This window comes from Rhinichthys klamathensis, unplaced genomic scaffold (genome assembly GCF_029890125.1).
Source record: "Rhinichthys klamathensis goyatoka isolate OS25496 unplaced genomic scaffold, OSU_Roscu_1.1 h1tg000264l_1, whole genome shotgun sequence".
Classification (NCBI taxonomy): Eukaryota; Metazoa; Chordata; class Actinopteri; order Cypriniformes; family Leuciscidae; genus Rhinichthys; species Rhinichthys klamathensis.
In genome coordinates this window covers 449,438-521,011 of record NW_026606785.1, presented here as the reverse complement: position 1 = coordinate 521,011, position 71,574 = coordinate 449,438, and the positions used below count along the sequence as shown (strand labels likewise).

The 71,574-nt window shown below is 40.7% G+C and overlaps 4 protein-coding genes across 4 annotated transcripts; all 4 read right to left on the bottom strand.

The window, feature by feature from the left end:
- Window positions 1-12,191: 12,191 nt before the first annotated feature.
- ifi44g (interferon induced protein 44g) lies at window positions 12,192-22,526 on the bottom strand. The gene is made up of 7 exons (XM_056267877.1): window positions 22,298-22,526; window positions 22,146-22,197; window positions 21,875-22,073; window positions 20,302-20,460; window positions 15,147-15,318; window positions 12,444-12,544; window positions 12,192-12,365 (listed from the first exon to the last, which is right to left on the bottom strand). The coding sequence occupies exons 1-7, from the start codon at window positions 22,524-22,526 to the stop codon at window positions 12,198-12,200; spliced, it is 1,080 nt and encodes a 359-aa protein (XP_056123852.1). The 3' UTR covers window positions 12,192-12,197.
- Window positions 22,527-27,275: 4,749 nt separating this feature from the next.
- map1sa (microtubule-associated protein 1Sa) lies at window positions 27,276-54,821 on the bottom strand. The gene is made up of 7 exons (XM_056267845.1): window positions 54,649-54,821; window positions 49,469-49,570; window positions 33,806-33,888; window positions 31,836-31,976; window positions 28,519-31,690; window positions 27,891-28,087; window positions 27,276-27,640 (listed from the first exon to the last, which is right to left on the bottom strand). Exons 1-7 carry the CDS (start codon window positions 54,803-54,805, stop codon window positions 27,485-27,487), a joined length of 4,008 nt encoding a protein of 1,335 aa, XP_056123820.1. The 5' UTR covers window positions 54,806-54,821; the 3' UTR covers window positions 27,276-27,484.
- A 3,586-nt stretch (window positions 54,822-58,407) lies between these two features.
- Window positions 58,408-60,998, bottom strand: cart1 (cocaine- and amphetamine-regulated transcript 1). Its single transcript, XM_056267859.1, has 3 exons — window positions 60,727-60,998; window positions 60,558-60,641; window positions 58,408-58,645 (listed from the first exon to the last, which is right to left on the bottom strand). Exons 1-3 carry the CDS (start codon window positions 60,853-60,855, stop codon window positions 58,538-58,540), a joined length of 321 nt encoding a protein of 106 aa, XP_056123834.1. The 5' UTR covers window positions 60,856-60,998; the 3' UTR covers window positions 58,408-58,537.
- Window positions 60,999-62,203: 1,205 nt separating this feature from the next.
- kng1 (kininogen 1) lies at window positions 62,204-70,607 on the bottom strand. The gene is made up of 7 exons (XM_056267865.1): window positions 70,163-70,607; window positions 69,961-70,077; window positions 68,315-68,387; window positions 67,110-67,282; window positions 66,449-66,559; window positions 62,759-62,851; window positions 62,204-62,660 (listed from the first exon to the last, which is right to left on the bottom strand). Exons 1-7 carry the CDS (start codon window positions 70,358-70,360, stop codon window positions 62,406-62,408), a joined length of 1,020 nt encoding a protein of 339 aa, XP_056123840.1. The 5' UTR covers window positions 70,361-70,607; the 3' UTR covers window positions 62,204-62,405.
- Window positions 70,608-71,574: the final 967 nt, after the last annotated feature.

Genomic DNA, 71,574 nt, shown 5'->3' with positions numbered 1-71,574 from the left:
TCTTCACAGGTGTTGAGTCGTCCCTTCACAGGTGTTGAGTCGTCTCTTCGCTGGTGTTGAGTCGTCTCTTCCCAGGCCTTTAGTCGTCTCTTCACAGGCCTTTAGTCGTCTCTTCACAGGTGTTGAGTCGTCTCTTCGCAGGTGTTGAGTCGTCTCTTCGCAGGTGTTGAGTCGTCTCTTCCCAGGTGTTGAGTCATCTCTTCACAGGTGTTGAGTCGTCCCTTCACAGGTGTTGAGTCGTCTCTTCACAGGTGTTGAGTCGTCCCTTCAAAGGTGTTGAGTCGTCCCTTCACAGGTGTTGAGTCGTCTCTTCACAGGTGTTGAGTCGTCCCTTCACAGGTGTTGAGTCGTCTCTTCACAGGTGTTGAGTCGTCTCTTCACAGGTGTTGAGTCGTCCCTTCACAGGCGTTGAGTCGTCTCTTCACAGGCCTTTAGTCGTCTCTTCACAGGCCTTTAGCCGTCCCTTCGCAGGTGTTGAGTCGTCTCTTCGCAGGTGTTGAGTCGTCTCTTCGCTGGTGTTGAGTCGTCTCTTCGCAGGTGTTGAGTCGTCCCTTCACAGGTGTTGAGTCGTCCCTTCACAGGTGTTGAGTCGTCTCTTCACAGGTGTTGAGTCGTCTCTTCACAGGTGTTGAGTCGTCCCTTCACAGGTGTTGAGTCGTCTCTTCACAGGTGTTGAGTCGTCTCTTCACAGGTGTTGAGTCGTCCCTTCACAGGTGTTGAGTCGTCTCTTCACAGGCGTTTAGTCGTCTCTTTACAGGTGTTGAGTCGTCTCTTCACAGGTGTTGAGTCGTCTCTTCGCAGGCGTTTAGTCGTCTCTTTGCAGGTGTTGGGGCATCTGAAGTCTCCGTGAGAGGCAGAGACTAGCGTCCCGAGATAACAGCAGAAAAGCAGATGGGAAATAATTAGCGTAGCTAATTCAACAGTTTCAACAGATTTAACAGTAGTATAAAAGGTAACCATTATGTAAATGCTTGGCTAGAGAGATGCGTCTTTAATCTAGTTTTAAACTGGGACAGCGAGTCTGAGACTCGAACAATATCAGGAAGGCTATTCCAGAGTTTAGGAGCTAAATGTGAGAACGCCCTCCCTCCTTTAGTGGACTTAGATATCCTAGGAATGACCAGAAGCCTCGAATTTAGGGATCTTAAAGAACACGATGGATTGTAGGGTGATAGAAGGTCCATTAAATACACTGGAGCTAAACCATTTAGGGCTTTATAGGTCAGTAGTAATACTTTGTAATTGATACGGAACTTAACAGGTAACCAGTGTAGAGATGATAAAATTGGTGTTATATGATCATATTTTCTTGACCTACTCTATAGCAGCTGCATTTTGCACTAACTGTAGCTTGTTTATTGAGGATGCAGGACAACCAGCTAATAAAGCATTACAGTAATCTAGTCTCGAGGTCATGAATGCATGAACTAACTTTTCTGCATCAGAAATAGATAGCATGTTACGTAATTTAGCAATGTTTCTAAGGTGGAAAAAGGCCGTTCTTGTAACATGAAATATGATTTTCGAACAACTGAACCATTTTATAACCATGTCGAGCTCAATCCCACGCCTTAAACACAAGAAGCTCTCTAGATAAAGGGCTGACATGGAAAAAATGGCTCACTCCAGTAACTGATGATGAATATAAGGCGAACTGCACAGTTTGCCGAAAAGCATTTTCAGTTGTTCAGGGTGGATTGTGGTGCTAAAGGGTATGTATAGGCGTATATTTTTATTTATTTTTTATTTGGATAATCTATTAGTTTCTATTAATATAAACATTCCATACATTATCTGAGGTTGATAGACAGATAATTATTATATTTTCAGACATTATTAGGCAGATCATTAATTAATTGATTTTAAATAATGGTATTTATTATTTTTATATTATTAGGCTATAGCCGTTGCATCTCTGCATGTCTTTCAGAAACTAAACCAGCTCTCTGTCAAGAGTAACCTAATAATCAACTAGTCTAGCCTACATGTTTGCTCCTTCATCTGTTGCTGGTCTTATTGGCACACGCACATTTGTTTAGTGAAGTTTAATAGAGGCTTGCTTATGGTAAAGCAATAATGAGTGTGTCAAGTGAATGACTGTAAACTGTTATTTATTTAATTACGTGGATGATATTATTATGACCTCAACCTGGACTTATTGTTCTTAACAGAAACCTGGCATAAAAAAAATGATGGACTCTAGAGCCAGAAGAGAAATGGCTCGGGCAATCGTGGTGATGAGGCCCACTGCCGCCAGAGAGCCGCTGGTCGGCCCTTCCCCGCCTGAAGACGAGTTTGACGCTGTCAGCTTCGCGGACGCGAGCTTCCGTCCCCTTCGTCTTCGACTTCGTCTCCTTTGGAGCTGGCGAGCAAGACGACTCCATGTCACTCTCGGCGTCGGAAAAGGACTGGACGTCTCAACTAGACCGCTCCGACCAAGAGGGCCCTGCAGACCTTGGCAAGGCCGTCACGGAGCTGGACCTCGCTTGGAACTCTCCGGACGAGCCTGTGAAAAGCAAGTTGGACTCGTGGTTTCTCCGCGGTCACGCCGCATCGAGGAGAAGAACCCCGTTTTTCCCAGACGTACATGAACACGTGGTGAAGTCGTTGGCTGCACCCCAATCGGCACCCACTCTGCCACGCAGGCCATGTTCGCGCACGTGGACGGGTGGAAGCCCACAGGTATGTGCGCATGCCCACCATCGAGGAGACCGTTGCCGCGCACCTGTGCCCGTCTTCGTTGGGTTCGGACCGCAGCCTGCCTTCCAAGCCGTGCAGGTTCACGGCCCACCAGGCGGACAAGGCATATGCAAAACTGCTACAATCCCTGCACGGCGGCACAGCTGTCAACGGACATCGTCAGGGATCTGTGCGCGGCAATGGACCTCGCACTGATGGCTACCAAGCGTTCTGCACAGGCCATCGGCCGTTCCATGGGGTTCATGGTCGTCCTTAACAGGCACCTATGGCTAACCCTAGCTGACCTGAAGGACTCGGATCGCAAGACGCTCCTAAAAGCTCCAGTCACTCCCTACGGCCTCTTTGGTGACGCCGTGGAGTCGGTCACGGAGCGTTTTTCCGAGACGCAGAAGCACGCCAAGGCGATGACCCACGTGATGCCCTGTCGCTCACTCCAGTCATCTGCGAGGTCCCGCTCTTCTTCGGCACCTCGCCAGGCTCAAGGGCAGGCTAGACAGCCCGCCGTGGCACCCCGCCCCGAACCGGACGCTCGTTTCGGATGGAACAAGCAGTGGACGGGGCCTGGGAGAAAACGTCAGGGTCAGAGAAGGAGCCCGCGCCGCGAGAGAGTCAGTGCGCCATTCTCGGCGACCAAGCCATCTTCCTGACGGAGCGGTCAAGAGGAAGAGAGAGCGCGCTGGAGGCCCCGCCCCCAAGCGCCATGTTCTAAAGCATCATGTCCCCCATGTTCATACCGGCGACAATTGCAGTGTATGCTTAAATGCTGTTTGTGTGAGTTACACAACAAGAACATGTATCCATTCACGAAAAGAGCTTTTTCTTCCTTTTTGTTGAACCCAACACTGTGTCACTCGCCCTGCCTCAGAGCAGCGCAGAGCCACAACCCATGACTATAATGGCCTCTCGAGGGCGCCCTTCCGCCAGTGCTTCTAGCCTTGTGTGGGCGGGGCTCTACTCAAAACACGCCATCAGTGGCTATGGTGGCCGTAGAGCTAACACGTCAGCTGTGCCACTTCCTGGACGCGTGGAGGGCTATCTCGGGCGTTTCTCCGTGGCTACTGGGAATAATTCAGCACTGATATTCTCTCCAGTTCAAACGCAGAACACCCAGCTTCAACGGCGTGGTCCCGTCACTGACTTTGCCCCAAAACTTTCCCGTTCTGAGACAGGAAGTTCTCAGTCTTCTCGAGAAGGGAGCTATAGAGCGTGTCCCTCCGAGCGAGCGGTAGAGTGGATTTTACAGCCGCTACTTTGTGGTGCCAAAGAAGGATGGAGGACTCCGTCCGAAACTGGACCTGAGACCCATCAACCGAGCACTTTAAAAGCGTGCGTTCAGAATGACAACACTGAAACAGATCCTGGCACAGATACGTCCTGGGGACTGGTTCGCTTCAGTGGACCTAAAGGACGCGTACTTCCATATTCAAATAGCGACGTGCCACAGGCGCTTCCTGAGATTTGCTTTCGAGGGCACGCCATACCAGTATTCAGTGCTTCCGTTCAGGCTAGCCCTAGCTCCCCGTACCTTTTCAAAGTGTGTGTACGGAGCGCTTTCTCCCCTCAGATCGAGCGGAATGCGCATCCTGAATTATCTGGACGATTGGCTGATTTTGGCCCACTCAAGAGATGTGCTAATCAGTCACGTGGAAACGCTGCTTCACCATCTGGATACGCTAGGACTGCGTGTGAATATGCAGAAGAGCATGTTTTTACTATAACATATCTGGGAGTATGTTTGGACTCGATGGCGATGCGAGCCCACCTCTCTCAAGAGCGCATAGAGACAATCTCATCGACTCTGCACCGTTTCAGACCGGGCAGGTCTGTTTCACTGAGGGAATTTCAGAGGCTTCTGGGACTGATCGCGGTGGCTTCTTCAGTGTGCCATTTAGGCCTGCTGCTTATTTGGCTGAAAACTTGAGTTCCGCCGAGGGCGTGGTCTTCAGGCCACAAGCGTATTACGGTCACTCACAGTTGCGTCTGCACTCTGAGACCGTGGAACAACCCAGATATGTTTAGCCCAGGAGTTCCCTTAGGAATAGTGACGCAGCGCACCGTTGTCTCGACGGACGCGTCAACCTCAGGCTGGGGAGCAGTGTGCCTGGGCGTACCTGCCTCAGGCCTGTGGTCGGAGTCACAGAGAGTGGGACATAAATCATCTGGAATTAGAAGCGGTGTCCTTAGCCTTGAAGGCTTTTCGGTCAAAATTGGAGAGGCAACATGTACTGATTCGAACCGACAACACGTCTGTGGTCTTGTACATAAATCGCCAGGGCGGCGTGCACTCCAGCGGACATGCTTTCGAGGAACGGGATTCCGCAAGGAGAGTGGAGGGTTCACCCCGGATCGGTTCAAATGATTTGGGATCGATTTGGGAAGGCGGACGTGGATCTGTTTGCCACAAGCAAGAACACGCACTGTCAGACGTTCTTCTCGCTATCTCGCTCCCAGCTGACCGGAGATGCTCTGACGTCGCGTTGGCCGGAAGCCAGGCTTTACGCATTCCCTCCGGTGAAGATTCTGCCTATGGTGTTGTGCAAAATCATGGAGGAGAGAGCGTCAGTGATCCTCTTGGCCTGAACTGGCCGAATCAGCCCTGGTTCGCGGACCTGAGAGAGTTAATGGTGGCTCCCCCATGGCAAATCCCCCTCAGGAAGGACCTGCTGTCTTAGGCGAAAGGCACGGTATGGCACCCCAGCCCCGAGCTGTGGAACCTTCATGTGTGGCCACTGCAGGGACCTTAAATGAGCGGGACACTCTGCATTCACGAGTGCTGAGCACACTCACAGAGGCGCGCGCGCCTTCTACCAGGCGCCTCTACGCTCTGAAGTGGGAGTGTTTACAAAATGGTGCCAGGACATCGATATTGACCCGGGGACCTGTTTCGTGTCGGATGTTTTGCGCTTTCTACAGCACAGAATGGATAGCAGGAGTTTGTCATCCACGCTGAAGGTGTATGTGGCCGCTATTGCTGCTTTTCGTTCCCCGGTTGACGGGCAATCGATCGGTAAGCACGCTCTGGTAATCAGATTTCTCAGGGGAGCGAGGAGATTGTGTCCTTCTCGGCCGCCCTCCGTGCCGCCGTGGGATCTCTAGTTTTGAGGGCTCTATCTCTACCACCGTTCGAGCCCCAGCTTCGATTGTGGTTAAGGAGCTTTCCCTGGAAACGGCTTTTCTTCTTGCTCTCGCCTCGGCGAAGCGCATTGGAGACTTACACGCGTTCTCGGTGAACGACGACTGCATTTGTTTCGGACCTGGCGACTGCATTGTCACTCTCCGGCCGAGATCAGGCTACGTTCTGAAGTCACTTAACACACCGTTTAGAGCACAGGTTGTTTCACTGCCTGCCTTTTCTCTGAGCCGTCAGCCTCGCGCGACGCCGACGCTCAGAGCGCTTTTTTCCCAGTCAGGGCTTTGCGGATGTACGTGGATCGCTCGGCCGCTTTTCGTCAGTCGGACCAGCTGTTCGTGTGCTTTGGTGGATGTAATAAGGGACGTGCTGTTTCAAAATAGAGGCTTTCTCACTGGATTGTGGACGCTATTGCGTTGGTTTACAAATGCCAGGGGAAAGATTGTACCCTTAACATTAGAGCTAATTCTACGAGGGCGATTGCTTCCTCGTGGGCCTGGGCTAGAGGTATGTCTATCCAGGATTTATGTCTTGCTGCTGGCTGGTCTTCTCAGAACACATTCGCCAGGTTTTACAAGCTGGATGTATCCTCTGTAGCGTCACAAGTACTTTCGGTGAGTTGAGCTGATTAAAATCACCTCCAATTAGTACAAAATTTGTTTGAAATTTCGTGACAACATCTGTAATTTTAGAAAATAAAATCTTGTTTTGCCCACTACTATTATAACCATAAACATTAACTAAAATAAGAAAAGTACCTTCACTATTAACCACAGCAGCAAGCCAATGACCAAGAGCATCAGACTAAAAAAGTCACAATCTTCCCAGGGCTTAAGGCATATGGCGACACCTTCTGAACGATTACTCTAATTCTCAAAGTTTTGATAGGTGAGGGCCAATTTAGGAACCCAACATTGAACTGAGGGCCGCTAAAGTGGCGGGGGAGAAAACGAAGAAAAAAAAAACTGAAAAAAAAATCCCCTTTGAAATTATTTTAATGACCAGGTTGCATCTCTATAGTTTACATTAGTTGCAATAAACACATTTTAATTCATAACTGAGGCTAAACCTGGCAAAACTTGTGAAAAATTTTGGGGGGAGAGAAAGAAACTTTTAAAATAGAAGCTTACCAAACAAGTCATCATCATCATTCATTTCTATCATTGCTTGTCAGTCGCGTTTCCATTATTGCAGATTTGCATATTATTATCTATCTTTTTTAACCCGTAACTGAAAAACGAAAAATGAACGGTTGTTGTCTTTTTAAAACGCAAAGTTAAACAAAATTTTAATTTGAACTGGCTTCACCAACTGCTGCGCAAAAAAGTAAATATCGACAGACTTTTTCAGATTTTTGTTTAAATGACTTTTTGCCCCTTTATTAAACATTTTAAATATTCACAAATTAATATGGAAAACATGTCGATTTTACTGGTTTTCTAAGGCCAAATTAGAACCTGGAATTTATATTTTTCCCGCAGTGATGAATGAGAAGAGCCATTTAGCCTGTACGCAGGGCCGTCGCTAGTGGGGTGAAAGGTGGTGACAATTATAGGGGCCCCCGCTGCCCAGGGGGCCCCACAAAATCCAGCAGTTATACTATTTAGGCCCCTGTTGTATGAATAATTCTAATATTTATATTAGTTGTATGCCTGAGATTTAAATGAAAACCACAAAAACGTGCAATTTGGGTAAATATTTTTCCAAATATCTGCTTCTCTTACCCTCCATAAAAATGGTTTAGTCCGACCTAAAGTATTTTAATTATTCAGTCAGAGTCAGTGACAAACATCAGATGGACCCAATAAAATTGTAAGTCCCACCCCAGCTCGTGAACAGAACCAATCAGAGTTGAGGTGGCAGCCTGAAGTTAACGATGAACTTGGTGGAAGAGCAGGAGACTGACTGACTGAAAAATGTCGAAAAAAAAAAAAACATAGGGTGTTTCTCAAAACCAAGAATGCAAAGAACGGACTTGTGTTCTTGGGGAGAACGCTCTTGCTAGTTGTTCTTGGAAGAATGAACTCACAAGGTGACGAGCACACAGAACGCTGCTGACAGTTTGAGACGATGTGTTCTTGCTGGTATTGCGCAATAATTCCCCCGCACAGACACCGTCTGCAGTACCCAAACATAACGAGAATTATTGACGATAACAGCCAGGCTGCAATGGTCTCTTGGCTGTGGGGAAAAACGAGTCTGTGAGCAAACTGGCCGGTTGGCTCGATAGCTAACGTTACACCCGCAGGCGCTTATGGAGATTCTCACTTCCGAAAACGTTTGAGCACATTTTCGATTAGCCATACATTTTCGTAAAATGCCAATATTTGAAATCTACACAGTTGATTTCTCGCATCAAATGTTCTCAGAAGTGAATTTAGTGATGAAATAGTGTACGTAATTGTAGAAAAACGAAATACTGTATTGACCTGCCTCTCCTTCCTCGAATGCCGAATTGAATGCTGGGATATTTCTGCCGTCAAGTTCACACAAGTTACCAGCCGATGCATCCTCGGTAAAATGGGCGTGTCAAGAACACATCCGGGATTTTTAACTGTTCTTGCCAAAATGCAAACTTGTGTATTGGGACAGTACTTGGGCCACAAAAGATGACGTTTCACAAGAACACAAGGACACAAGTACAGACAAGAACACAGATTGAGAAAGGCCCATAAATCAGGTACCAGAAATGCCAGGAAAAGACGGAGAGGGAGGTAAGGAGAGTGGTTGTATCCCAGTCGATCAAGACGTTCTTAAAGACCGGTTATGTATTGTTATTTCGCTGGGAATTAGAAAACTTCCGTCTACAGTCTGCCGTGTACAGTCATTTTTTATTATCGGTGCGCGCCGCAATCGACCGAATGATTACGTGGTCTAAATTCCTGTCTTTTTACACTATTGTAAATAGAGTTTTAAAAAAATTACACGAGTCACGACGCATTGCATTATGCATCTGACCTGCCGGCTGATGATATTTAAAACATCGAGAAAACACGAATACAACACACTGCACTTGGATGAATACATGTATTCGCTTTATTTAATAATATTACCAGTTCCATATTATCTTTATTAAAAAATAAGGCAATAAATGGTTTTATTTTTTTAATTAGACTGCATTCTTGTCAATTTCTAAATGTTTACTTTTTGATTTATGAATTATAACAGACTGATGGGGGAAAAAATATTACTTTTTAATAATTGGTTTTTATTATTATTTAACAATTTCTTGCTTTTTGTTAGTTTTTATTAGTTGTAATTTTTATATAAACATTTAACTTTTAAAATAAAGGTTTTACAACAACATCACCATCTCCTGTTATATGTGGGCCTCCATGTTCATCTATTGTACAGTATATGATATTGGTGGAGGGTGGTGGGGGCCCACATCAATATTTTTTCAGGGGGCCCCGAATCCTCTAGCTACGGCCCTGCCTGTACGTGTCTAATCTAGCCTGATTTATAGGTGAGTTATAGGCTAATGATAATAAATGCGTCTGAAAAAACAGCGAGGCATTTTAATTGTTTATTAATAAACTATTGTTTTCTAAGTGTCGGCTAAAAACATATCTCCATCTCCGCTGTTAAGCAGATGCGCTTTTAGAGAGAAATCCACCTTTCACACGGATTACATAATCAGGTATTTGCTTTCGATTCGAGTTTGTTTGTTTAAAAGTGCACATTTTAAGCTTTAGCCTACATAGGCTATATTTTGTTTCAGTTCTCGCGCTCCAGTTCACGGAGATCATGAAAGCACGTAGTAGGCTACTGATTGTTTTATTTTATTTTACAAAAGCACGTTTTCTTGTTATGAGTTTACACAAATAAAAGTAGTTGCGAATAATGCATTATTATTTTCTGTATGACCAGAAATGATAGACTAGTTTAAGTTGTTTCCACTGTTGATAGGAAAATGCAAGTGTTCGCGCCCGCGAACATTTTGAAAGGTAATGGAAACGCGGCTATTAATAAGCTTGACATTGTTAAGATTATTATTAAGTCACATTGAATATTGATTACTTGGTCAACATACCCTTTTAAATTGCAATGGGATTTGTGGTGCTGGTTTCGGTTGGCCACGATTCCTATTCCTGTGTAGACAACCACTGTTCCTGGTGGCGTTGGGAGTGATGTCAAGTGCGATCGGTCGGTCGGACCATGTAATTACCGCTTATGCCTATGGATGCCGCTAAACACCACTAAACGGAGATATTCATTTTTTCAAAGCAATAGTTTTAACAGTTTTACAGATGTTATCGCGGGCCGCCAGAAATGTTTCGGCGGGCCGCCATTGGCCCGCGGGCCGCACTTTGAGAACCTATGGATTAGAGCCTTGACTAAACAAAATTGTCTCTCCCCACTGGATCTTCCAAAAAGCAGCGTCTTCTTCAGTAGAGTGAGTCTCTTGTAGAAAAACTAAATGTGACTGTTTTTGCAAAACAAAAATATACCATTGCGTTTTACATTGTCCTTTAGTCCCCTTGCATTTAACGAACAAAAAGATAAACGAGATTTCAACGAGAACATATACGCCCACTGGAACTCACAGTGAACGGATCGAGAGTGTCAAAAAGCTATCGACAATGAGATTAGAAAAATGAAGTGCAACACTTACAATAAAAGCCTCACATTTCCCATTTTCCAAGTCTTTCTCATCAGGCAAAAATTTGCTTCCCTTCAATGAAAGCGAAGGGACCATGAAAGTATGCCACTTTCCCTTCAGCTCGCGCTTGTTTAACGGGTGGCCAAAGTACTTCCCTAGCCTCTCGGTCTTCTTTATTTAAGTCCTCAGCGAAATGAATGCCTGCCTCCTTGCACACGGTTGATCCCTTTGACAATGTCCATATTTGATCTAGGTAGATTCGCTTTTAAAACTGTATGATGATCTGGCGCGTACGATTTCCTTCTCTTCTTCCAATACCATGAACCGTGTCAACCGCCTCTTCCATTTCCCAGGGCACACCAGGAGCAATCTTGGCCAGCAGGGTTATCACCTCCTGTCGGATGTTCTCGTTCTGTTTCTCTGACGAGCCTTTGATGCGTAAATTGAATTCCAACGCCTTTTGTAGCGATCCAATTCTCCTACCCTTGACCTCAGCTCTTTATTTTCTTTTTTAAGATCAGAAAGTTCCAGTTCCAATATAACTTCCTTCTGCTTGTGAGCTTTCATCTCTTCCTTAACCTCAGAAATTGCTGTCTACAATTCTCATTTTTTTGGACAGCTCCTCCAGTTTTTTCTCCTGCTTGTGAAATCTTCTGCCGAGGGAGTGAATTGCCTCAAGTATATCCGCATTAGAGATATCTTCCACCTGATCAGGCCACACTTTCTTCATTATGTGAACTTAGCTGGGAGTAATAGGTAAATTCTCAGCAGCGCATTCCTCCAAGACACGCTTGTTAGTTTCAGCAGAAACCTCCATCGCGTCAATATAATCATGATCATTTCTGATACTAAGATACAAGGTAATGGAGCTTTTTATACATTGTCATGTTTCTTTAGAAATAAATAATAGACAAATGGAGTCTTTAAACACCTCAGATGTAAAGTTATTCGCTGTCAAGTGACGCCAAAATGAATGGTAGTCAGTGGAATGCTAACAGCAGGTGAAGGCTTGCTAGCCAATGGCGGCCCCCGGGGAGACTTCAGTTTCCGGCTGGTGGATTACCCCCTTGGTTTTTACGGATAAAAAAAAGCAAACCTATAATGGCGCATTTGTTGGATATCTTTTTTATTCATAGGTCTTGGGAACCACTCACACATTAAGCGTTTTTGAAAAACACAACAAAGATAGAAATGTCTAGAAATGCTTTTTTTAGCAGAAATTTGTTTATGCTACAGATATAAAAAAATATATCAAATGTAATTGTGACTTTTAATCACACAATTATGACTTTTTTTCTCTCACAATTTGCAAGTTTACATCAAAATCAAAGTATAAAGCCGGAATTGTGAGATAAAAAGTAACATTACCTTTTTAATTGTTTGATTCTGTGGCAGAAACAAGCATCCATATTTTTTTTATTCCACTTTTTTTTAACGCAAAAAGGCATTCTGCATAAATGGGCACTTAGGATGCACATAAACTCTAGCTAAATAGTCTTCATTAAACAAGACTAAAACACACGAGACCATCATATAACTGAATAACCTCACAACCAACCCAAAGCTTTGGTCAAAGTTCACTGATATTTCGCAGACAATTCAAACGCATAAATACTGTAAAGAAAGTTAAAGTTTTATAAACTTCAGATCACCACATCATTTTATCAAAGAATTACAAGCTTTGGCATCCACATTTCAATGGGACAAATCTGAGATGAGATGAACTCATTTTGGGGAATGTGACGTTTTTCTCACTGAAGTGCTTTAATCGCTGTTGTCTTGGAAATACAGATTGACATATTGTAAGATATGATCGACAGCTTTGAGCAGTAGAGTATCTGTGTTTTCGTCCAGATCCAGCTCTGAGCAGTAGTTCTTCACTGGGACGATGTAGGAAGTGGCCATTCCCAGCAGCGCTCCGGCCTTCAGCATCTACAGAGAGACAGAGGGCATCATGGGAAGCTCATGGCAGACAGCAGGAGGAACAGAAAACCATCAAGCGTGACATACTGCCTGCTGAACGCTCTGGCTCCGGTAAACGTGCGTGACGTCACTCCCGGTAGCTTTACAGACTTGGTCCACGTGGGTCAGCAATGCCACCTGGTGTACGCCTGCAAATTAGAAGGGTTTTAGATTCATCAGAGTTGCAGTTTCTTAAAGAGGCCATATTATGCCCTTTAACAAAGTCTTTTGGCTCTTCTAGAATAGGTTTTCGCGCTTGAATGTTCAAAAAACACATCGCATCTCATTCGCTAAGCATGCGTACGCACAAATTTGTATGTGAAATCTGTACAAGAACGTTTTCACGAACTAATCATGATTCATCAATAATGTTCCTTCTAAAATTTATTCTAAATATACAAAAAATAAATAAATCTAGGAATGACTGAAACCAGTCCTATGCAAAAATCTACTTTTTCAGCCTATTTTTTTAATAATTGTGTTTTACAGCGGAATTCGTGGTGAAAAACTACGTTACCCATGATGCTGTGCAGAAATTCCACCAATCAGAAAGCCGCAACAAGCAAAATGCGCCAAAATATATCTTTAGCTCCGCCCACTCCCATGAAGCACTGCGAATGACAGAATTGAGACGGTCTCCTTACGCTCTCGGAATACTTTAATATTTTAATATACAGTATATGCATATTTTGCATTAAACTTATATATTGTTTTTATATTCCTCATTCTTCCCTCACACTTTGTAACAGATCTTTCCCTCACCGATCTTTCGGCTCAAAATGACCCGAAGCCATAAAATTATACTTAAAGCTCCAGTCGGCAAGTCTGGCAGATTGAGTGGATTCAGGAAAATTTTGAATGTTTACAACTCTCATGCCCCTCCCCCACTATCAACGGATACCCTCCCATCCAGTTCATGCTCGTTAGTGCGTGCATGTGCACCAGATTTTCAGTGAACGCCAGGGCTCTCAAGTGTCATGCATTGAGCGTGACAGTCACTCATTTCGGTCTTTTGTCACGCTCTGCCGCCACACATTGTTTTTCTCACGCTGAAAAACTATTTGAAATATATTTAATATGCCGCAGCGCCCAAAACTCTGGCCGCGCTGCTCTCACTGTGGAACCGGCATGAATCAAGCGTGTTTCCTCTGGTGTTGTTCGTCGAGCTACACAATAGCCAATCAGAAAATAGCACTATTGTATCTGGGTAAGATTTAACGCAACAACCAATGACAAAAATGTATCCAACCCCCCGTCGGCTGGGTGTCACTCTTACCTGTCTTCAAAACTTGAGAGCCCTGGAACGCGCCCGTCTCATCAGCATCCATCAACACCATGGAGTATTTGGAGGTATGCTGTCCTGGCTAATCTACCGATAGATTGCAATTGCTAACGTCATTTATACTCTAAATGAGCGTACTTGATTTTCCGCCATCACTCTTCGTTACTGCGCGAACTTCCGCGAACTTCAGGCGTGTGCATGTGATTGTAACGTGCGCGAGGGGTGGCGTGTGCCCGATCTGTGATTGACAGTCAGATCTCACACCCCCCTGCGCTGATTGGACATGATGAACCGGGAGCTGGGGATTTTTGCAAAACAAATAACACGCTCCAGGTGGAGTTAGAAGCTCGGGTTTTTTTCTAAAACCACTTTATTTATGTTGTTCTGTCAGATTATAGTGTCGATTTCACTGAATATGATCAAAAAAATGTTGCCGACGGCAGCTTTAATATTCTTTTTTGTATGTTATTTTTTATATTATATATTATATATATTATATTATATTATATTATTTTTTATTTTATTTCATTTTGATCATATTTTTTTCTAGCTTTAATGCAATTATTTTGGAGATTTTTTTGTTATTTTTTTTACTTAATTTATCTTTAAATTACTAGATTTGATCAATAAATAATGAATAAATAGTAATTTAAGCACATTCTTTACACTTAAATTCAAAATAACTCACAATTTCACGCATAACCCTTTTAATTCAGCTCAAAATATCTCACATTGGCTGTCTTTGCGACCTCTTGTGGAAAAAAAATATATAACCTGATATTTCATCTTGCCACTAGATGGCCTTATATCTCTTGTCTAGTCTATATGGAGCAAATGAGCTGTTCCGCTGGGCCCTAAAGCCAGTTCACTTTAGTGTGCATTCAGATACACATGTAGACATTATAAAATACTTTTTTGGTAAAGGTTAAGTATTTTTAGTTTGAATTTTGAGCATTTTGAGGTTTTTCTATGTGTACTGAAGCATTCCTTGCATTCCAATCATCCTATGTCAAATTGACCCGCGAGGGAAGGATTTGTTACTTTTTTGACAAAACTCCTCGAATCCATTCAATTTTTTGTGTGTGTATTCGTGTTTCAAGTGAGACAGAAGTCCTGGGGTCTTGGACCCTTCCGATAAACACTCAATTTTCTAACATTTAAAAAAATGAGTTTTGGGTCAAAATGACCCGAGGGAAGGATGAGGGTTGTAAACATAATAAACAGTAGTTTTATATTTCTCCATCGATTATGCTGTTCGCAATGCTTCATGGGATTGTAGTTCTTTCCCTCACTAAAGCCGTTATGCTCACAGTCTTGTCTTTTTGTCCGATTTTCAAACACTTTTTTACTTCAAATCAAAGTTTGTAATGTTGAGATTCACCTCGTAGCTGGTTGGTTTGGTTCATGGCTTATAACACTGTTCAGTGTGTGGACTGTGAACGCTGTGATCTGAAACAGACCCGACTCACCTAGGTTGCTGATGTGTTCTCTCAGCTGCTGGAAGGTTGTGCCGAAGCTTTTGGCGTATGAGGCGACCTTTGAGGCGTCTACTACAAACACCACGCAGTGCACTTTATCCGTGGCGCTCGGCTTCCGCACGTAGCCCACGGTGTCTGCTCCCACTGGCTGCTCGGGACTAAACTGCACAAACAAAGCCATGTTTCAATAACTAGTACCGCAATAACTGTTGACAAACACACACTTCCTCGACACTGAGTTATGTGAGTTTGAAGTAAAGAATTCACAGTAAAAATACTTTTCATGTAAATATTGTGTAACGCTGTAGGACTTGTGCCGCTTTAAACAGGAGAATCTCCTTTCGGCACCTGCAGATGTAGCTCCATTTGTTGCCACTAATGAGAACAGCAAAGCTGAGGCATTGCACTGTCCAACTCCATGTCTTTAAAGAACACCAAGAAATCACACAGCTTTCCCCTGTTACCCTGCAAGTCCTGATCTGAATACAGGACTTGAAGTTCAGACCTCAGTCTCCCTGAATCAAAGTGATGGCCATAACTTCTCAGCACACTTTGGAAGGTCTCCTCTGGAAATACTTGTCTCATGTCATCAAATTTCCCTGGATTGACTAATTCTAAGAAGAGCATATCTGAGGAATCTGCTCCAAGATGTTATCAGGGATAGCCATGTACAGATTTCTGTAGCGCTCTTGGGGATCCTGCAATTGGGTCAGACGGCGCTTTCTCATGGGCTCATCTCGTGGGTCTGATGTGAGATCAGCTGCTTTGGCATAAACAGCTTGGAAAGCCCCCTCTGACCTCTTCTCTTTTACCCCTTTTCCACCAGAGCATTTTGAGAGCCAGTTCGGAGCCGGTGCCTACTCGCGAACCAGTTCTTTGTGTTTCGACAGCCAAAGAACCGGTTCTCGGCCAGGAAAATTGGTTCCAAAGTGGCACGAACTCTTTGCTGGACTAGACCGTTCTTTTACCACGTCATGCTTACGTCGTGTTATTGTGGCCAACAACACGACGGGAATGGGAAAGCTAAGACGTATGGCGACGTACACAGTGACTTAACGACGTCGTTCGCTGGGCTCTCTAGTCAGTGGAGAAACAAACAGGTTCTGAGAAGGTTCGCAAGTTGAACCAACTTTGAACCAGCGCCAGTTTCGAACCAGTTCTTTTTTTGCTGGAAACAAGGTATCTGACAAATGCAAGAAGAGACTCAATTCTTTTCTGGCAGTAAAGAACATCCATCGCCCTCTGCTGGACAATATCAAAGACCACCTCAGTCTCAGAGAAGATTTGTTCATATGTGTACAATGTGGTGGAGAGATCCTTCCTCAAGTGGAGGAGTTTAAGTATCTTGGGGTTTTGTTCACGAGTGAGGGAAGGATGGAACGGGAGATTGACAGATGGATCGGTGCAGCTTCTGCAGTAATGCGGTCGATGTACCGGTCTGTTGTGGTGAAGAAAGAGCTGAGCCGTAAGGCAAAGCTCTCGATTTACCGGTCAATCTACGTTCCTACTCTCACCTATGGTCATGAGCTTTGGGTCATGACCGAAAGGACAAGATCCCGGATACAGGCGGCCGAAATGAGCTTTCTCCGCAGGGTGGCTGGGCGATCCCTTAGAGATAGGGTGAGAAGCTCGGTCACTCGAGAGGAGCTCAGAGTAGAGCCGCTGCTCCTCCACATCGAGAGGGGTCAGCTGAGGTGGCTCGGGCATCTGTTTCGGATGCCTCCTGGACGCCTTCCCGGGGAGGTGTTCCGGGCACGTCCCACTGGGAGGAGACCCCGGGGAAGACCTAGGACACGCTGGAGAGACTATGTCTCCCGGCTGGCCTGGGAACGCCTCGGTGTCCCCCCGGAAGAGCTGGAGGAAGTGTCCAGGGAGAGGGAAGTCTGGGCATCTCTGCTTAGACTGCTGCCCCCGCGACCCGGCCCCGGATAAGCGGAAGAAGATGGATGGATGGATGTGTACAACATGAACACAAACTCAAAATCCTCCAGTTTCCTAACAAAGCCTTTGGCACCATCAAGTGTATCATCATCCATTGATGTATCTGCAATGATATTATCAAATGCCTGCAGGTGGCCATCATGATTGTTTGCCACAATGCTCACTATCCGTGATGTGAAATCCCATCGAGTAGGAGCGTTTCTGGGCAACCTTCAACAGCCTGCAGACTCCAGAAAAGACGTCCTCTTTAAGGATTTTGAAAAAAATGTGGCAAACCCATAGGCTAGAAATCTAGACGCACCCTAGCGGCAGCAAAAATGATTTTGCAGCCAGTGTGGTCTAGCAACTCTCCGTTGGCTTTCGAAGTGGAAAAACCAAACTCTGGTCAGGCCAATCACATCGTGTATAGAGTTGGTGGGCGGGCTTAACACAATGACGGCAGAGCTGTGACAGTTCTGCACCGTGATTTCCCTAGGTGGTTTCCCTGCTACTTGAAAACAAACAAGATGGTGCTGGCAAGCAGCGGTCTTTCGAATCGGCTTTGGCCGCAACTCTGGAGGACTTGGAGTTAAGAGAACGTCACTTAAAAGTGATTCTTAAAAAAGGAAGATGTGTTCGGAATTTTGACGACCGGATACGGCAAAAGTTTAATATATCAACTAGCTCCACTGGTGGGAAAACGCATGGGACTCACTCAGCCACAGCCGTTCGTTGCTCTGGTTGGTTGTAGCGATGTCCTATTGCGTGCCGAGGGATATTGACAGACAACCGTTTATCCCGCCCCTCGGATTGAGGTATGCCAATTGTGAGTTCCCAGACCTAACATTTTGATGTAGGTCTGGCTTGCCAGGCTAGCAAACCCAGAGAGTGATGCAAAACAAATTCTGCACTCAGCCAAGCATTTAGCCCCCTGTGACAGCACCAGATTCAGTCTGTGTGCATAGCAATGCACAAACATTGCACTGGGGGCTATTGCTTTCACTTTGGCCTGCAGACCGTAGAGAGCTGAAGCCAGGACAGCAGCCCCATCATAGGTCTGTCTCTCATAAAATTGTAGCCCTGCATGTTCTCATTTAATACATCAAAAACGGACTGAGCATCTCTGAGTTTCTCCTCGTAAGGAAGACTTTCAAATGGCTTTGCGAAAATCAGGTCGACAATATTAGCACTGTCTGCCATCGTGTGCAGTTTGCTAGCTGGCTAGTTCACCCCTACAACGCTAGCCTAGCCTACTGTATGAATGAATGAATGAACAAACAATCTAAAAAAAAGATATTAAATTCGACAGAGGAAATGTGGGAATTAGGTTAAACTGAAACAAGGAATGTGGTGTAAAATTGTGTGAAGTTGGCTAGCAAATACCAATAAATAGGTTGCAGCAGTTTGTCTTTCGACTTCACATGCAAAATCTGCGATGGGACTGAGCTCAAATAGCTTCAGCGTCAGCGACTTTTTATTGTACAAATTCGCTGTCAATCAAAAGGAGATGCAGTCTTTCGACAGACCCTCCAATCATCACGCAGAAGCCCGGAGGCCAGGCCAGCCCACTCCTCCATTCACCCCAGAGACTCTGAGCGTCCGTGGGCAGGACATAATCACAGCATTTATCCAATGACCGTCTAGTTTCGAACCACTGAAAAAAACTGTTCAAAGCAGCCCCATTGAAGTCAATGGACACTCGGCTTCAACAGGGAAATGCACTGTGAAGCGCTACGGGAATGTATGAGAAGGAAATCGAGTCAGCCAACCTGCTATATGTAGCTGATTCTATACGAACTCGTCTTTGAGATTAACGTGCATTTTTAGTCAATAAAATGTTAACACAATAGGGCTTGGGCGTTGTGACGTCATTACTTGGCGTGGCCGCCATGTTGATAGCTTCGCAAATGTAAACATACAGCAAGTCGAACGAGGAGAAGTAGCAGAGTTGGGAGAAAGAAAATAAAAAAAGATGCTAAAATCCCTAAAAGGATGTGGAATTTACCGGCATACGTTAAATAGGGAAGCCAGGGACCGGTATGTGGACAAAATCTGCACTTTTAACGGTTTGGATCCATATGAAATTTCCAACAAAGAGTCGGCAAACAGTGGGAACACAGTTATCCGGACAAAGGTAAGCTGTGCTCCACCTAGCTGCTAGTTTAGTAACCGTTAGTGCTAACAAACATCCACACGTACTTTTAACTATGTGTTTTAAAAGTGTAGTTAGTAACGTTAGCTGTCAACCCTCCCGTTTTTTCCGGGTTTCTCATGTATTTGAGCTTTTTTCCCGCTGTCTTCCCGTTTTAGTATTTTCCTGTAAAATATCCCGTATTTTAATACTCTCATAACATTAACGTTAGCCCTTCCATCGGACCTGTCAGTCTCTGTACTGTTGTCCTGTTGCTACCCCCTTGCCCTAAGCATAGTTTTGCTTACTAACTTAAGTTTTGCTTAAAACAGCTACTAACTACACTTTTGAAACACAGTTAAAAGTACGTTACATGTGTGAATGGTTGTTAGCACTAACTGTTACTAAACTAGCAGCGAGGTGGAGCGCAGCTTACCTTTGTCCGGATTAAGTTACTGTGCTCCCACTGTTTGTTGGAAGTTTCATATGGATCCAAACCGTTAAAAGTGTCGATTTTGTCCACATACCGGTCCCTGGCTTCCCTATTTAACGTATCCCGGTAAATTTCACCTCCTTTTAGGGATTTTAACATCTTTTTCTTTTCTTTCTCCCAACTCTGCTGCTTCTCCTCGTTTGACTTGCTGTATGTTTAAATTCGCGAAGCTATCAACATGGCCGCCACGTCCCAGAATGCAACGCGGCACCCAAGCCCTATAGTACATATTTGACCATTAATTTTTTGACATTATAGGGAAAGCCGAGCTTCCCTTGCAGTCTTAAAGAAATCCCCATGATTTACACGACAAGGATATGCTTAAAACGAGAAGTTTTTCCTTCGAGTTTCATTGTATCACCTATGTAATTATGGAAGTTACCATTGCATTTAAAAAGTACCAAGCGTATTTAAATCATTTTAAATATTAATTTTACATAACCATATATACATTTATAAACTGTAAAATATATAGACATACTAATGTGATGCTTTAAGTTTTGTCACTGTATTTTCAACACTAAGGTTCACAAAATATACATATATAAACATTTTTCTGTTTTTGAAAGACATGAGAGTGTCATTAAGCAGCTGAGACGCACCTGGTGTCCCTCTGGAGCGTGTCCTTTAATGACCGACAGCGCATCATGGAGAGTCAGTCCAGTGGTTTCTCCTTCACCGACGCCCATGACGTCGCACATGACCAGAGCTGTGGGCTCGTCCGCCTTCTCTCCGGCCCCTCTGATGCTGAACGAGCGAAGCTGAGGAACACCAACCCAAATAAACCACGACTGGGCAAAATATAGACTGAACCCTGATAACGATCCCAGAACTTCAGCTAATGTTCTGGCAAGGCTCTCTCGAAGTTATGAGCAAACGTTCTTCCAGTAATGTTGATTAAACATTCATTCAAAGTTGTGCTAATAATGTTAGCACAAAAACATTATTTATAAATCGTTCATGAAACGTTTAGTTGGATGTTTGCCCAACGTTTGTTTAAATGTCACTACTTGTTTCAGAACGTTCAGAGAACATTCAAAAGTAACGTTTCATAAAGTTTGAAGAATGATGAAAGGTAATGTTCCCTTAAACGAGTAGTTCACTTCAGAATTAAAATTACATTTACTCCCCCCACGTCATCCAAGATGTTCATGTCTTTCCTTCTTCAGTCGAAGAGAAATGAAGGTGTTTGAGGAACACACTCCAGGATTGTTCTCCATATAGTGACTTCAATGGGGTCCAACGGGTCGAAGGTCCAGATGTGAGTTTCAGTGCAGCTTCAAAGTCTCGACACGATCCAGCCGAGGAATAAGAGTCTGATCTAGACAAACCAGCAGACATTTTATTTAAAAAACAAAAAAAACATGTATATACTTTTTAACCTCAAATGCTCGTCTTGCACTAGTTGTGATGCGCCACACATTACATAATCACGCTGTAAGGTCACGCGTGTCCCGGTTCATAAATGTAGGGCGAAGAACTCAATCTCATTTTCTCCTCCAACTTCAAAATCGTCCGACATCGTTGTTTTACCTTTTATTTGTTTGTTTTTGTAAATGGCGTTTGACTTAGTCTTTGCACGTTCGCTTTGTTCAAACACTGGGTCGGTAATTATGCCTACGTCACGCTTGACCTTTCAGCGTGATTACGTAATGTGTGGCACATCACAGCTAGTGCAAGACCAGCATTAGTGGTTAAACAGTATATATATATATATATATATATATATATAAAATGACCAATGGTTTGTCTAGATCAGACTCTTATTCCTCGTCTGGATCGTGTCGAGACTTTGAAGCTGCACTGAAACTCACATCTGGACCTTCGACCCGTTGGACCCCATTGAAGTCACTATATGGAGAAACATCCTGGAGTGTGTTCCTCAAAAACCTTCATTTCTTTTCCACTGAAGAAGGAAAGACATGAACATCTTGGATGATAAATTATCAGGACATTTTCATTCTGAAGTGAACTAATCCTTTAATGTTCGGATAACCAAGAAAAAAAAAACATTTAAAAAATCTGGAAGTTTTGAACATTCAGAAACAACATTTAAAAAAAATGTTTATAACATAAAACAAGCATATTTTTGTTAGTTCAAAACTATGCCAATATGTGTATTGTCAACCTCAGATTCACTTTGATTTCAAAGCTTCCAGTTCTAGTGATATTTACCTTCTTGGTGAAGCTGGTAGCGGATGATGATCCCACCATGGCTCTGTTAATGACCCGTCCAGAGAACACAGACTGGACAGAACTGATGAAGCTGGACTTCCCAGCGCCGACTGGGCCGATCAGCAGGACCCTGGCTTCAGTCACGCTCTCGCTGGCCGGTTTAAACGACCTGACCGACTCCATCAGGGCCTCCTTCGCTCTAAACACATTAAAGCTGTTAGATACCTCAATCTCACGACATAGACATTTTCCAAGCTGTGGTTCCACCTACTCTTCACTCCAATCCATATTTCTCCACTGGTTTTCCAGCAAGGGTATAAAATCTGTTAAGGTATAAAAAAAATAAAAAATGTTCTGAAATAGACAGTGTATAGACTTCTTATAATTATTTGCGAGGTTGTTTGAATAACTGTGTTATTTTACCTAGAGGAGGAATCTGAGTTTTTTTTGCTTTTTCAGTTTTGGGAGCAGATTTGGTCTCTGAAGATGGTGCTGGAAAAGGGCCCAATCCAAATTTGATGCCTGAAGTTGTGGCTTGACCAAAACTGACTGATGGTGGTGATGACAAAGAGGCCATGACTGGTTCAGGCTTGCTGCTGGAATTGGTGCCAAAAGGTGAGGCTTCAACACTTCCAAAACCAGGAGTGTACATTCTTGATCAGAGAAGGGGATGTTTGCTGATGTGCCTAGAATCAGAGACAGCAGTAGAAGATCTTAGATTAGTACACACACGACACATCATCCATAGCACCAGAAGAATAGACCTTATTTTACAGCAGCGCCATCTTTGATGTTTAACAGGAATGAAAGCGAGGCTGTGAGGGACATCTCGTCAGTGGGTTGGACTGTTATTTCATGTGTTTTTGGATTGTTCTGCTGACGAATCACTGCAAAAATATATTTCCAAGGAATTTCAGTAGACAAAAAACCCAGACAATATGCGCTGTGGAAATTCATAAGTGATTTAGGAGCTTTAAGGCATGAAGAATTTTTTTTCAAGGAAAATATGTTTAAATGTGTAATTTTGGTGATCAAAGATGAGTTTTAAGGGATAAAATCATTGACTACAGGGGGACTTTAAACAACGCACAGCATTACATCTTCATTTATTACAGTCCAGTTTGTCTTAATTTTATTTCATTCATGTACAAAAGTTTTTTATGAGATTAACATGGTTTAGATGTTGATGTTTGGTTGAAAATAGGTTCTTGTGTCGTCATTATGGTGATCAGTGTTAGTACTGAGGCTTGACTTTTACCTCATTTCTCTTTCAGCAATTACAATAATGTTTCCAGTGAACATTTGTGCATTGCTCAAAAAAGCAGATAACATTTCTGTAGTTTCATGACAGATTTAAATAGTTATGAAGTTGAAGCAAATTCAGCTGTTGTGACAGAAAGATCATTTGTAATACTGGTGTGATCTGTGTGAGATCTTCCAAAAACACTACAACCTCTGTTATGTGAGTTGAGACACACTTACACATCAGCACTCATCATTCATACCTCAACAATGGTGACGATTATTCATTCTGCAATGCATGCTGGGAGCCATGAATACGTTTTTGTATGCTGGCATGAAACATGTCACCATAGTTGCGTTTCATATGCCGATTGTTTATGTATGTGAGTGTCTAAAGGACACTGTAGTTAATAACTTCCTGCTCGCAATATGTTTTCATCATTTATTAGAATATCTGATTGTCGGATATCACATGATCAGCAGCAAAACCCACTTCAGTGAGTAGACTACAGATGTGATCAGTGAATCAGGCCACTTCATGATGACATTAATTAACAGCCAACATCAACTTCTGCCACAGTAAAAGAGTTTTCTGAACACACTGTTAAAACCAGCCAGAGATAAACTAATAAAACAATCAAGAGTCAAGAGCCCAACTACACGACACACTGATCACCATAATGGCGATTCACCGTTCTTTCAGTGTGTCATCACTAATGCTCAATAATTACTTAATGGAACTGGATAAATATCCTGAATGTTCTGATCCAATCTGACTTCTGACCTGTAATGCTGCCTGATCATAATCACACACTGTTCGTTCGTTGGCCAGAGGAGAACTGAGCGACTGGGTCTGGGTTCTCCCGAGGTTTATTTCTCTATTCTGTCACTGATGGAGTTTGGGTTCCTACCACTGTCGCCTTTGGCTTTTGGCTTGCTTAGTTGGAGACACTTAATATTCAACAATATTATTGATCTGCTGCATTGACACCATTATATGAGAACTGAACTGAGCTGGACGATGACATCACGGTTTTCTCCAGAGCGGCTATATATATATATATATACTATATATATATATATATACACTACCGTTCAAAAGTTTGGGGTCAGTGAGAATTTTATTTTTTATTTTTTGGAGGAAAGAAATCAATACTTTTATTTATCAAGGAATAATTAATTTGATCGAAAGTGACAGTAAAGACATTTATAATGTTACAAAAGTCTTTTGAACTTCCTATTCATCAAAGAATCCTAAAAAAAAAAAAAAACTGTACAACTGACAGACCAACAACTGTTTCAACATTGATAATAATAATAAATGTTTCTTGAGCATCAAATCCTCATATTATACTGATTTGTGAAGGATCATTTGACACTGAAGACACTGACACTGGTGATGCTGAAAATTCAGCTTTGATCACAGGAATAAATTACACTTTACTATATATTCACACAGAAAACAGCTGATTTACACTGGAATAATATTTAATACTATAACTGATTTTTGTTGTATTTTTAATCAAATAAGCGCAGCCATGGTTAGCAGAAGAGAATTCTTTTAAAAGTATTTAAAATCGTACCGACCCCAAACTTTTGAACGGTAGTGTATATATATATATAAAAATTAACTAAATTAATTACTTTTTTACAACAGAAATGCCATTTTCTTCTAGAAACAAATTACATTATTAATTTACATATATGCACTATTTTCCTGTTATCACTGTGAAGCTGCTTTGAAACAATCTGTATTGTAAAAAGCACCATATAAATAAAGATGACTTGACTTGATAATCTAATAAACTCTAGCACTGCTTCAGTTTAACACTCTGTCGTGTGAACACGTTTAACAGTTTAACACTCTGTCGTGTGAACATCTGAGTCGTGTTAATGAAACACAGGGACTTTATTACTGTGTAGCATCCAAACTTGCCAGAAAATGAGCCAAAGTTATGACAAGGTTCCCTGTTAGACGGGAAGGGTCCATGCAAATCGAAATAGATTTTACTTTTTGACCAATTATAACACATAGGCTATTAAAGATGTGATAGTTTTTTGCATCGCTAAATAAATGTCAGACCTCTCTCAAACTTTCAAAACTTTCAGTATAGCTTTACCAGTGTTTTAGCTATGGTTATTTTTGTAATGAACACATAACTCAGTATGTCAATGGAAACCAAATTAAAACATACTTACAACAATGAAGTGAGTGAAAGAGAGCCGAGGATCAAAGTGCAATGTTTGTCTCGATATCGAGAAAACGAAAGTGCATGTGGTCTGTTTAATTTCCGGCCAGCAGAGGGCAGACATTTCATGCATTATGGTTGCATGGAATATATTGTTCCAATATATTCCAATAACTTCGATACAAAATCAAATAACAAGGTTAAACATTTTCTTTAAAAGGTTATTTTATAGTGAAGTGACAGTCCTCTGCCACAAGATCCTTAAATTAATCGTTGACCCCTGCCGCTGCTAGCGTGAGACAGAAATCACAATTATATTTGACTATGACAAAATTAAATTAAATATAAATATTTTTGACTCCATTCAGTTTTGCATGACCTCGAAACCTAAGCGTGCACACGTTTATTTTTGGTCTTTGATTAATATCTTGATGATGCATATCTTTTCATTAAGCTGCATTTAAAGAAGTTAATTCTAACATAAGGATTCATTTTTGTCAATATTTTGTATAATCATCCCACCCCACACACAGTTGACAGAAACAAGTACCATAAAATCAACTGTATCTGATCATGTACCATGCTATTCTTTTAAGTACAATTTATTGGCATGATATATTGATATAATCACTCAGGTGCCATCTGATATGACTGTCATTATATCGCCACAGTACCATAGTGCACACTTGTATTTCATCCATTTCATTTGTATCAATTTGAAAGATTTAACTTTTTGTTTGTCATACAGTTTTTTGGAGGATTTTTTTGAGAGCCCTTACATCACTGCAAAGAAAGAAAAACACACACAAAGTACTCTGATTTTTAATTTATCAACTTTATTTGACATTTGAAAATATGCTTACATTTTGGAATCCCTTACTCAAATATTTAAGCCTGTTAGTGACATTAGCACACGCTTGCTATATTTATTTTTTTTTTGGCTGTTTTTTTTCTTCTCATTTTAAGGAAAAAAATCTAAAACATAGTACTTGTACCTCATAAAAAAAAAAGTTTTATCGGCTCAGAAAGAAAAACAATCAAAGTGCCATTTTAAAAAGGTAACGCATAAACTGTCGCACTAACGGCTTTATAAAGGATCAAATAAAGAAAAAACATGTTTTAATTGTGGTCTGGTGAGGCCCTTTCCATAAAACATTTAATTTCTCAGAAAGTATTGCAGCCATTGCTGTGACGATGTGCACATTAGTTGAGCTGTCTACAACACGACATTCAACAAAAACAAGGTGACCAGCAAAAAGTATTCAGGATTCAAATGACATGCTGCTTTAGTGTTAGTCGATAATGGCAGAACAATAAGGCATTCATCTTTGTATATATTTCTCCTTCAAAAGGAGCCAAGACAAGGACCCAAGGGACAATAAATGCAGAACTAATGTCACCTGGCTTTCACTACATATATGTTCCACAAAAATAATCTCTACTTTCCAACATAGTGTTTGCAATAAAATAAAACCTTACATTTTGAAACCACATTTTCCATTTAACATTTTAATCTTAAAATCATCATTTGGTACAAAGCACTGCTCTATTATCTTAGTGAAATGTTTATCGAGATGGTATAGCTTAATTTTTGTTCATTTATTGAAGAAGGTGGTTCAGTTTTGTTGTTTTATTGCCCTAATTTCCCCCCTAAAAGGAATCAAACTTGTTTAAGGTCCCACTGATACAAATCGCCCCTGCTGTGCATGATTCAGCGCAGGATCTGTACAGTGAAACGCTAGGATACATCTGCCGTTTACAGACATATCAAGTTTTAACCTGAACTCTATTCTACCATAGTTTTCCAAGGGGCATCGAAACTGTGCAAAATATATGAGTAATGTAGGAGCATGAGCTGGTAACATCTAGATTTCAACATGCTAGATATCCACACGATGCAATGAATTATATAAAATAACATAACTGCTAGAAATAGCCATAACAAATAAATGGCAATATTGTCTACCCTGTTTACACAGAATCCATAACACTTTAATAAGCAGCAAGTGTATATGTTAAATTACAGATAAAACGTCATTGCTGATGAAGAGAACCGAAATGCTTCATGGTAAACAAGGTAAAATGTGTGAAGAAATTGAGAGGCATCATTTTGCACATTATTTTGAAAGTGAACAGAAGTGCTCTAGTGACAGGCAGGGGTGTGAATCTTCAGATGTCTTTAAAACTCCACTTTGCATGCTGGGAAGGTCTCGTCCTGCATGGCGACAGTGCTGTTGCTTCCAAGTACTGTGATGGACAGATCTCGCTGCCGTTCATGGGTCTCCTGGTACCAGTTGTGCATAGTTATTGAATCAAATGTGGGGATCAAAGTCACCTGTAAGTGAACGGAAAAATATTACTTAGTAAAACAGTAAAGTAACTATCTGACTGTGACGGTCAACCTGTGCAGACCTGACACGATCAGGGTGAGTAAACTTTGCCAGAACTATCCCTTTAAACCATCCATACAACTGGACAAACAATGCTAGAGATTATTCATTAGGTTCTGCTTTTTGTGTAATATTGCTATATGTTCTGCACCTTAAGCTTGGGAAAGACGATGAATAAATAAAACATCTAGTTACCTGAACATCTGGCCAGGATGCTTTGCCCTCTAAAAGAGAGTCGAGAATAGATCTCATGACTTTTTTCTTGTGCGGCTCATCTCCACTAATTATATAGCAGGATGAGCGGAGGCGCCGGAAAAACTCCACATCGACAGTGGAAGCTGCCGAGCCAGAGGGCAAATATGCCAAATCCAAACAGACTGCACTGACAGAACCTGCAAGGAGAGGCAATAACATTACGCACAATTGGACTTGTATTACTGTCTGGTTGCAGCAGTGGTGCTTTGCATGAATTTAGAGACAACCTATTAGGGAATCCAACGGTATTGCTAAAAATCCTCACAGACATAAACTCATCCCTCACTAATTGACTAATCCATGGGTTCTCAACTCTAGCCCTCAATTTCCACTTTCCTGCAGAGTTTAGCTCCAACCTTGATCAAACTCACATACCTGCAACCTTCTACTAATCCTGAAGACCTTGAGTAGCCTGTTCAGGTGTGTTTGATTAAGGTTGGAGCTAAAATCTGCAGGAAAGTGGACTCCTAGGGCCATTGTCGAGAATCTCTGGACTGGTCAAATGTCCTGCCCGATCCCCAATACATGAACAATTCATATATTTCTGGTAGAAACCATGAGCACTCACTGGATGAGGACTTTGAAAGCCCTGGTCTAGATCCACTGGTAGCATTGCGGGATGCAGGCCTGGTGTCCAGACTGGACGTAGCCCGAAAAGTTCCACTGGTAGACACCGGAGCACCAGTCTTTGCCTTCCCACTTTGTATGTTTGCAGATGCAGTCTTTGAGGACACAGTTACTATTTTTTTGGTCTTCGACGTTACATTCTTGGACGATTTACCCTGAGCATCAGCCTCTGGGTCGGCCATGCAGGCACCAGGCTGGGGTGGCAGCGGTGGTAAATCCTTCATTGGGGCAGGTGGAGGGTCTTCAGAGACACGCTGGGAATTGTGGTGTAACGAATGAGTGCTAGGATGGTCATGGGGATGGTGGGGTGGAAAGATATCACTAGCTTCCTCATCAGAGTCCAAGTCCTCAGTAATGGAGGGACACTCTTCAGTGGCTGGTGGCGCATCAGAATCAGAAACCGAGATGAGAGAGACACTAACAGAGGACGTTGTCTCCTGACCTTCCACTGACTGATGATCACTACTACTGCACTGGTTTGGCTCTTGAGAGAGGTCAGGACTTGGGGCAACAACCTCACAGGACAGTCCCTGCTGGTTCTCTGGAGATTTGTGATGCTGAAACTCACAAGGTGAAACCAGACATAGATCGACATCATGTGGAAGGATGTCAATCTGTGGTCCAAAGAGGTGATTCTCGGATTCATCATATGTGTGGTGACTATTATGAGATGTTTTTAAATCCGTTTTTGGTTCGCAGTCTGCTAAATGTCCATTAGTGTATGCCAAATTACCAATATCCTCCTGTGAATGACAAACAGGCACTTGTTCAAAGGATAACGAATCATCTACTTCAGTGGAGTGTGGAGAGCCAACTTCCGCAGGAAAGGAAGTGAAGCTAGGAGAGGCATCGGGTAGAGTATCTCTAAGTGAAGTAGAGGAGAGAAAGCTTGGTTGTCTATCTTGTGATGATATGGAGCTGTTTTCTAGATTGCTTCTCGAACAACCTGCCTTTGAGTTCTTGCAGAATACCATCTGACTGTCTTCAAAACCGAGACCAGAAGCCCTGATGCCTGCCTTACAATCTTCGCCAGAGACCTGAGAAGCATTATTCTTCAAAGAGTCCATGGGAGAAACTAACTCAAGGGTTTTTTCGTCCAAGCTTGTACAGACATCCTCTTTGGGGCATCCATCAAGCTCTGTTGGAGTGAGATCCAAGTTTACACTTCTCTCACTCTTTGGAGTCTGTGCAAGTGGGGAGGAGGGTCCAATAGCAATGTTTGAGCCGGGGTTCCCATCCATACTCCGAAACTTCTCTGGACTTTCGTCAGTACCTTTTTTAGAGCCATTCACCTGCACATCATTGTTGCCAGAGGCACATTCAGTTCTTGAGTTTAGATTATTGCCTTCAACATCCTGCAATTGTTCATTCTCCATTTTCAACTTTTCCAATTTTGCAGTAACATCCTCAGGCGTAGATGTCTTTGGCCGGTCTGCACTTACTTCACTTGAGGATTTCCGATTGTCAGGATCTTTTTTGTCTGGCTTTGGCTTCCCTTTGGGTAAAGGATCCTTTTTAGGGACCATCAAATCTTTCTTTAGTGAGCCATTCTTGACAACTGACTTTCTAGAATCTGCATTGCCTGGCAAATGTCCGGTGACTTTCTTAACTTCCTTAACAAGAGTTTTTGTAGGTTTTTTGTCTTCTGGTTTGACCTCTTTCTTAACCTCTTTTTTCACATCAGGCTTCATATCTTTCTTGGGCTTTGCACTGAGATCTTTTTTCAAGGGTTCTTTCTTTTGCTCTACATTCTCATCCTTTTTTGCAATACTTGTCGGTGGCCGTTCCTCTTTCTTCCTAACTTCTCTCTTTTCATCTTTAGCAGGTTCTTTCTTAGTCACTTGCTTTTCAGGCTTAGATGGTCTTTGTTTCACATCATCTTTTGGCTTTGCTTTTTCCTCACCCTCTTTCAGAACAGTGTCATTAGTGGATTTGGTCTTTGTTTTAGTGTCTTGCTTTTTCAACTCTACCTTGCTTACCTTGTCTTTGAGTAAGGCACTACCAGGTCGAGATTCTTTGGAAATACTCTTAAGACTTTCCTTGCTCCCAGCATGCTTTGGCTGTTTATCCAACTTTGATGTCTCAAGGTCCTTCAAACTAACTACTGGGTGTTTGAGAAACTCTAGATGCTTTAGTCTGTCTAAACCTTCGAAGATCTTGGATTCTGGAGTGCACCCAGGAAACAAAACCCGAATTATCTTTTCTCGAGGATTAGCTGGATGCCAAACCAACAGGGCACATATGGAGACCATACAGTCTAGAGGGATTTCTGAGGTTTTTATGTTTGGAGTGCTAGCAGGCCAAGTTTGCAAGAAAGCTTCAAGTTCTTTGCTACCTTTGACTGGATTGAGTACATAAAGATCTAGGCGACCTACACCCATCTTCTGGAAAAGAATCACCGGCTCAATAGCCGGCCCAGCAGAGCGACTGAGCTGCTCTGGAAGAATTGACAACCTTTCTAAATGCTGTAATGTTAGGGCAACTTGATCACGACTTTGAAGGACCCTGGGGTCAGTCTGCAATGTTTTGAGTCTTTCAGAAGCATTGAAAAATACAACCCCTATTTCTGGAGATATCAGATTCTTCTGCCAGTCTTCATTGCTCTGCGATCCAGCGGACTCCTCTTCTTCTTGTTCAGCCACTTTTCTGTGAAGTAGGCTGTTCATACCAGGAAGATTATCCACACCAACATGGGTGAGCAATACTGAGTCGACTCGGTCTAGATGTCTCACCAGTTTCCAAAAACAGGATCGAGTATCAGACCCCCCATTGACCAAGACATTGAAACCATTCACAGCAAAGAAGGCACAGTCACCTCTTCCTCCAGGAAACACATAGCAGCAGGGACGGGACAGTTTCAGGAAGCCCACTGTACAGGGTGGCAAAAGGAGATCAAAAGGCGACTGAGCTTCAAGAGACTCAGACAGATACTCTGTGAACTCCTGAAGGCCCTCCATCTCTGGTAGCACTAATGGAGGGTTGGTTTTAATTTCTATATAATCTTGCAAATTATGCTTTTCTAATTGAGAATTTTTCCACATCCCAGATTGTGGACAGCACAGGGTTAGGCTGGCTTTCTGAGTAGGGTCTGCAGAGCTCAGAAGATCTCCAATCTGTGTAGGGGAAAAATAAAAACCTTTCTATTAGAAGACAGTATAATAATATTAATTGGGGGTAATTCATTTGTTTGTGTGTATTTGAATATCAAAAGAGTAAAATTACTACATAACTAACTTGTTTGACAAACAGGGGACTGACCTCTTCATCTGTAAATATCTGGATAAAGTCATTTAGTGAAAAAGACCCAATTTGCAACTCAAGGTCTCCAGTATCTTCAACACATTGTCCAGCAAGAATTAGCAGCTTATGAAGAGATGCATCTGAAATGAGCCGACGGACCTATGAAAACAAAGACCAGCATTAAAATGTGCAAGAATTATGGTTACACTTAAATATTATTGGAGAGAAAAAGCAAGCTAACGTTGAACTATACAAACAGGTATTCGGCCCTCAAATCGAGACCCTAACTACAATTTAAAAGGGATTAAAACAAGACACTTGGCTGCTGCTCTGGATAGCAAATATCATGTGCAAATATAACTGGACAAGGTACTTCAAGAAATGCATCAACATCTCCCTGTGTTTACACGGTCTAACGTTGGGTAAACACCAGTCAAATAGCTTTCATACATTTATCAGGAAATAACTGCAGTGGCCAGGAACTGAGGGTGCATGTGTGGAATAATACAGCAAAACCAATATTTAACAGTTTAAACATAAGAAAATCAATTGGATCATAAAAGCGAACATTACTCGGTCTTTGATTTAGGGTTGGGTAATTTAGCTTTAAAAAAATCTTTATATTTGCACTCACATTTATTCACTAAGCAAACGATTTTATCCAAAGAGATTATCAAATGAGGAATACAACAAGCAATTCATATTAAGGGGGATATAAAGTGAGAAGTTTTGAAAGTTTCAAACATCTAGAATGCATCAGGCAAACATCAAGCTAGAACAGGGAATGATATAGCAGTATTTTGATGCCATTCAACATACATATTTTCATTCAGAAGAAAAAATTTAACAGTGCAGTGTATTTATTGTTAAATATTGCTGTTCATAAAAAATCATCTGGCAGGGACTTCCATGCGCATGCATTTAAAAAAATTATTGAATCAATGTTTTGGCTTTGAGGTTTAAATCAAAGAGGATATTAAGAATCTCTCTAAATGTTTTTAACAACTTCAAACTCTAAAATATTTGGGATTCCTTCACAGTCTTGCGACTTACTGTCTGATCTATTGATGTCCTTTTCGAGAATTTATTTACCCAATAAAAAGATCATTAACATCAAAGCGATATTCACAATGTTGCTAAGTTTTATATTAGCAGCCCTACTTCAGGTAAACTAGCCTAGTTATTTCGAATATTCGTTGATAAAAAAAAAAAAAAGCAGCACATTCGAATGCAAAAATCGTGCATTCGAATTTTTGGAGTCAAGAGGCGTGCGGACACATGATGATGATGACGTAACTGACGCGGTTTGTTTGTGTTAGCTTATCCAGTATACAGCGCGGTGCGGCTGCGTTGTTAACATGAAAAATGCTGGAAAAAGGCTCCCATCTGATGAAAACCTTCTCAGTTGGTGGCAAAAATCATGCAACGACAAACTTGACCATACCTGCACATCGGTCAGAGCTGAGTGTGTGTTTTCATCAGCTGGAAACATTGTCAACAAAAAGCTCTCCGCACTCACTGCAGAACAAGTCACGCCTGGTGTTTTTGACGAACAATATGTAGATGTGTAGTGAGTAGATGTGGATTGTTTCTGAATGGCAGTTTGCCATTTTGTGTTCATGTAGTAACGTTACATTACGCAGACTGTTGAAGCGTGTTATGCACTATTGTAACCTAATTTCCCTTGCATGCAATATTAAAGAAATTATATTTTATTTAAGAACACTTGTTTAAAAAGTTAAGGCACTTTAAAAAGTGAATGTCATTTAATTTCAAAAAAAGATGCGATGCTTGATTTGGTTTATATTTGCTTAGTGCGCTCACTTGTGGGCATAGGAGACAATACAGCACTTTTTCCTCTTAATATTGTCTTTAGAATTAGAATATAATGAATTTAGCTTTTCGGACACTTTGACAACCCTACTAGTTATGCTACGAATGTGATGATAGTGTGTTGCAAACTACACAAAGCACTTAGACACACTCACCTCTGAACAAACCAAATCATGAGATGGGTTAACTATCACCTGGGTCTCTAGCACATCCCCGCTGTGCTGCAGTGTCTTCTGGCCTGCGGATGGAGACAGAGAGTGGGACATCTTTTAAAACGTTAGTCCATGAACACTAGGTATTAATTATTTTAATTTAGTATGTACAGATACACACAGTGGCCACAGCACAGTGAGAAACATGGCAGCCAAACAGGCAACACTATTTACAACTTAATGGAAATACCAGTGGGTCTATGAGCTCGTACACATTGAGCTGTGGTGCTGACACAGGTCACATAAGTTTGAAGATTTCCTGATCCGAATGGTGCAAAGTCCACAACCACAGCACCATATATCTTCATGTGGGTTTATTGCTCTAGATGAAAGGTTCTACTTTACTTCCTCAAACTTTCATTTATCGTGCCAACAAAATCCTTTCGAGGCTGTGGATTAGGAAGTACAGGACGTTAAAGGGGTCAGAAAAAGGATGTTTAAGACTAGCTGCATGACATGTTCCTGTCGTTCCCACAAACAATGAGCAAACGTGAGCTAAAGGTAATTCTAGCCTTCTGCTCAGCACCATGACGAATCGAAAAACACATGGTAGGAAGCTCTCCTTCCTTCCTGTAGCAGACGCTGAGCTATGACAACATCTGTGCAGCCTCGATCAGTCAACAGACAAATGGAGAAACCATATCTAGGTCTCCAGAATAACAAATGATAGAGGAGGCACTCGGCCGCTCAATCGTACAGGTGTGGGTGCTTTAAATTAAAAGTTAAAGGAGGCAACCAGGGCTATTATTATCAGTAACTAAAACTATTAAGAACATTTGTGTTAACTGAAAGAATGCTGAGAATAAAATATAAATATAAATAAATAAAATAAAATTTAGAAATGTTGCCTTGGCAATAAACTGAAATAAGTTTAAGTTGAAGCACTTTAATTATTAACTGGAATTAAACAAACTAACTAAAACATGAATAAAAATAAACATACCAAATAGCAAAATTATATACAATGACAAAAGCACTTTTATTTCTATATTTTTATTAAATAATACATTTTATTAAAAATATATAATAAAACTAAAATAACACTGAATGACATTAATAGTCATGTATAACAATAGTCAACATATTGCACCAATATGTCCAGGACATGAATCTAGCTTTCGTTGGGATCAATTCATTCAAAGAGAGACAAAAGACAAAACAGGAAATGATATCATAGAGAGGACTCTGGCAGAAGGTCTTTAGGTATTTTCAGAATATCAGAAAAAATTATAAATTTTCCATGAAAAGGCAAGATTATTTTAGTTTGTAAAATGTCATGTGAAACAAATAATTGCCCCATGCTGTGTGGTTTGGTTGCATAGTGCTATTACATCCGAATTTTGCCATTACCCATAGACAGAATAGTTTTAAAATATGTCTCAGGGCACAATAAAAGAAAAATAAATAAATAAAGTAATAATTGTAGTAGTCAGACCAGTAGTCCTCCTAACATTTTTTTTTTTTTTTAAGTACAAAACTTGGATGTTTAAGTCATTACAACTTAAATTACATTAAACTGACTTAATTAGCTGAATCTTGTATAACTTGTATTTTCAAAAAGTTAAAAACTGCTAAACTTATTTTGATGAGTTAAAGCAAATGTAAAAACAGATGTCAACTTATTGACCATATAACTATTTTACAGTGTAAAATCTGTTAACATCCTGACCTACACTGATTAAAATCTTCAATTTCAAAATTCTAACCCGTATTCTTGAATCCTTATTTAATGTTTGATTTCTGGTGCATAGTGCCAAAGAAAATCCACATTTAAGCTAGAAACCAAGGGCATGAATATATGGTCTCTGCAGAAATCATGTCGCAGTACTGTTGTTGTTTACCAGAATGATAAAACTCCAGCGAAGCTTTCCTCGACTACCTTCACCATATCTATGATCTTATCTAACAGCGATTATGCTGTGGCTGCCCTTCCCGTCATTACAAACATTACAAACCACCACGGCATCTGAAACTGCGACAGCTCTTCACAACACATACATGCGGCCGATGACATAAATACAACAGCATATGGAAATAACAGTACTCTTCATGTTGTATAAGGGACATGATCAAAAGTATTGGGGCTCAGATAAGAACATGCACCCAGCTGGTCCTGTTCTCTGTCACTTTAGTAAATAGGGGTGAGGGGTTTAATCTGATCGATCTGGTGCGAGCTTTCAGAACATACCGGTGGGACCGGCTGCTCTACAGTTGAACTACAGTCAAACTAGTGCTGGGCGGTATGACCAAAAATCAATATCACGATATTTTTCAAAGTTATACCAGTTTCACGGGTTTTTTTTGACGCCCTCCGACCGTTATTAAAGCGTCATACACCGGTGTTGCGTTATATTAAAAATTCATATCATAACAAAAATAAACACCGGTATTCGGTATGAACCGGTATACCGCCCAGCACTAAGTCAAATTATTGAATACAATAAAATAAAAATGCAGTTAGGTACACTAAGTTACTAATGTGGATGTTAATACACTATATAGACAAGTATTGGGACACACCTCTTAATTATTGAATTCATGAGTTTCAGGTGTATAAAATCAAACACCTAATCATGCAGTCTGCATTTACAACCATTTGTGAAAAAATGGGTTGTTCTGAAGAGCTCAGTGAACTCAAGCGTGATACTGTGATTGGATGCCACCTTTGCCATTAGTTCGTTCTTGCAATTTTCATCCCTGCTAGATACTTCTCGCTTATTGGAAAGTGGAAGCGTTTAGGAACAGCAGCAACTCGACCGTGAAGCGGAAGACCATGTAAAGTCACAGAGCGAACGGGTCACTGAGTGCTGAGGCACATAGTGTGTAAAAGTCGCCATTCCACAGCTGAAGAGTTACACACTTCCACTGGCATTAATATCAGCACAAAACCTGTGTGGCGGGAGCTTCACGGAGTGGGTTTCTATGGCCGAGCAGCTGCAGGCAAACCTCACTTCACCAAGAGGTGGTGTAAAGCACACCGCCACTGGACTCTGAAGCGGTGGAGACGTGTTCTCTGGAGTGACGAATCACACTTCTCTGTGTGGCAGTCTGATGGATGAGTCTGGGTTTGGCGGATGCCAGGAGAACGGTCCCTGCCTGACTGCACTGTGCCAACTGTACTGTTTGGTGGAGGGGGGATTATGGTGCGGGGTTGTTTTTCAGCGGATGTACTTGGCTTCTTACTTCCAGTGAAAGGAAAACTTAATCCTTCAGCATACCAAGACATTTTGGACAAATTATTGCTTCCAACTTTGTGGGAACAGTTTGAGGAAGGCCATTTCTTTTCCAGCATGACTGCGCTCCAGTGCACAAAACAAGGTCTATAAAGACATGTTTGTATGAGTTTGGTGTGGAGGAACTGAGTGGCCTGCACTGAGCCCTGACCTCAACCCCATCCAACAGCTTTGGGATGAACTGCAACGGAGATTATGAGACAGGCCGACATCGGGGCCTGACCTCACAAATGCTCTACTGGATTGAATGAGAAAAAAAAACAAAAAAAAACCCACAGACACTTGTGGAAAGCCTTCCCAGAAGAGTGGGAGCTGTTATAGCTGCAAAGGGGGAACAGCTCCATATAAATGTGTGTTTTGAATGCAATGCCCTGTTGCTGTAATCATCAGGTGTCCCTAAACTTGTCTTTTTAGACAAATCAAATGATACAGTTAAAGGAAGATCTCAATCAGCATTGCAGCATTAAACTTGAACACAAACTACATACATATATATATATATATATATATATATATATATAAATAGCTGTTTATTATGAACACAATACCATTAAATAAAGACAATAAAACACTACAATCGGACTTTGAACACTAAGTATATTGACCTTTGTTAAATGTTACTTGGTTAATAAAAATACAACTTGAAAATGAATATTTTCTCTAGATTGAGGCAGATCTCCAGAAACAGCTTTGTCTCTTTGGTCATGGGAAAAAAAGTCACTACTTCCAAAAGTATACAGAACCCAAATATCTATTAGATGGGAAAGCTGGGAACTCATGCGGGACAAAAACACTCACCAATGGGGTCCAATATAAGCATGTTTTATAATTCAATACCATATAGACAGCACTGTGGATATAAATCCGTTTCCAGGTACAGGAAGGATAAAACGGCTTGACAAGAGATAGACTGGCATTCCTGAACAGCTGCTCCATGATTAGTCAGGATTAGTCAGCATATGTGCCTGGAAATGACTGGGACAGTATATATATACCCGTCCCATTCAGCAGGACATAAGTGTGAAAGATGCTGCCAATGTCTTCAGGGACGTACAGACAGAGACGGTGGTAATGAAGTTTTCCCCTGCTGGTCCCTGACGCTTCAACACAGTGCCTTCATTGTACAAGCCCAATCAAAACACTGAAAGCTTGAGCTCCCTGTGATCTAAAAGGCACAAACAAATTATTAATTCTTAAACGACACAAAGAAAAATGTTTCAGTCTGTTTGTGCTGCAGTGAAAGGCAGTGTTGTTCTGGGCACAGAGGGGTTTACAGATATAGACGGGTCCTTTGAGCGGATTCCTCTGTGAGGTGACGCTCACGAAAAGAACAGTTTGAGCCGGAGGGGAAGTTCAGATCAGGGAGACTCTTTTACATTCGCTATAACATCTAAGACAGGGTAGGAATTATCAACAACATCTCATCTTAGGGCACCGTTTTCAACAAAAAACTGAAAACTTGATGCGTTTTGGTCGTTCATTAACATGACAGCAGCGTTTTGGAGGCCTGAACCCGCAAACTTTGAAAACGTGTTTTAAAGTGCAAGTTTTTGAAAATGATAACGTTATCGTCTCTGTGTAAACTACAAAAACATGAATCTGTGAAAATGCGCATGTGTATTACGTGTTCAGTCTATAGGCGCGCAGTGTTTCTTTACAAAGTAACCGCCACCTACTGGCCAGGCATGAATACTACAGCGTTTTCAGACGTTTTCACGGATCCGTGTGAACGGGGATAGATTTGACTAGGTTGTCGTCTATAGCCTACGTGAAAAATTCAAAGGAAAGACGTTCCTATTTTTATTACATTGATGTAAAATAAGGCTAAGGTATGTTTACACGACAACAAAGTAATGGTATTTTGCTGGAATTATAGTAAGTAGAGCCTATGAATAAATAAAGCTGTAAATTAAATGTACACCTTGAGTTTAGTGCTGCCACTAACGACTAATTTTCTAACGACTAATCTTTCGACTAATTTTTCGATTAGTCGACTAATCTAAACGACTAATTAAAAAAAAAATCAAGTGTTTATTTCGTTGTGTCCATTTTATTTTGAACTCAACTGAAGGGCCAAAACATAAAATATCACCTGTTCAAAAACATTATGTATTAACAATCTAAGCATTAAGTATCTGCATTTCCATTAGGCTATAGGCTACCATATTAGTCAGAGTCCTAATCTAATCCTCTAATAACAAACATGTATGTATTACTTAAATTAGCTCTTTGTTCTGCCTTAAAAAATGTACAGTAAGCTAATAATGATTAATTTATGTACATTTCTGAAAAGCATAACTGATAACATCACTCTGAATAGTAAAGTAGATGCAATGCATTTTCTGTGAAAAGCGCTATACAAATAAATTGGAATTGAATTGAAAGAGTCTGGACTAGCCCACTATGAGTCGCGCTGAAAGCAGGCAGGCACGCAGTTATGTAGCTCGCGTTTACACTTGCGTGCATGGCAGGCCCGTGCCGCGGTTCGCGTGAATGTGAAAGCAACACGGACTCGGGAGCGCTTGTTCAGGAAGTTAAGTAACCTGCCCATGCGTTTTAGCTGATTATGATGCATTTAGTTAAATAAAACACATGTAAGGGATGATAGTGATGATGATTTACCTTGGATACGCGAGAGTTGAGTCTGCAGTGTATTCGCGCATTGCGCGTGCAATCAGGGCAACACATTTGGAAATCCACTGTCTCCTCAAAAGAGTCCGTTTGAAAAACACAATATATTGACCCGCGTTCTGTTTTCTATCATGCGCCGTGCACGTTTGCGATGGCATAAGATGCACGCAAACTCAACAGGGTTCGGTAGAATGGAGTGTGAAACCAGACCAACGTTGCAGGGGGCGCCGGGATCAAACAATCGCGTTCGCGCTCGGACTCGGACCGCAGCAAACGAGCCCACTGTGAAAGCTCCGTCACCTGCCTCCGCAATTTTTCATATCAAAGCAGTGAAGGCGGGCGGGAACGTGAAGGAAAATGATAGCAGATAAACCAGCAGGGCGCGCACGGCGCACAGACTGGTGTGTGGAGGTGAATTACAGTGAGCCGTTTGTGACGGGAGACCAAAAATAAATAGCGGTCAATAGTAAAACGACACGTCGACTAAAACAATTGCCGTCGACTAATTTGCATGGTCGATTACGTCGACTAAGTCGACTAATCGCGGCAGCACTACTTGAGTTACGCGATGTAATTAAAAAATCTTAGTCAATACTGATAGATATATATATATACACATTCACCTAAAGGATTATTAGGAACACCATACTAATACTGTGTTTGACCCCCTTTCGCCTTCAGAACTGCCTTAATTCTACGTGGAATTGATTCAACAAGGTGCTGAAAGCATTCTTTAGAAATGTTGGCCCATATTGATAGGATAGCATCTTGCAGTTGATGGAGATTTGTGGGATGCACATCCAGGGCACGAAGCTCCCGTTCCACCACATCCCAAAGATGCTCTATTGGGTTGAGATCTGGTGACTGTGGAGGCCATTTTAGTACAGTGAACTCATTGTCATGTTCAAGAAACCAATTTGAAATGATTCGAGCTTTGTGACATGGTGCATTATCCTGCTGGAAGTAGCCATCAGAGGATGGGTACATGGTGGCCATAAAGGGATGGACATGGTCAGAAACAATGCTCAGGTAGGCCGTGGCATTTAAAGGATGCCCAATTGGCACTAAGGGGCCTAAAGTGTGCCAAGAAAACATCCCCACACCATTACACCACCACCACCAGCCTGCACAGTGGTAACAAGGCATGATGGATCCATGTTCTCATTCTGTTTACGCCAAATTCTGACTCTACCATCTGAATGTCTCAACAGAAATCGAGACTCATCAGACCAGGCAACATTTTTCCAGTCTTCAACTGTCCAATTTTGGTGAGCTCTTGCAAATTGTAGCCTCTTTTTCCTATTTGTAGTGGAGATGAGTGGTACCCGGTGGGGTCTTCTGCTGTTGTAGCCCATCCGCCTCAAGGTTGTGCATGTTGTGGCTTCACAAATGCTTTGCTGCATACCTCGGTTGTAACAAGTGGTTATTTCAGTCAAAGTTGCTCTTCTATCAGCTTGAATCAGTCGGCCCATTCTCCTCTGACCTCTAGCATCAACAAGGCATTTTCGCCCACAGGACTGCCGCATACTGGATGTTTTTCCCTTTTCACACCATTCTTTGTAAACCCTAGAAATGGTTGTGCATGAAAATCCCAGTAACTGAGCAGATTGTGAAATACTCAGACCGGCCCGTCTGGCACCAACAACCATGCCACGCTCAAAATGGCTTAAATCACCTTTCTTTCCCATTCTGACATTCAGTTTGGAGTTCAGGAGATTGTCTTGACCAGGACCACACCCCTAAATGCATTGAAGCAACTGCCATGTGATTGGTTGATTAGATAATTGCATTAATGAGAAATTGAACAGGTGTTCCTAATAATCCTTTAGGTGAGTGTATATATTATATATATATATATATATATATATATATATATATAAAAATTTGTCACACTTTATATTAGCTGGCTTAACCTACAGTTGGGTTTTGTGGTAAAGGTTAGGTGCTTGTTAAGGGTCAAGTTAACAGTTTAACTACACATGTAGTTTAAATGTTATTACAACACACCAATATGCATGTACAGGGCTCCAGACTAACTTTGCCACTGGTTGCACTGGTGCTACCAACTTTTTCAGTTGGTCGCACCAACATATGATTTGTTTGCACCTTTTTTTTTTTTTTTTGCTACATGCCATGGGATTAATCAATGCATGTTGATGAATAGTGGTTTTAATGGACCAAGGCTAGCAAAGGCTTTCTGGGTTGCAGCATAAATACCTGTAATATATTATATAAAAACATTTTTATATTTATACTATATATATTATATAGTATAAATATAATTATATTATATATTACATTTTATTATATATTACGTTATATTATATTACATTTTTAACCCAACATTTGGGTTTGTCCATATTTATGACCCAAATTTGAGTTTAAACAACCCAGCATTGTTTAGGAGTGTATAAATCTATCTATTTACATTTGAATTATATTCTATCTATCTATCTATCTATCTATCTGTCTATCTATCTATCTATCTATCTATCTATCTATCTATCTGTCTATCTGTCTGTCTGTCTGTCTATCTATCTATCTATCTATCTATCTATCTATCTATCTATCTATCTATCTATCTATCTATCTATCTATCTATCTGTCTGTCTATCTATCTATCTATCTATCTATCTATCTATCATCATCTTTCTATCTTTTAAAAATCATTAAACATTCAAATGTATGCATTACATTTTAAAAGATTAGAGTATTATAATAAATGATACAGATTTTTCGTTATCAAAGTTTATAGTTGTAACAAAAATCTGAAATCTCACACTCCTTACCTTCTGCATTTTATAATCATTTTCCTCTGTCGATCGATTACTATCATCTAACCGCTGAAAAGACGTTGGAAGGGGCTCTGTATTTCGTGAGACCTTTTCATTTTTAAATGCCTTAACTCCTGAATTCGTAATTGGCGCGTTTCACCATCAGTGTGCAATGCGCGTGACGTCTACGTTCGTCAATAGAGGGAATGCATTAACGTCACTTCCCCGCCGGAACACGCCCCCCCTCAGCCGGACTGAGCGGCAGAAGAGCTGCTGCGTGACTGGAGTTAATAGGGGAAACTGCGAAAACGCGAGTAAAACAAACTATTATCAGTTTAAACTTAAAGTTGGACTCGATATAGTGTTCCTTACAACTTATCAAAGATCCAGTGATCCATGGATATTGACATGCAGCAGGAATCGTGTTTCCTGACATTTATATGAGCCTGATTTCGACGCCAGGGAAATAAATTAAGAAAATTTGCCTGTAAACGTTGTATAAATACAATATAGATAGGTCTAAATCCGAGTGATCACTTACATTAATGTTATACTGTATATCATCATATCGTCCAGCCCTAAAACTTGTATAGTTTTTTGTCAGTGTTTATTTAAAAACATCCAATTATGCAGAATATAGTCTGTTCTGTAGCTTTTTGCAGTCTGTAAAAATATACAGTACCTCAGATTTCTGGTCAAATCTAGTTGTACAGTCAATCGCAAAGCTCTTTCCTGTTTTAGATGTGTTTTGTGTGTTTTTCACGGCATTCACACTGAAAACAAATGCTGCCGCTCAGTCTTTTTGCCACTTGTGGGCGTGACCGCATTCACTCCGGCCGACGGTGACGTCATGCGCATACCCTCTATAAATAAACTGCACGAGTCTTGCGGAAGAACACTGTAGCCGGAGCTACTTCTCTCCCTTAATGTCTATGGCGAGTCACGCAGGCACTGGGCTACTCCGCAGCCGAGCCGAGCCCGGGATAAAATAGTCAGAATATAAACACTTATTATAAGCGTACCGTAGGGATTCAGGATAAGTCAAAAACACAGTTTGGACAATGGATTCATGATGTACTCGTTCATTTTGAATATAAGTTACGGACTGCAGCAGCTGCTGATACAACGGCGTTCTGTTGCGCGAGCGTCCACTCGCACAAATGCGACCACATACAATTTTAACTCGCACATTCTCAAAAAACGGTCGCATATGCGACCAATTTGGTCGCAGTCTGGAACCCTGATGTACACAATAAGTAAATTGTATCAAATGGTTAAGTACATAGCCTAGGCTAGTAGTTGAGACCACCTAATATAAAGTGTGACCCAAACATTATTATATATTATTATAAATGAATGTATTACGAAGAAACATCCATGAACAGTAAACAACAGTATATTTATAAATGAACATTAAGATTATTAAATACTGCTAAAATTGTCCATAATACTTATACACTAATTAATGTGAACAAATTGAAGTTACTAAAAAATCTTTACCTTGAACTACATTTAGTTAAAAAGTCCTTTGATCATTCAATTTTTTTTTTTTTTTTCATTCAGTCATCACAGTTATCAGGCTACGTACTGTATGTGCAGCCCGCAAGAACAGTTTCACAGAAAGACAGGTTTTCTTGGCTTTATTGGGGTCTGTAACCCTAACCCTACACTGGATGGACAAGCGCCCGTTGAAAAGCATTCGTTCCATTTATGACGTACTGACATGAAGGACAAATCATCGGTTTACTGTCTGAGATTTGTGTAGACAGAATCACCGTTTATAATAAGTTTGGTTGTTTTTAGTTTCATTGAATTTCGTTAATTAAAAGCTGAAATAAAATAAATTAGATGATAAACTTAAACGAAAAATAGAAAAGTTGTCTCCGCAACTAAATAACAAAAGTTGACACCATAAATGATAAATAACATTTTATTATTCAAATGATAATACTAAAAAATAAAAAACAATATTTCACACACAAAAACCCCCCACAAAATTAAAACAAAGCTAAAATTAAAATGAAAGCTGAAAATATAACAAATAAAATATTAATACATGCTATAATAGTACAGTAAATAAAATAATGTTGCACTGTGTCCTTTCACATGTGAATAATGTAAAGCAGTCCTGCCCATCGACAGCTGTGTGAACACAGGCCATCTGCAGTTTAAAAGAGTAACACAAAATCTGCAGCCGGTGACATGCCTTTTCTCCATTACACACTATAAACCGGCACACATCGCTCAGCCAAGCCCAAACTACAGTTATGAGGAATATCTCAATCAAAACTGCACAAAGAAAACATTGTGCCGTAACCTCAACCAAGACACTACCCCCCAGAAATTGGAATACGTTTAACAAGAAAACACTATTACCATCTTTACACTTCAAAATCTCATTTTATCCACCTAGCCAATTCTTTTTAAATATTTGTGACATTTACTAGCAATTTCCAACTGAAACTGGTTTCTACACCAATTCCCCCGCCAGTGTAGCCAGTACAGACTGACTTCTTAATAACAACGTTAGCGGCTCACAGCCAGGATGGCGGCAGCTGGTCACTAATAACAGGAGTCAATTTGTGACATTGCTGATTTAATCCTCACTGTAAGACCATGCTTAAAAGACCATCATTGTCCATCCTGACCTACTTCAGCAAAGCTGTCAAACTTTACATGCAGGTGACAGGAGAAATGCAAACTGGCTTGACCGTTTCATCTGTGTGTTACCCACATTTCACAAACACAAGATAATTAAATGGTCATGCCGGGATCTGAAAATCAAGACAGGGCTGAAAATCCACTGGGCATTTATATACATCCTTGAGAAAGAATAGGAAGTCAGATTTTATTGCTGAGGTCAAAGCACCAATCATCAGACGGCAGCCAACGAGCACTAGCACTCGGCATCAGTGAAGCAGAATCACATCACCACGCCTAGAGATAAATGATCCAGGGCCCAGGAAGAATATACAGCACACACCACACAGGGTTATAAAGGATTCCCGTGAGCAGCACGGCTTGAATATAAAGTATTACAGATGACTTGGGCCTGGGGATTCAGCTGTTGGTCTTTTCTGCCCCACTCCAGGCTTCAACCTGAGCGGAAGGGACTAACACAGTTTGTGAAGGGACATGTTGGTTTCCTCGTTTTCGCCGATTCATGATAAAAAGGTTTTAGGCCAACATTTCTGCACACATAAAATCTCTAAAGTTCTCGATTAACAAACTTCTATTCACTACTGATCAAAAAAGGAGGAATAATTACATTCATATAATTATTTTTATACTCTCTTGCAAAAACTTTTGCGTTCCCCCACGAAACTTTGCGTTCGCTCTCGAAACTTTGCGTTCGCTCTCGAAACTTTGCGTTCGCTCTCGAAACTTTGCGTTCGCTCTCGAAACCTTGCGTTCGCTCTCGAAACCTTGCGTTCGCTCTCGAAACCTTGCGTTCGCTCTCGAAACTTTGCGTTCGCTCTCGAAACCTTGCGTTCGCTCTCGAAACCTTGCGTTCGCTCTCGAAACCTTGCGTTCGCTCTCGAAACCTTGCGTTCGCTCTCGAAACCTTGCGTTCGCTCTCGAAACCTTGCGTTCGCTCTCGAAACCTTGCGTTCGCTCTCGAAACCTTGCGTTCGCTCTCGAAACCTTGCGTTCGCTCTCGAAACCTTGCGTTCGCTCTCGAAACCTTGCGTTCGCTCTCGAAACCTTGCGTTCGCTCTCGAAACCTTGCGTTCGCTCTCGAAACCTTGCGTTCGCTCTCGAAACCTTGCGTTCGCTCTCGAAACCTTGCGTTCGCTCTCGAAACCTTGCGTTCGCTCTCGAAACCTTGCGTTCGCTCTCGAAACCTTGCGTTCGCTCTCGAAACCTTGCGTTCGCTCTCGAAACCTTGCGTTCGCTCTCGAAACCTTGCGTTCGCTCTCGAAACCTTGCGTTCGCTCTCGAAACCTTGCGTTCGCTCTCGAAACCTTGCGTTCGCTCTCGAAACCTTGCGTTCGCTCTCGAAACCTTGCGTTCGCTCTCGAAACCTTGCGTTCGCTCTCGAAACTTTGCGTTCGCTCTCGAAACCTTGCGTTCGCTCTCGAAACCTTGCGTTCGCTCTCGAAACTTTGCGTTCGCTCTCGAAACCTTGCGTTCGCTCTCGAAACCTTGCGTTCGCTCTCGAAACCTTGCGTTCGCTCTCGAAACCTTGCGTTCGCTCTCGAAACCTTGCGTTCGCTCTCGAAACCTTGCGTTCGCTCTCGAAACCTTGCGTTCGCTCTCGAAACCTTGCGTTCGCTCTCGAAACCTTGCGTTCGCTCTCGAAACCTTGCGTTCGCTCTCGAAACCTTGCGTTCGCTCTCGAAACTTTGCGTTCGCTCTCGAAACCTTGCGTTCGCTCTCGAAACCTTGCGTTCGCTCTCGAAACCTTGCGTTCGCTCTCGAAACCTTGCGTTCGCTCTCGAAACCTTGCGTTCGCTCTCGAAACCTTGCGTTCGCTCTCGAAACCTTGCGTTCGCTCTCGAAACCTTGCGTTCGCTCTCGAAACCTTGCGTTCGCTCTCGAAACCTTGCGTTCGCTCTCGAAACCTTGCGTTCGCTCTCGAAACCTTGCGTTCGCTCTCGAAACCTTGCGTTCGCTCTCGAAACCTTGCGTTCGCTCTCGAAACCTTGCGTTCGCTCTCGAAACCTTGCGTTCGCTCTCGAAACCTTGCGTTCGCTCTCGAAACCTTGCGTTCGCTCTCGAAACCTTGCGTTCGCTCTCGAAACCTTGCGTTCGCTCTCGAAACCTTGCGTTCGCTCTCGAAACCTTGCGTTCGCTCTCGAAACCTTGCGTTCGCTCTCGAAACCTTGCGTTCGCTCTCGAAACCTTGCGTTCGCTCTCGAAACCTTGCGTTCGCTCTCGAAACCTTGCGTTCGCTCTCGAAACCTTGCGTTCGCTCTCGAAACCTTGCGTTCGCTCTCGAAACCTTGCGTTCGCTCTCGAAACCTTGCGTTCGCTCTCGAAACCTTGCGTTCGCTCTCGAAACCTTGCGTTCGCTCTCGAAACCTTGCGTTCGCTCTCGAAACCTTGCGTTCGCTCTCGAAACCTTGCGTTCGCTCTCGAAACCTTGCGTTCGCTCTCGAAACCTTGCGTTCGCTCTCGAAACCTTGCGTTCGCTCTCGAAACCTTGCGTTCGCTCTCGAAACCTTGCGTTCGCTCTCGAAACCTTGCGTTCGCTCTCGAAACCTTGCGTTCGCTCTCGAAACCTTGCGTTCGCTCTCGAAACTTTGCGTTCGCTCTCGAAACCTTGCGTTCGCTCTCGAAACCTTGCGTTCGCTCTCGAAACCTTGCGTTCGCTCTCGAAACCTTGCGTTCGCTCTCGAAACCTTGCGTTCGCTCTCGAAACCTTGCGTTCGCTCTCGAAACCTTGCGTTCGCTCTCGAAACCTTGCGTTCGCTCTCGAAACCTTGCGTTCGCTCTCGAAACCTTGCGTTCGCTCTCGAAACCTTGCGTTCGCTCTCGAAACTTTGCGTTCGCTCTCGAAACTTTGCGTTCGCTCTCGAAACTTTGCGTTCGCTCTCGAAACCTTGCGTTCGCTCTCGAAACCTTGCGTTCGCTCTCGAAACCTTGCGTTCGCTCTCGAAACCTTGCGTTCGCTCTCGAAACCTTGCGTTCGCTCTCGAAACCTTGCGTTCGCACTCGAAACTTTGCGTTCGCTCTCGAAACCTTGCGTTCGCTCTCGAAACCTTGCGTTCGCTCTCGAAACCTTGCGTTCGCTCTCGAAACCTTGCGTTCGCTCTCGAAACCTTGCGTTCGCTCTCGAAACCTTGCGTTCGCTCTCGAAACCTTGCGTTCGCTCTCGAAACCTTGCGTTCGCTCTCGAAACCTTGCGTTCGCTCTCGAAACTTTGCGTTCGCTCTCGAAACTTTGCGTTCGCTCTCGAAACTTTGCGTTCGCCCTCGAAACTTTGCGTTCGCCCTCGAAACTTTGCGCTCGCCCTCGAAACTTTGCGCTCGCCCTCGAAACTTTGCGCTCGCCCTCGAAACTTTGCGCTCGCCCTCGAAACTTTGCGCTCGCCCTCGAAACTTTGCGCTCGCCCTCGAAACTTTGCGCTCGCCCTCGAAACTTTGCGCTCGCCCTCGAAACTTTGCGCTCGCCCTCGAAAACTTTGCGCTCGCCCTCGAAACTTTGCGCTCGCCCTCGAAACTTTGCGCTCGCCCTCGAAACTTTGCGCTCGCCCTCGAAACTTTGCGCTCGCCCTCGAAACTTTGCGCTCGCCCTCGAAACTTTGCGCTCGCCCTCGAAACTTTGCGCTCGCCCTCGAAACTTTGCGCTCGCCCTCGAAACTTTGCGCTCGCCCTCGAAACTTTGCGCTCGCCCTCGAAACTTTGCGCTCGCCCTCGAAACTTTGCGCTCGCCCTCGAAACTTTGCGCTCGCCCTCGAAACTTTGCGCTCGCCCTCGAAACTTTGCGCTCGCCCTCGAAACTTTGCGCTCGCCCTCGAAACTTTGCGCTCGCCCTCGAAACTTTGCGCTCGCCCTCGAAACTTTGCGCTCGCCCTCGAAACTTTGCGTTCCCCCACGAAACTTTGCGCTCGCTCACAAAAAATGTTTGCGCTCCACATGAAACTTTGCATTCTCCCGCAAAAAGGTCAACGTTCCCCCACAAAACTTTGCGTTCGCTCACAAAAAAGTTTGCGCACACAAAAATGTTTGCGTTCCCCCATGAAAAGTTGCGTTCGCTCACAAAAACTGAAACTTTGCGTTCTCTCGCAAAAACCTTTGCGTTCCCCCATGAAACTCTTCTTGCAAATCTTTTGCATTGCCCTGAGAATTGTCTTCCAAATGGGCAGTGAAAAAAACAAAAACAAAGACCACAAAATCATTGGAATATTATTTCAACCCATGTCATATTCTTTTCCATCCCACAAAATTCCACAGATCTCGCCCCAAAATGAAAATGTCAAAACAAGCCAGGGGTGAGTATTTCATATAGTGTTAGCTTCTCACCTTTGAGGTCCTCAGAGAAGCAGGCGGAGTGTCTTGAAATAAACAGTTTGAGCTGTTCGTCGATGTTGCAGGCGGTCAGGTCGACGTCCCACGAGCGAATACCTGTGCAGAGACAAACCCAGACTTCAGTCAACACAAGCGAAAGCTCAATTATTCACCGTCCACATCAGCCTGTGGTCCATGGGCCAAGAGACAGTGACACACTTATTTATAAACCTCCTGGAGAGATTCTCTGTGTCTGCTGTGAAGAAAACGAGGTGGTCAGGTCAACCACAGACTTCACAGGTTTTGTGAAAACATGAGACCTAGCAGCCTTTCTCTTCGGATAAATAACTAAAGTTATAAAATGGTGTTTGAGAAATAACCCAAAGACAGAGCCACAGAGGATAATACAGAATTCAAAAGAAACTGAAAAAAAAAAAAAAAAAATCCTGAGCCAAAATAAGATGACCTCTTTCCAGCACGGACTCGTTTAAGAAGAACCCTACTACTGCAATGACTTCAGGTTTCTCATGTACTGCCAAATACCAGCTCGGGTTTAGTAAGAGACACCATTGTTGAGTTTCCAGCAGTGGTGGACCATGACTAGGGGTGGGCGATATACCCGGTGGACACTATTAACTGCTAGAAATGTCAACCGGTGGAGATTTTGGACTACGGTTACGCTCATGTGATGTTGATGTGCTGCGCGGTCACAAAAGATGATCGTTTGCATGGGTTTAAAACAAGTTATTTAAACTATTTAAGCACTGTAAGCTGTAAAAGACAACTCATTTTGCTTTATGCGCGCTGTCAGACTGTGCGACATGAAGCCAAGCTCATAGAGCAAGTGAAAACTGAGTGCTTTTTGCCACCTAATTGGTCTTGAGCGGTTAAATACACATATCTGTGTGTCAAAGTGACCGTGTCTTTTGCAAGTAAACGTTCATTTATGCCGTAAGTGTACGTAAACAGTTGAGAAAGTAAACGTGTAAGTATATTGGATCTGTGCAGACGGTCTTGTTGTTATTAATGCTAATCAAATAACAAAAAGAGAAAATCTCTCACTGCTCTTGAATCACTTTTGTAAGTTTAATAAGAATACATGTTATTTAATTTACACAGTGAAGACTATGCATGCAGTGTTTTTATACATTTGATTACTTTATGCAATTTATGTAGTATTTATTATTTCTAGAGCTTGAAGTTTTTTTGTTAGGGGACTCCATTTCATTTGTGTCTTTGTTCTATTGTAGTTTGTTTTCCTATATGCTTGCAATTCGTTTTTGTTCTTTCTTTGTCACGGTTTACTTGTCTTCAGTAAGCTTGAGAGTTTTTTAATACTTAGGCTAGAAGTTTTTTTTATGATATTGAAAATGGTTGCAACGCAAGAATTATAAAATCTCATTGGGATCAAATTTTGAAATCATAAAATCGTTTAATTTGTATCGTGATTTTAGATTTTGGTTACATATTGCCCATCACAATAAGCCGTTTCGAGCCTCTGATTAGCTATATAGCATGAAAAGACACAACATTGCTGTTATAATTTTATTTTATTCTGCAGCGTTACAACCACGACGTGAGCTCAGAAAATATTCACCCTCTTATAGAAAGTCTCTCGTTTGCGTTCAAAAGTCCAATTTACTTTAAAATCCCCCTGTGGTGAAAATCCAGCTTTTAATGTTGTTTAGGTGTCTATGTGGTGTTTTTAATATGCTTTAAGACAAACCATGTGTAAGTTCATAAGTCGAGTGTTTTCTGCTTAAAACTGCAGTGAACCAAAGACAGTCTCAAAAACACGGTGTGAAATCGCTGGTGTTTCTGACGTCACAAACGACCTTGTAACCAATCAGATCAACGTGTGATCGTCAACCAGTGGATCTCTGAGCTGAGTGAGTGAGTGGAGGCGGGGCTCATTTGCATATTCATAGAGCCACGCATACTAAATGAGGCAAGGGTGTCGAGTTACATTCAAGCTATTTTAAGGCATGCAAATTTATTTTAAGGAAAGAACGCTTAAATATATAATTTTGGTGATTAAAGATGATTTTTAAGGGATGCAATTATTGACTACAGGGGGACTTTAACAACTTTACAAAGCAGCTTGTCCAACACTGGTTGCTATAGCCTAGGTGTTGATATGCAGTGTTTGCGTTTGTTGAACAAACGGCCTCAAGCACACTTAATTTTGCGGACTGGTGTCTTTTAGAAGAATAAAGGCGGCAGCTGATCGTGTTTTAATGAAAGTGGTGCAGAAAAATTGGGCCTACTGACATAAGAGCCAAACTGAGGGGGAAAAGCAGAAAGGCGATTTAAACCAACTGAAGATTTTCAACCAGCTTCACCAGTTTCTCTGCGAAGGTGCTGACAGCATTAAACCAGAACACATCTCATTCCTGCCAGACTACGGTGGAGGAACCGTCTGACCAGGAAGAGAAGGAACCGCTGGCAACAGTCAGAAAGAGGAAGTGTGTGTATCAGTCACACGGCCCTTGAGTATAGTCACAGATAACGAGACTGAAAATCAAAAGAAAGCAGATGATAAAAGGAAATAACTCCACGATCATGTCTAACTAGCGTTTTCTCCCAGTCTGACCAATAAACAGTGTTAAAACCCCATTAAGAGCCGACAGCGGAGGGAGACCGGCAGACGGCTGTCCTTCAGCGCAGCAGACGCACCTCACACTTATTAAAGATGAACTTTCAGCTGCGCAAACCAGCACAATGAGGAAGGAGAGTCTGCAAACACAAGACTCGCTATATATAACCCTGCTGTCCGTCGACAAAAGAATAGCTTCGCCTTTTCAGGGCCTTTCAACTGCGAGAAAACAAGCCATCGACGCACATCTGCTGCGACACGAATGCGCTGGTCTTTGATTCAGATTTGAGGATTGCAGACAGGGAAGCCATGCTGAAGTAAATGAGCTGCATTATTTATGTTCTGCAGAGCTGCATGGGTCTTTTCATGTGCTTCGGGATCCAGAGGCCCCAAAAGAAAAAAAGAAAAACTGAAATACTGGGAAACCAATAGCATAATTCCTACCTCAGTTAGGCTATACAACAAAATATTTTGTTGCACAGAAAGGCAAGGCTCTGAATGGACATGAACCGAAGGCTTGAAATGACACAGCATACTGTTATTTAGTCTGTTGTCTCTCTGAAATTCACTCTCAGAAAAAAATGTGTGCAAAAATGGCACCTTTTATCGGCAGCTAAAACAGCTTTTTTTTTTTTAACACTGCGGCAATTTACTTAAAGGTTAATAGTTCACCCAAAAATTTTAATTAGCCCATGATTTACTCTCCCTCAAGTCATCCTAGGTGTATATGACTTTCTTCTTTCAGACGAATACAATCGGAGTTATAGGCCTATTAAAAAATGTCCTGGCTCTTCCAAGCTTTATAATGGCAGTGAATGGAGGATGAGATTTTGAAGCCCAAAAAAGTGCATCCATTCATGATAAAAGTGCATCTATCCATGATACAAGTGCATCTATCCATGATAAAAGTGCATCTATCCATGATAAAAGTGAGTCTATCCATGATAAAAGTGCATCTATCCATGATAAAAGTGCATCTATCCATGATAAAAGTGCATCTGTCCATGATAAAAGCGCATCTATCCATGATAAAAGTGCATCTATCCATGATAAAAGTGCATCTATCCATGATAAAAGTGCATCTATCCATGATAAAAGTGCATCCGTCCATGATAAAAGTGCATCTATCCATGATAAAAGTGCATCTATCCATCATAAAAGTGCATCTATCCATGATAAAAGTGCATCTATCCATGATAAAAGTGCATCTATCCATGATAAAAGTGCATCTGTCCATGATAAAAGTGCATCTATCCATGATAAAAGTGCATCTATCCATGATAAAAGTGCATCTATCCATGATAAAAGTGCATCTATCCATCATAAAAGTGCATCTATACATGATAAAAGTGCATCTATCCATCATGCACTTCTATCATGGACAGATGCACTTTTATAATGGATGGATGCACTTTTATGATGGATAGATGCACTTTTATCATGGATAGATGCACTTTTATCATGGATAGACGCACTTTTATCATGGATAGATGCACTTTTATCATGGACAGATGCACTTTTATCATGGATAGATGCGCTTTTATCATGGATAGATGCACTTTTATCATGAATGGATGCACTTTTATCATAAATGGATGGGCTTCAAAATCTCATCCTCCATTCACTGCCATTATAAAGCTTGGAAGAGCCAAGATATTTTTGTAACTCCGATTGTATTTGTCTGAAAGATGAATGTCATATACACCTAGGATGGCTTATGAAAGTGAAAATCAACGGGTAATTTTCATTTTTGGGTGAAGTAACCCTATAAAGGGATATCTTTGTACCTCATTTACCCCTGAACTGTGCTATTGTGCACCTTTTAGGGGTGCATTCAAATAACGTTCAAAAGTAACGTTACCAAAATGTTTGCAAAAGGATCAAATTAAATGTTCACTTAACTTTTGCATAACCAAGAAAAAAACGTTAAGACTTTTTTTTTTTTTTAAATGGACGTTTTGAGAACATTCGAAATAACATTTTTAGAACTTAATGGGAATGTTCGCAACACGTTCTAGAACACATCTTGTTCGCAGGACTAACGTTACTGGCATTGCTGAAAGCTGAGAGCCCAGTTCAACTGTAAATATGCGTATATGAGCCCTCAGTGGGCATTCATCTCTTTTAGTTCCTACTCAGCAGACAAAACGAAAGGAGGTCAAGGTCATATATGAACAAAAGGGAGTCTCTAGAGTTAGTATATGGTTACATCCATGCCATGTGACAGCTTTCAAGAGACTTTCAATGAAAATTCTCCAAACCTCCCCATTCATATCACCCAGCCTTTTACATTAGCAAGTCGTCAATACTGAGGTACATTTTAAAGTTATAATAGGATTAAACTGGCAACAGAAATTTGATGAAACTACAAAATTAGTTCTTCCTCGTTATATTCCAACATATTTGTACTAATAATAATATTTTTCCAGCAACAAGAGCTACAAAAAGACACTGACGTAATTTTCTGAAGACGCTGCAGTGATAAATTAGTTATATTTTTTTCAGCGATTTTTCTCTTCGTGACGTAGAGAGTGATGGGCGAGGGACGCGCGCGCTGGCTCTCATTCAGTCACCATCCCACAGTAAGACAAACGTTTACCTCTTTCAATCTCGGACACTAGTAAATCCACAAATCCAGCCGGACCGGGCTGTCCGACAATGACGAGCAAAGAGTATTTATCGCTGCAGAACCCGGGACGAGCGCTTCGGTTGGAGTTTTCCATGCTTGCCAACTCGCCGATGTGGTCCGCCGCCATGTTGCAAAGTTTATCAAATTCGCGATGTCCGATTCGCAAACGAATTGTTCATTTGAATCGGCTCTTTTTAGTGATTCAGCCGAATCGATTCTCTCCAGATCCATTACGGGGAACTTGCTGTTAGAGGAAAACAAGAGCTCCAAAACAACACTGAATTTGACACAAAGATGATTTCTATTTTCAAATATGTAGAAAGGTTGAATAACTGATAAGCCAAATCAGGGACTCAGTTAGAGAAAATTAATCTGGTACACATTTACATTGAATACAACCAATAACACACACTATATTTAATCGAAAAGATGCTGATAACAGCCAAATATTAATATAGGTGCAAAACAAACAAAGGCGAAATGCTGCGTGTTGACTTCAGGCAACAATTTAGACCCGAAAGAACCGGTTCATTGAAATGTTTCGTTCGAACGAACCGATCCCTTCTAATGAATTGGACTACCCAACGGTACTACAGCGATGCGCTCAGGGAAACACCCACAATTTACATGTGAGGGGCGGGGAATAGTGCATGACGTCATTTGTGTCCTATCAGCTGATAAAGAAATTGCAAATTGGCATTTTGGAACCATATTAACAGAAAACGTGTGCATTTGATGTGCTTTTTTTGCTTTTCAGAATGTCACCTTAAAAAAAAAAATTGTGAAGTTTCTGTATTTTCTTTATTAGGCAAATTCCATATGCATTAGAAGAAGTGGGCTCTTTTTAACCTACTTTTTTATTTTAGAAATTATTTTAAGTTATATCTTTTTAACAAACTAAAAACAAAAAAGCGCAGAAAATATGTCACTGGTGTGGCTTTTTTTTAAAGTCCATAAAATCAAAATGGACTCTACTTGTTTTTTTTTTAAGGTATTATTGCTGTATTTATTATAAATGATTTATCGGTGCACATCATTCTTATTTTAAATTCATGTTCCTGGTAATCTTGAATCAGAGTATCTTCCTCTTGCAGCATCTCTTCTCTTCTCTGATGACGAGGGCGGGGCTATAACCTGTCAATCACATGAGATCAGCCAATAGCAAACCACATCCATCCAATCAATTCCCTACAGACACAATCAAGCCCCGCCCACATCTGTTCTTGTTCATAAGCCATTTCACTCAGATATACGGCACAATAGGGAAGGAAATAGTATGTTCCGTTTCATGGCGACTTTAATGTAACTAATAACTCCTGTTCTTGTGGCATTGAATAAAAAAAGAGAGATTACAAATTAGCATTAAAAATTAGGTTAAAGGTAAAAAAACAGGAATATGGGACATTGTATTTAATTAGCGTGGCCAGTCGCTAAAATTGCGAATAATGACCTTTTTGTAGTTTGCTGCAGGGTGGCAAATATTTTTTTTTAAGTACAAATATTTTATGTAGACTCTCAATTAATATGAGGTACAAAGTGCATGCAATAATATATATTTATATTCACTGTCATATCAACCAGGGGGCTGTTCCATAAACCAAGATTAGAGTATAAGCCAGGCTTATTTCGGTTAGTCAGGCTTATTTTTGGTAGATTCGGTTTCATAAATCAAACTTAAAAAAGTTCAAACTCAGTTACCCTGGCAACTTATGCTGGGAAACTAGCCTGGTCCAGGGCAGGCTAACTCTCAGGCTAAGCCTCAGTTGTTACACAGATCCTCAACACTGACCGACAAGAACACAATGATATTACCACTGACAGTCTCTAATACCATTATTGGACTTTATAAATACACAGTATACAGAAAATCAACTTAAATAAGGCTACAATATAGACACATATATAAGGCGTTTTAAAGTTGTCCGTTTAGGACATGTCATTTTTGTAATAAAGACATTTTAATTAAGGAATGCCTCGGTTATCAGAGAATTCTTTTTTCTACACTGTCTCATATATATATATATATATATATATATATATATATATATATATATATATATATATATATTATGTACTTTATTATGTCTTTCAATTCAAACACATTTAACACAATTATACAAATGGACAGTTCCTTTAAAGACATTATTTTCCCCCAATAAATATTCCTTATTTTTCCTTCTACTTTTTTTTCTTTTGTGATAATACCAACACATACATATAAATAAAACAATAAATAAATATTAATAAAAATATAACATTCACATATATCAAACTCTTATAATGAATGACACATAATTCCTAATAGTTATTCAAGTAATATTATTTAAATATCAAATATTCAATATTAAATAAGTAGATAAATAAAATTACAAATAACTAGAAATAAAAGGGAAGGTTACATAAAAATGTAGTAAATGTAGGCCAATATATATTCCTTTATTTTATGGAATATTCTTTGATTTTAGAGTTGCACATATCTTTTCAAAATGTATACATTTGTTCTTAATTTAATGTTATCCTCTCCATAATGTACTTTAGAAACTAAATCTAACCACTCATTTAAAACTGGGGATTCTTGCTTTCTCAAAAAAAAATCATTGCATTAAAAGCTGCAATTCTCAGCATTCTAAATAAGTATAGGCCTATATCTTTATTAGCATAGGTCCTATACCCAAAACTATATTTTGTATCTTTATATATTTAGTTTCTTAAAAAAAATCTTCCCTGAATTAGGCTACTTCTGTTCAATTTTTTTTATTTAGGCCTATTAGAAGTATAAAATGAGTGTAATGAGCTAGAAGTTCACTGCAACTTATCCAACATCCTAAAGAGAAATTATTATAATTAGAAGATATTTCTAGTGTTCTAAAATATCGCATTTTAATTTTCCAAGCAAAATGTATATTTTTTAATCAGAATTATTGCGCTCCTATTTGGCGCGCATGCGCGCAGCAGCGCTCGTTCAATATGAAGATTAGCAGCAAAATGGATACATGTGCACGACTTTCTAACATTTACAGATGGAGAATATAACTGTAAAATGTAATTTTTGCACTGAGGGAAAAAAAAAAAACATGTCACAAATGCATAAAACAGCACAAAAACTACGCTGTTTGATGATGGATCGATTTGATCCACGATCGACCTCTAGGGCTGCTTCAGAAACGCGTGCACACGCAATTATCTAGACTAGATAAACCTGGATCAAATTAGTGAGATTGTGTGAACTTCAATTACCTTTTATGGAACCACTTTAGCCCCAACTTATTTGTTAGGCTCATTCAAGTCCGGTTTTGGAGTTTAATCCCCGCTTTTCTAAGCTTCATTTATGGAACAGCCCCCAGGTCTATCTTCAGCCTACTATTTATCAAAACTTATTTGAATAAACTAATCCATCAAGTTATAGTTAATGTCTTATTTACTATTAAGCTTTTATTAGTCTTTTTTTTTTGTGGGAGGAGTTTGCATCTGATAAAACACAAACTACTCATTTTATGTCCAAGTCCTCTTTGACCCTAAAACATTTCCCCAGGTCTTCTAACAAATTTACAATATATTCAAGCTCTGATATGACACCACCTCCTGATTCCTTTAGGTTTCATATTCCCTTTGCGCCACCTTGTGGCCGGCCATGACATTGCAAGCTCTTATACAAGTCAACTAGAATGTGAAACAGTAATACGACATTTGTTTTACATGCTGTCCGAGTAATCAGACTTTGAATAAAAATAGAGATTTATACAAAAATGCATGCATTTATTTTATGCGTCAGTTTGATAAAACATGTTACAACTGTGACTGGAAACATCCAACAGCATGTGCACAATAAGCGGCTGGTTATGACAGGATGAGAGATGTTTCACAAGCACTTGAGGATGGAGAAACTGCAGCTGGTTCCTCCTGGACAACTGCACAGCTTCCCGAAGCGAGAGCCCTTCCGCACCGCGCACTGCTCGCCTGCATCACACTGACACAACACGCGTTATTATTAGTCTGTGCTGAATACAGCTTGAATATAATCCAATACAATCTCTTTATTAAGCAATTTATTTTTAATATAATCACAGTATCTTCCTCTGTTTGTCCTTTCTCTAAACAAAATGTTTCAACCATCTTCTTATATTCACAATATTGCTTCCCGTTCTGTTAAAGGGATAGTTCACTAATTTTTTTTTTTTTTAAATTCAACATTTGATATTTGATTGATAATCAAACAGTTGCCATTGACAAAAAAAAATACTATGGAAGTCAATGGGTCTGGTTACTGACATACTTCAAAATATCTTCTTTTGTGTTCAGCAGAAAGAAACTCATTAAGGTTTGCGACTTCATGGTGAGTAAATGATGACAACTTTCATGTTTGGGTGAACTATCCCTTTAAGGGTCGGTCACACTACACCTTTCGTTCCCTTGACTTCCACACGGATGCTGGAGACATAAACAAGCTCAAGTTTTGCACTCCGGCGCGTTCCTAAGTTTAAAGGTGCGTATGACGTTCATGAAATGAATTAAAAGAGCACAATCTTTTCAGTAACGTGAAGTAGATTGTTGATGTTGATTTTATGTTTATATAAAAACAGACATGTGATGTCATCTCACAACCGTTGCGGTGTCTGTGAAGGAGATGTCCTGAAGTGTCTTGTGTTTGCAAATGCATAAATGACCTGTACTAAAGCCAGACACCGGGGGGGCGATCGAACTATTTTGGCTTCACTTTTCAGGACTTGTGCAGCACACTTGTGTCCCACCATAAATACACTAGATGTCGCCTTGGGGTTCTAAGCATGTGTCAAAACCGCCGCCATCTTGGAACGGGTCTTGTCATAGGAAGTAGCTCTAGGTAACGCTGCTATCTCCGCCTGTACTTCAAATTCATGGATTTGCGGACTTTTGTGCTGCGTATGGATGTTCACACGAACGAAATCTAAACTAGAAAAAAAAATGTTTGTTTTAATTTTCTCTGGACTCAATGATAAATACATGTCTGGCCATTGGAACGAACCAAAAAAAAACTAGAAAATCGCATTCATGACGATTTATGTTGATTTTATTTCCGTTAGACCTCTGCCTACATTGACGCTGATGCATTAAAGAGGAGGGGCTTCCCTGTTCCATGATGGCGGCTCTATTGACGCATTCGTTGATATGAACTGCCGTAGCCAAGGCGAAATCTAGTGTATATATCTATGGTGTCCGACTCGTGCCACAAATCCTGAAAAGTAAAGTAAACCAAAATATGTCTATCGCCCCCTGGTGTCTGGCTGCAGTACAGGTCTTAACCCCCGCCCTCTCCATCTAATCTAATGGGACGCCAGCGAAATTAAAACATCAAATTACACCTCAAATAAGTTTTTTTCCAAAGATGCCATTTTAGGTAGTTGTTATCACGCTAATGTAAGTCCAAGGGTTCGCTTTCATTCCTGTTAAACACCAAAGATGGCGCTGCTGGGAATAAGGTCTATGGATCGACTCTATAGAAATTTGGCGTCTAGAGTGAGCGAGCTCGCGGCTTTAGTCAATCCCTTCAAGCTTCTTAATGTTTAAACAACAGGATTGGAAATGGTTTTGATGAATTATTGATGTTTTGAGGTAACCTATTAGTTGGTTTGTTCCCCTTTAAAAGTTGAGAAAATTAAAGAAATCGGTATGATAACGTAAAAAAAAAATTCAAAAGATGTTAAAAAACCCCAAAAGTAACTCCTGTAAACTGCAAATTCCTCACTGAACAAAACCTTTAGCTCTTTATTTCCACCCTGTTTATTTCCATGTCATTGTGTAAATAATCAAGTTATAATAAATCAAGTTTTAAAGTGCCTGACCCAATTACACATTGTTATTGCTTATGTAATTAATTATATGTATGTGTAAAAAAGACTTACCGACGGAACCCACCCGAACTTCTTCTCCACAGTGGGAATCTGTTTGTTCCTCAGTTTCTCAAGAACTTCCTGAAGAGCCTCAATCTGTAAAATGTTTGTTTTTCACCCTTTATAGTTGAACTGTTAAAGCTATAATGAATGATTCCCTGACTGGGAAAAGATGTCTCACCAGTTCTTTCTCCTCTTGGGCCTTCATGTTATCTCCTGGCGAGCGGATCTCTAGAAAGTCATCGCAGCGCGCTAGCAACATCAAGACGGAGCAGGTCACGGTTAGCAGGAACACCCGTTCTCGGACCATTGTGTCGAGGAGCAGGATTGATTTGAGAGCGATTGTCTATTGTGAGCGACTCTTCTCATGTGACAGGAGGACCATCTGAAGCGTTTATAAGCTCTCTGCGCAGTCACACGCACCGCATCGACACGAGACGCAGTGTTTGACACGGGTCGCGCCCCGAGAGGCCGAAGAACGTCAGCGAGATGATTCATACCTCCGACCCATGAACCGCAAACATCAAACCACTCATGTACACCTAACCTCATCTTTGACTACAATTACCAGCCGTTTTTATTTCCGGAGACCATCATTTCATCACCGGAACATCCATGACAAGACATAGCCATTTTAGGGAATTGCAAACATCTCAGCGTTGATGAAGAACTGAACAATTAGATCAGCGCAAAGGCGTAACTTCTTGCCGAAGCTGATGTCGTCTCCACCACAGGAGGGTTTAGCAACACAGAAAAAGCATTTAAAGTAGATTTTTAAAGACAAAATTACGCCAATGGTTCACCATGACTGTAATACACAGAAGATCGACTCTGATTAGGTCCAAACCGGTTTGAAACTCTTCCTTCTAAGGAACACAAAAAGAGAAATTTGAAACAATGTTCATGCTGCTCTTTTCCATAGTATGAAATAAGGATCATATAAGCAGACTGATGAATGCACTCGGGTCTTCTGAAGTCACACACACTACAGATGTGAGTTCAGCACAGTCAGATACGTGCTATACGTGAGAGAAACACTGGCACTGATGTCAACCCTGCCGTGTCAAATGTGGGTCTGTTTCTAACCAACTTTAATTGTGCTAACTGCTTTGAGCAGTTATGAGCTTACACATGAGCTTAAAAGAAATTGAAACACCAAACACCAAACCAAGATTCGAGATGCATCTATTTATGCCATATCCTAATATGCACATACAAATACTGTAGGTGGATGGAAACACAGCTAATAAGCTTTAGCTCTTTATGTCCCTCTTGTGCGTTTTCTTGTCATTGTGTAAATACAAGTTATAATTAATAAAGTTTTATAGTGCCTGCGCATACAAGCATAAAGTAGTTTGACCCCTGGAGGAAGTATTTTATCTCACAATTTGGAGAAAAGAGTCAGTATTACAAGATATAAACACGCAATTGTGATAAAAATGTCAGAACTACGAGTTCTGACATTTTTAATTATAATTATAACATAACATTGAATATAACATTTCATTATTTTAATTATAATTCACTATTCTGACTTTTTCAAAAATGTGAGATAAAGTCGCTGTTACTAGTTGCAGGTTTTTTTTCATACAAATCTTCTAAAAAAAAAAAAAATCAATTTTATTACGTTGTAAAAAAAAATCCCAAATATCAAATAGCATATTTGTATATTCCTCTTTATTGTGAAATATGAGACGACTGTGAATTATTGTAATCCACAAATAAATGAATGACAAAACTCCATAAAACACATTATAAGAATGTTAGTTGCATTTTCTTTCATCCTTCCCTTCTTATTTTTTATTTTAGATAATCATTTAACCACAGAGCGCATAAAGACAAGCAAACACGGGCTGCTCATCACATCAAGTCCTGATCGCTGAGAGCGGTGTCTGCTGTGGCCGGCTCTGTGGCGTTCGGGGCAGCGATGCTGTCAGTGACGGGCTTGAACTCTTTCCAGGGTTGGGATGGACAGTGCAGCGGTGGGCGTTGGGTTGCACTAATGCGCTCCTTGGATTCCTCTGAGGACTCTTTGGGTTTGGCCGATGGTTTCGTCAGCATGGGCATGGCCCTAAGAGGAGACCAGCCCGGTGGCCGTTTGAATCTTGAGAACCCCTGAAAGCAAGATGTTGGGCATAAACGGGTTCATTGAAAATGATCTGTATAATTGAATATAAATAATTTATGTGTAAATGTATTGATGGGTGGCTCACCCCCATGACACCTGGCTGACATTCCACATGCACTTCTGGGACCTCGTGTCTCCAAGGAGCCACATCCACAGTGGAGTTACACTGCAGGACCTCCTGAACAACAACTGGACGTGTGAGGCTACAAGTGCACATTACAAGTATACACTCTCTTTGAATTTGTTTCTATACATAACTATGGAAGCTTGTTTCCTCAACAAAAAAAATAAAGTAATATACAAAAGGTAAATGTGAGTTTTTATCTTACAATTCTGAAAAAAAAAAGAGTTAGAATGTGACTTCTTTTCTCGCAATTGTGAGTTGACATCTCACAGATCGGATAAATTTTTTTTTTCGAATTTGAGATATAAACCATAGCGAGGTAAAAGTCAGAATTTCGAGGCATAAACTTGCAATTGCGAGAAAAGCGTCAGAATTTTGAGATATAAACTCACAATTGCGAGAAAAGCGTCAGAATTTTGAGATATAAACTCGCCATCATGAGAAAAATCTGAATTGTGAGATATAAACTCACAATTGCGAGAAAAGCGTCAGAATTGCAAGATATAAACTAGCAATTGTAAGAAAAGCATCAGAATTGTGAAATATAAACTCGCAATTGTAAGAAAAGCATCAGAATTGTGAAATATAAACTCGCAATTGTAAGAAAAGCATCAGAATTGTGAAATATAAACTCGCAATTGAGAGAAAAGCGTCAGAATTGCAAAATATAAACTCGCAATTGCGAGAAAAGCATCAGAATTGCAAGATATAAACTCGCAATTGCAAGAAAATTGTCAGAATTGCTAAATATAAACTAGCAATTGTAAGAAAAGCATCAGAATTGTGAAATATAAACTCGCAATTGAGAGAAAAAGTCAGAATTGCGAGATATAAACTAGCAATTGCGAGAAAATCAGAACTGCGAGATATAAACTTACAATTGCGAAAAAAGTGTCAGAATTGCGCGATAGAAACTCGCAATTGTGAGGAAAAGTCAGAATTGCGAGATAGAAACTAGCAGTTTAGAGAAAAGCATCAGAAAGTCAGAATTGCAAGATATAAACTCACAATTGCGACAAAGTCAGAACTGCGAGATATAAACTCACAATTGCGAGAAAAGTGTCAGAATTGCGCGATAGAAACTCACAATTGCGAGAAAAAGTCAGAATTGCAAGATATAAACTCGCAATTGCAAGAAAACTGTCAGAATTGTGAAATATAAACTTGCAATTGCGAGAAAAAGTCAGAATTACGAGATATAAACTAGCAATTGCGATAAAGTCAGACCTGTGAGATATAAACTCACAATTGCGAGAAAAGTGTCAGAATTGCGCGATATAAACTCGCAATTGCGAGAAAAAGTCAGAATTGCGAGATATAAACTAGCAATTGCGAGAAAGTCAGAACTGCGAGATATAAACTCACAATTGCGAGGAAAAGTCAGAATTGCGAGATAGAAACTAGCAGTTTAGAGAAAAGCATCAAAAAAGTCAGAATTGCGAGATATAAACTCGCAATTGCGAGGAAAAAGTCAGAATTGCAAGATATAAACTAGCAATTGTAAGAAAAGTATCAGAATTGTGAAATATAAACTCGCAATTCCGAGAAAAGCATCAGAATTGCGAGAAATAAACTCGCTATTGCGAGAAAAGCGTCAGAATTGTGAGATATAAACTCACAATTGCGAGAAAAAGTCAGAATTGTGAGATAGAAACTAGCAGTTTAGAGAAAAGCATCAGAAAGTCAGAATTGCAAGATATAAACTCGCAATTGCAAGAAAACTGTCAGAATTGCGAGATATAAACTAGCAATTGTAAGAAAAGCATCAGAATTGTGAAATATAAACTCGCAATTCCGAGAAAAAGTCAGAATTGTGAGATATAAACTAGCAATTGTAAGAAAAGCATCAGAATTGTGAAATATAAACTCGCAATTGCGAGAAAAGCGTCAGAATTGCGAGATATAAACTCACAATTGCGAGAAAAAGTCAGAATTGCGTGATATAAACTAGCAATTGTAAGAAAAGCATCAGAATCGTGAAATATAAACTCACAATTGCGAGGAAAGCGTCAGAATTGTGAGATATAAACTAGCAATTGTAAGAAAAGCATCAGAATTGTGAAATATAAACTCGCAATTCCGAGAAAAAGTCAGAATTGTGAGATAGAAACTAGCAGTTTAGAGAAAAGCATCAGAAAGTCAGAATTGCAAGATATAAACTCGCAATTGCAAGAAAACTGTCAGAATTGCGAGATATAAACTAGCAATTGTAAGAAAAGCATCAGAATTGTGAAATATAAACTCGCAATTCCGAGAAAAAGTCAGAATTGTGAGATATAAACTAGCAATTATAAGAAAAGCATCAGAATTGTGAAATATAAACTCGCAATTGCGAGAAAAGCGTCAGAATTGCGAGATATAAACTCACAATTGCGAGAAAAAGTCAGAATTGCGTGATATAAACTAGCAATTGTAAGAAAAGCATCAGAATTGTGAAATATAAACTCGCAATTCCGAGAAAAAGTCAGAATTGTGAGATATAAACTAGCAATTGTAAGAAAAGCATCAGAATTGTGAAATATAAACTCGCAATTCCGAGAAAAGCATCAGAATTGCGAGAAATAAACTCGCTATTGCGAGAAAAGCGTCAGAATTGTGAGATATAAACTCACAATTGCGAGAAAAAGTCAGAATTGTGAGATAGAAACTAGCAGTTTAGAGAAAAGCATCAGAAAGTCAGAATTGCAAGATATAAACTAGCAATTGCAAGAAAACTGTCAGAATTGCGAGATATAAACTAGCAATTGTAAGAAAAGCATCAGAATTGTGAAATATAAACTCGCAATTCCGAGAAAAAGTCAGAATTGTGAGATATAAACTAGCAATTGTAAGAAAAGCATCAGAATTGTGAAATATAAACTCGCAATTGCGAGAAAAGCGTCAGAATTGCGAGATATAAACTCACAATTGCGAGAAAAAGTCAGAATTGCGTGATATAAACTAGCAATTGTAAGAAAAGCATCAGAATCGTGAAATATAAACTCACAATTGCGAGGAAAGCTTCAGAATTGTGAGATATAAACTAGCAATTGAATTGAGAGAAAAGTGCCAGAATTGTGAAATATAAACTTGCAATTGCGAGAAAAGCTTCAAAATTACGAGATAAAAACTCACAATTGCGAGAAAATCAGAACTGCGAAATATAAACTCACAATTGTGAGAAAAGTGTAAAAAATTGCACGATATAAACTCACAATTGCGGAAAAAAAAGTCAGAATTGCGAGATATAAGCAATTGTGAGAAAAGCATCAGAATTTCTTTCATTTTTTATTCAGTGGCGAAAACAAGCTTCCATAAACAACTATATTTGAATTATCAAGTATATTTTCACAAATTTTTACATAGAACTTTCCTTGAACGGTTCGTAATAACATACATTTATGTATATAACGATTTTCAACATTCTGTCAGACATCTTTGAGTGTTACTAAAGTGCATTGTGCCATCTCAGACTAAATTAATAGATAATAATGTTTAATATTAAAAGTTTGGAGTAAGTAAAAAAAAAAAAAAGAAATTAATACTTTCATTCAGCAAGGATGCATTATAGACATTATAACGTATTTCTATTTCAAATAAATGAGATTCAAAGAATCTTGAAAGTAAGTGTCGCGGTTTGCACTAAAACACAGAAAGGGGTTTGAGTCTTACGGTCTTCTCCTGCAGTGGGTGGCACTCCTCAGTAACCACTTTGAATTCTACCCTGGTGCAGTTGCTCTTCTCAATTTCAAACTGCAATTTATACCTGAATCCAGCAACCACCTACACATAGAGAAGACCCACAACACCACAACATTAACACCGCAGCCCAATTCAACAATAAAAGAGGTCAATGGATTAAATGAGGTGATTTTAGGCTCATGTTTTATGCATCCACCCAAAGAAGACACACGTTGGTCCCTTGTGTTGCTACACACTCTTAGAGGAAAAGGTGCTAAGTGACTCGACTGACTTAAAGCTGCTAATGTTTGTGACTGACATAAAGGGGTTCTGTCTTGCTCTTCATATATAGGGGTTCACATCATGCAACCATTTTATGGATTTAGTTTTAATTATTATTAACTAGATTCATAAAAAAAATGTGATTACATTTGATTAATTGAACAACTTTTAACACACTTTATCACTCAAAAACGGTTAAACATGAAAGTATTATGCAATCATTTAATGACATTTCTCCTAATTTAACATTTTTGGCCTAAACTGTTCTTTAAAATTGAGTCAAGGCTCTATACAGAAGCCCATCGGACCCTTTACACTAGTGCCACGCTCTACCAGCTGAGCTACAGGATCACGGGAAGAAACATTGTACCTGTTTTGTTGCTGATTTCAAGTCCTTAAAGATGAATAAATGCACGTGATTGACCATGCTGTTGGCTTTGGTCAAAGAGTGAATGAGCGGTTCTCTCAGTTCTTCTTGATGTAAGTCCATCTTTTCAGGGCAGCCCAGACAATGGGCAACTTTAGAGGAAATAGCTGGCTCGGCTGTCAGAGATTTAGGAAAGAGAGAGTAAAATTTGTGAGTGATTTCAACTTCATTTAAAAAAATACTGTTTTAATCATAGTGGAAAAACTACACTACCCAAAATCCTCAACACAGATCCACCAATCAGAGAAGCCATTGTTACCATTGAAATGCAAATCGCATTTTTAAACTACTGATATAAGTATTGGTGAATGTTTAAATGTTTTATGTAAGGACTAGACATAAATCTTGTCTGTCACAAGACATATTAACCCTCTGATGCTGTTCGGGCATTTTTGACTGAAAAATGTAATTTTTTTATTATTTTATTTTTTAATTTTTTACTTTATCGGAATGGTACGAAACTTGGTAAAGGTTTTGTCACTTACAGTGTGAACACAAAACTCATAGACATGGTTCAAAAAGGTTAAATGGTCCTAAAATAAATAGTCACACTTGTACTGTGCGCGGTCAAAATGAGCGCATTTGAAATGAATGGGAGACAAATTTCCTCTAGTGGAAGCGTTTGGTACTGCGCACAAACACAATCTCACTAAAAGCTCATTTTTTGGAACACAACTTTAGATTTCTAGGTTTGTTTTCTTACAGTTTTAGAGTAAAACATGTTTTGGAAAATATATATTTCATATAAAAAATATAAATAATAAATAAATGTTTAAAGTAATAAGTTTCGTCTGTAAAAAGAGACCAAACTTCTGCCTGTGTTCCAAAGTTTGAAATTTCATTTTCAGGATTATGCTCAAAAAAGTGATTAAATGGGTTCTAACTACTGCATAAATATATTTTAGAACCATAAAATCCCTTAAAAATACAAAATATTAAATAAAAAATATTATTGAACTAAAATATAGTTAAAAAAAAATCATTATTGACTGACACAAGAACAGCACCAGAGCTGTTTTGCATTTTTTTTAAGGCATAAAAGTGCTATTAAATCCTTTTAATATGTGTGTCATTAACTGTAAAGTAAAAAAGAAATGAGACATGCGATATTATTATAGCATTCAGCTGGCAGCCGTAATACACCATACCTGAACAGTCATGCACCAGTAGCTCTTGACCTGCTTCTGTAAACAGGACTTTTGCATGACAGATTCTGAGTGCCTGAGGAATCACAACATGTACGTTAACCCAAGACAAGAAAGACAGTTATTTCATTAATAAGAAGCCATGGAAGCCATGCTAATGTAGGTGTGTGGCGGTACACGTCTTCGCCCCGAACCGTCAGGCGACAAATACAGTCAGTCGCACTCGTCCAGAAGGGGGCGCGCGGTAATGCAACGCTGTTTGCTAACCGCCATAACAGGAAAAAGAGCAGAAGAAGAGACGATCTATCCACCAACCCAAGGCAAGCGTTTAGATGGCACGCAAGAGCTCGCTAGTAGCCTTTATGCTAAGTTTCCGTTCATTTTAGCGACGCGCTAAGCAAACTTCAGCGAAAGGAAACTGAGACCGCAGAAAGCTTTGTTTTCTTTATTCTATGAAAGCACAATGTTTTGCTTTTATTGTGAGTGTACACAAATAAAAGTAAACCCTTTACAGTTTCTTACTCTTATCTGTATGTAATTTATGTGTCTGCTGTTATAGTGAGACAAAATCATTTGGCATTTCTTGAAAAAACATGATATTGAACTTTGTGCATCCGCATGTTAATGAACCCTCACGCGCGAAGACGATGACAGCGTAGGCTACGCACAACCCGTTATTCAAACCAACTGTTCCTTAATAGGGATCCACCGATATGAACATTTTGGCCGATCCCGATAACTCTTTCTGTTTGAAAGCCGATAACCGATATATTGGCCGATAAATCTAAATCCAAATTTTTATATCGTTTTTGAGAGCCTGATTACAAAAGTCTCCCCATTAAAAGCCATGTCCCAAACACACGTTCACATTATAATTGTAGTGGCCGATGCCGATATGGTGGCCGATATATTGTGCATCCCTATTCCTTTTTGAGGATTGTGTCTTCGAGCTCGCTTTCATCTTGTAGCCGATGAGTATAAACGAAACTAATCCAACTTGCAAGGAAAAGTCTTTATGTAGAAATTATTAAGTCAATTTAATAAATAATTTGGCGGGAGCTGCAGGGGAGTGCGACCTACCGACCCATAGCTCACTAGCGCTAATACCCCCCCGACCGTGCAACCCTATTCATTCAGTTTTATTCTAAGCCATCAGGAATCTGGAGGGAATTGGCAAGAGTGCATTCTGTTCATTGTTTAGTGCTTACTACACTATAGGAGGCTGTAATGTAGCAACTACCTCAGGGGACTAAATGCTGCTAGGTGGAACAGACTGTAATTTGCACTATCGTCTGTTCAAAATAATTAAAAAAAGAAACCTAGCATTGGGGATTTGTTGCTTTTTCCTGTTGTACGAACTCGTATCGAACCATGACCCCAAAACCGAGGTACGTACCGAACCGTGACTTCTGTGTACCGCTACACCCCTAATATATGTGACTAGGGTCGTGGATAAAGGCTGTTGTCAGGCTAGATTATTGATCGTGATTGGTCAACAGTGCCATTGTGCAATCAAAATGTTGTATAGTAAATTATAACCTGTATAACTGATATTCTTTAGATTTCTTGCATAGCTGTTTCTAAATGTTGGGGTTTATTTTGCGAGAATGAATGTAGATGTTGACATGGATGACTTCGTCAGATCTCACCGTGTCCACTCGCTGCAGGTAGTCGCACTGATGCCAAAGCTTGTCTCCTGCCGCGGGACAGTCGCTCTCTCTGCTCGTGAAGCGCACAAACAGTACGTCCCCCGACTCATTCTGAGCCTGTGAAAATTACAGCGTTGTACTGAAGGAAGTTGCGTAGATCTGCAAAATACTGTTGAATGCAAAGAGCAAAACTGAGTCCTACCTTTGTAGCCTCCAGGATTTCATAGAGAGCCAGTTGAGCGCCTTCGGTTAATATCTCGTTATGTTTGGAAAGAGTTAAATTGACAACATCTTCCACACGTTTATCGTCACACGGGATGCTAGTGTCAGTTTGTCCATGTCCCGTAGAACAGTAAAGCCAAGCTAAAGCAAAAACCACCAAGATCTTGTCCCGCGTCATAGTGTCATGAACGTCTCTGCTCTTCTGGAAACCCAACGGTGTTGGACTGAAAGGGTTCAGAAATGTTCCCACTGGACTCTATCCGCCCCTGTAATGATTTACTCACTGCTTTATCGCTCAATTCTTTCTCTATCTCCACCTGTCCAAATATGGTGAGTTGGTATTCAGCAGCTTTAATGCAAATGTTTACTCATTTGAGACGCCCTCGACAACACGCAGAATTCCCTGAATCACTAGTCCAACTCCACACCAATGATAAGAGACCTTCCCTGAGACCTGCACATGATGGTGCACAATTTGACTTCAGATCCCAGTTTTAACATTTTATTATGGTGGACAATCTGTTCCAAAAAAAAATCAATCCATGTGCTCTGGACACAAACATTCAACAGTCAAGCCAATAGAAAGTTGTTTGTTTGCAAGTCGTCCAGTTTGCTTACAAAGAGATTATTGATTATATAGATTTTTGGATATATTTTACGTATTTATATCAAGTATTATCTCAAGTTTCATAATATTGTGAGTTACATAATAATAAATAATAAAAAGAATGACAGAAAAAAGTCCATTACAGAGACAAACACGCAGCATTTACCTGTGGTAGAAAGCAAAGTTGCGCTAAGCAAATTGACAAAAGTAGCCGTGTGTATTTAAGGGAATACTTTGTCCCCTCTACCTTTGACCTGTGCTGTGTGTTTTCCTCTCATTAAATTAAAGAAATGATCTCACGTCGAATTCAGTCTCTACAGAGCTGCTACTTGAATGTACTTAAGAGAATTTACTAATAACTAGATAATTTATTACAATATTTTAAAAAAAATCAGGTAAAAATGCTACAGTAATGTTAATTGTTCATTTACTTTATATTACCATACATATTAAATATTTAATAATTGTTAAAATTGTTTTTCTATGTAAAAAAGCATGACCTTCATTTACAGTTAAAAACAGTAACAGGATGTTCTCAGACTTTTATGTGATGCATTACGTTTAGTTATATTTTAATAGTTATATTTCTCTTACTTTTGTTTTTAGTTATGTGGTCATTAATACAGAAACGCAACCTATCCCATGTCCCATATATTGGACATAGGATCCAAGGGAAAGACACGGGATCACCACAGGGAGCTGATCGTGGAAGAATACACATATGGGATCGCCGTAGGGATCATAACATATGGGACCCAGCCTAGCACAGGTTTAACAATGCATAC

Excerpts from the sequence above, each read along its gene's own strand:
- ifi44g (XM_056267877.1), bottom strand. The coding sequence starts at position 22,526 with ATGTACACTCCTGGTTTTGGAAGTGTTGAAGCCTCACCTTTTGGCACC. Across the intron at positions 20,461-21,874 it reads CTACCAGCTTCACCAAGAAG|CTTCGCTCGTTCAGCATCAG; the intron begins GTAAATATCACT and ends GGTGTTCCTCAG. Across the intron at positions 12,366-12,443 it reads GCCAGAGCGTTCAGCAGGCA|ATGCTGAAGGCCGGAGCGCT; the intron begins GTATGTCACGCT and ends GTCTCTCTGTAG.
- map1sa (XM_056267845.1), bottom strand. The coding sequence starts at position 54,805 with ATGGCGGCGGACCACATCGGCGAGTTGGCAAGCATGGAAAACTCCAAC. Across the intron at positions 49,571-54,648 it reads AGTGTCCGAGATTGAAAGAG|GTATTCGCTCGTGGGACGTC; the intron begins GTAAACGTTTGT and ends GTCTCTGCACAG. Across the intron at positions 28,088-28,518 it reads GCTTTCAAAGTCCTCATCCA|GTTCTGTCAGTGCAGTCTGT; the intron begins GTGAGTGCTCAT and ends CTCTCCTTGCAG.
- cart1 (XM_056267859.1), bottom strand. The coding sequence starts at position 60,855 with ATGGTCCGAGAACGGGTGTTCCTGCTAACCGTGACCTGCTCCGTCTTG. Across the intron at positions 60,642-60,726 it reads CCCAAGAGGAGAAAGAACTG|ATTGAGGCTCTTCAGGAAGT; the intron begins GTGAGACATCTT and ends AACATTTTACAG. Across the intron at positions 58,646-60,557 it reads AGTTCGGGTGGGTTCCGTCG|TGTGATGCAGGCGAGCAGTG; the intron begins GTAAGTCTTTTT and ends GTGTTGTGTCAG.
- kng1 (XM_056267865.1), bottom strand. The coding sequence starts at position 70,360 with ATGACGCGGGACAAGATCTTGGTGGTTTTTGCTTTAGCTTGGCTTTAC. Across the intron at positions 68,388-69,960 it reads ACCTGCAGCGAGTGGACACG|GCACTCAGAATCTGTCATGC; the intron begins GTGAGATCTGAC and ends GTGATTCCTCAG. Across the intron at positions 62,661-62,758 it reads GTCAGCCAGGTGTCATGGGG|GGGTTCTCAAGATTCAAACG; the intron begins GTGAGCCACCCA and ends TCTTGCTTTCAG.